The 61,178-nt window shown below is 37.1% G+C and overlaps 4 protein-coding genes across 7 annotated transcripts in view; 2 read left to right on the top strand and 2 right to left on the bottom strand.

Moving 5' to 3' along the window:
• The first annotated feature begins 1,581 nt into the window (after nt 1-1,581).
• LOC310720808 (scavenger receptor cysteine-rich domain-containing group B protein) lies at nt 1,582-17,660 on the top strand. 3 transcript variants are annotated; one of them, XM_083531901.1, is made up of 12 exons: nt 1,582-2,004; nt 6,060-6,208; nt 6,511-6,540; nt 7,710-7,745; nt 8,987-9,289; nt 9,588-9,644; nt 9,906-10,223; nt 10,606-10,683; nt 12,055-12,123; nt 12,374-12,688; nt 15,234-15,311; nt 16,417-17,660. In XM_083531901.1, exons 2-12 carry the CDS (start codon nt 6,091-6,093, stop codon nt 16,731-16,733), a joined length of 1,719 nt encoding a protein of 572 aa, XP_083388027.1. In that variant the 5' UTR covers nt 1,582-2,004; nt 6,060-6,090; the 3' UTR covers nt 16,734-17,660. The 3 variants fall into 3 exon arrangements, with proteins under 3 accessions (XP_083388027.1, XP_083388025.1, XP_083388026.1); XM_083531899.1 differs by having other exon boundaries at nt 9,573-9,644; XM_083531900.1 differs by lacking the exon at nt 1,582-2,004 and adding an exon at nt 2,737-2,827 and having other exon boundaries at nt 9,573-9,644.
• Nucleotides 17,661-19,374: 1,714 nt separating this feature from the next.
• ywhag1 (3-monooxygenase/tryptophan 5-monooxygenase activation protein, gamma polypeptide 1) lies at nt 19,375-31,823 on the top strand. The gene is made up of 2 exons (XM_083532006.1): nt 19,375-19,685; nt 29,312-31,823. Exons 1-2 carry the CDS (start codon nt 19,599-19,601, stop codon nt 29,966-29,968), a joined length of 744 nt encoding a protein of 247 aa, XP_083388132.1. The 5' UTR covers nt 19,375-19,598; the 3' UTR covers nt 29,969-31,823.
• Nucleotides 31,824-43,479: 11,656 nt separating this feature from the next.
• On the bottom strand, nt 43,480-48,261 carry hspb1 (heat shock protein, alpha-crystallin-related, 1). Its single transcript, XM_083530511.1, has 3 exons — nt 47,784-48,261; nt 46,218-46,281; nt 43,480-44,209 (listed from the first exon to the last, which is right to left on the bottom strand). The coding sequence occupies exons 1-3, from the start codon at nt 48,187-48,189 to the stop codon at nt 44,044-44,046; spliced, it is 636 nt and encodes a 211-aa protein (XP_083386637.1). The 5' UTR covers nt 48,190-48,261; the 3' UTR covers nt 43,480-44,043.
• Nucleotides 48,262-55,192: 6,931 nt separating this feature from the next.
• srrm3 (serine/arginine repetitive matrix 3) overlaps nt 55,193-61,178 on the bottom strand; it is a 79,336-nt gene continuing 73,350 nt past the window's right edge. Inside the window, exons 13-15 of one of the 2 annotated variants that reach the window (XR_014531828.1) lie at nt 60,928-61,050; nt 58,571-58,677; nt 55,193-55,748 (exon numbers count right to left, since the gene is read on the bottom strand). Coding sequence is in view for 1 of the 2 variants with exons in the window: in XM_083531881.1 (XP_083388007.1) it covers nt 55,475-55,748; nt 60,928-61,050 (397 nt within the window). In the remaining variant the exon portion in view is untranslated. The remainder of the gene's footprint in view (nt 55,749-58,570; nt 58,678-60,927; nt 61,051-61,178) is intronic. The other variant, XM_083531881.1, reaches the window with a different exon arrangement.

The raw sequence follows: 61,178 nt of genomic DNA, 5'->3' as shown, positions 1-61,178 counted from the left end.
TAGTGTTGCTTTTAATATCATAATTCACAATATTCATGTTTTTTTTTAAGTCTTTTCCCACTTATACAGTAGGTCTTATCTGCCCATTATAAGTTCTAACTTTGAACTTGGTAACTTTTTTTTTTCTCATACTATATGCTCAATGTACAATTAGTACATAAACAAGTGAGAGGTTTTTAATTCATTGGCTGTGAGAGATTTTCCTAAAAAAAGACACTATTCCATCTGATGTAAAAGAGAAAGCTACATGTTTCAGTCAGATAAGCAATAAGAAAAGATCTTGACTTAGGGGATGAATCTCCAGGGATGTGTAACTTATTCTCTCAAATAGCAGCTTCTTACTCCAAGAATTTGAATAGAACAAAGTATTGCTCATCGGCTGACAATTTAGGCTTAGGAGACAATGTATCCTAAAAGGCTATGCAGGCTGTCTCTCATGGGAGTTTACAGACTTCTACCATTGTTGATTGTGGCTGAGCACTTTTTTAATAGTTTTATATATAACAAAAACAAAGAATGCAGTTGCAGTGCTCATTGCAGTGCAGTCTTCATACTTCATCCATCAAAACCCCTTTAACCACTATAGAGAGCACAGATTTATTTTGAAGTTTGGGTAGAGATTCCTCAGGAGTACCTTGATAACAGTGATATGTCTAGTAAAACAAAATAGCAATGAATTCCCACCACACTGTACAACTATTCCTTCAAAATACTGGTGGGGAACACCTACTCTTGCAACGATTTACCCTGTCTCAGCTAAAGAGACCCTGGAGAAATACATTGAGAAATATTGCCCTCAAACAGGATTAATATGGCTCTCCACTTCTTTAGCTTCTTCTTCGTTAATGCTTCAGGCCTCAATTATCGAAAATCTAGAAAATCACAAATCACAAACATTCGAAATGCATACATTCTGGTCTGTATCCGGATGCAAGCCTTCACTAAGTTGAAGAAAGCGTTAATCTTAGCCCCTATTCTAAAGCACTTTCACATCAAAGATCTTTACTGTTGTGATTAAAATGTTAGAAAAGTGTTGGAGTCATGCTCTCAAAAGTGATTTGAAAACCAACCTAAACTCTACTTAGTGGTCTTGTTCTTAAGAAAACTGGGTAAAAATAAAACACTGATCATTTAGATTTTCTTTCTGTCAATCTAGCCATCAAAAATTTGTGAAAATTTGGAGAGGACCCAACATCCTTTCACTAATTATTTACTTGCACAAGCACCTATACCCACTAACCTAACATTTAAGACCATTACTGGACCATATAATAAGCTTTAAATGGTATATTAAGTTTTCCAGATGAAAGCTATATATACTATACAAAACATGTGCTATTTCTGGTGAAATTGAGAACCAGTTTTCTGAGTTCATATGTGGCATAGGATTATATATATGTAACAAACCACATGTATATGTACAGTACACCAACCCCTGCTAGCAATATCATATCAGATAACACAAAGTCCACCACAAAGTGTGTGATTATCACAAATTCACACGTTTGCACACACATTAACTATTATCATCTTACACATAAACAGAACAGCACTTTCTGAGAACCGACCTTGAAACTAGAGATGCTCAGGTACCAGTGAAGGGTTGGCTTTCAGCTCTCCCTCTTTCCCCTTTTTCTCCCTTCTTTGCTCCTCTTCATTCTTTGTGCTGAAAGCGGCAGGGACCAGGTGTCAGGGTGTACATTAATATACAATGGTGATGCTTTTTTTAGCTCTATATGAACTCTCGGAAAAACACGTATAACCTCGGGGATGAAAGAGCCTGTATCCGTGAAGCCGGAAACTGTATATTTTCCACTCCTTTTCTTGTACTGGGTTCTTATGTGTAACTCCAACAGGTGGAAAACTGTCCGATGAGTTATCAGCTATCTAAAGTCACAGAACCGAATTTACTACGAATTTACCTTATTGGTGGTAAAACTCATTTTGTGGGGATTATATCATTTTGTCTTGTGAGGGCAAGAAAAAAGGCAGCAATTATCTAAGGTATGTGTCTCATCTTAATCATCCCGTAATAGATATTGTAATTTTCTCAAAAGTTCTTCTTTTTCTTTTGTGTAGCACTTTAGATTGAAAGCAAACTTCTTTGAGATTTCTTATGTGGAAGCCTGAATTTGGGTAATGATGGAAATTGTTTCTTTCTTTTTTCTTTCTTTCTTTTTTTTTCTTTTTTTTTTTTTTTTTACATCATTTTAATGTATTCATTCAATTTGTTAAATGTATATGACTTCCTATTTGTTGTCTGGGGTAGTTAATAGTAAATTATCTCTTTAAAAAATGGATTGATGCTGGCAGACATGATGAAGAGATAGGTATATATAAAGTCAGGCAAAAAACCACAATGTTGACAGAGAGAAAGACCAAAATTATGAGTGATGGACAGACAAGGAATTGCTCTTTTTCTAGTAGTTTTTTTATGACTTGTTTATTGGGCAATATATGTGGGCACCTGAAATCTTTCAACTCAGAGTTGGGATGAAGAGGAAAGGAAGGGGAGGGGAAGCATGAACAACACAAAAGGCAACATTATTCCCCTGTAAATCCATGAATGGCGTATTGAAAAACAAAACACTGGAGACTAGATTATTTTTCATGCTTCATCATTATAGTGTTCGTCCTCTGGCTTAGAATGCTCTGTGAGAGCAGTGTTTAAAAAAAAATCCAAAATGGAAAAATTATTGCATGGCAGTGTTAAAAATGAGCAGGTCCTAATTACAGAGAAAAGAAGCCATGTGATTGGAATTTACAAGAAGCTTAAACTGTTCAGTGGCAAACAGTAATGCAGAGAGGTGATATGCACTAGAAGGAAGTGAATAGGATTCAATTAAGGTAGAGGGATTTGCTTTTCAATGAGAGATGAAGACACTTTGAAGCTAAAACAACAATATAATTTCCTGTTTTTTTTAACTTGTGGTTATCACGATTGGTTATCACTAGCCTTTCATGTGCTGGTCACTCTGAAGCTAATGACTTGTAAGATGAATGTTTAAATCACAAGTATGTCAGAGAAACAAACTGCTAAGAATAAGCATTGGTGAATTTAAACATCAGCTGTAGGTTAAGTGGAATTAGTTGAATGTTCATTTAAAAAGCTAAATTTTCTGATGCTGGATTTTATGCAATAATATAATTTGAAAATATGTAAGTGAACTATTATTTTTTGTGCTTTGTTGATTTTGGAATTGATTGTCTTTGGCTGTGACACTGTGATACGCCTGATCTGAAATCTGGATCTGGACTTCAACATTGAGAATGAGACAGGAATATACTTGCTAGTACACAAATTAGGACAGTTTTAGGGACATTGATACACCTACACAAAAAGATTTCAGGAGGTTGAAGTAAACCAGAAAACCTACAGTAACCAAAACAGGAACATACAAAACTCCACACAGACACTGCAGCTAATGGAGTGAGTGAGTAGCAGCATTGCAAAAAAAAAAAATTTTCCATTGATGATTTTGGAGTTTGGATATTATGCTACACTATGCCTGTTGCATTACAGAAAACTCCTTGTGTGCTTCAACCATGTCTAATAATAATCATTATTAATATATTATATATTAATATTATGAACTAGAGGTGTAACGGTACACATATTCATACTGAAATTTTCCGGTACAGGGCTTTCAGTTTGGTACATGTACCGAATGCAATACTTTTTACGTGCTGAACATACAGCACAGACCAAAAGTTTGGACACACCTTCTCATTCAAAGAGTTTTCTTTATTTTCATGACTATGAAAATTGTAAATTCACACTGAAGGCATCAAAACTATGAAGTAACACATGTGGAATTATATATGGAATTATATATATAACAAAAAAGTGTGAAACAACTGAAAAATTTAATATTCTAGGTTCTTCAAAGTAGCCACCTTTTGCTTTGATTACTGCTTTGCACACTCTTGGCATTCTCTTGATGAGCTTCAAGAGGTAGTCACCTGAAATGGTCTTCCAACAGTCTTGAAGGAGTTCCCCGAGAGATGCTTGGCACTTGTTGGCCCTTTTGCCTTCACTCTGCGGTCCAGCTCACCCCTAAACCATCTCGATTGGGTTCAGGTCCGGTGACTGTGGAGGCCAGGTCATCTGGCGCAGCACCCCATCACTCTCCTTCTTGGTCAAATAGCCCTTGATGCCTTCAGTGTGACTCTACAATTTTCATAGTCATTAAAATAAAGAAAACTCTTTGAATGAGAAGGTGTGTCCAAACATTTGGTCTGTACTGTAAGTACAATCTGAGTTCCCTCAGGAACGTATTAAGTGACAGACCGGAATTTGTTTTGTCTCCACCTCGCACTTTGAGTGGATTTTTTAAAATTATTATTAAACTTGAAAACATACACAACAATGCTACGGGGGAAAAAAAAATGAACTAGAATTAGTGCAGTGTCACTGTGGGTACACAATCTGTACCGGAAATAGGTTTTGTTTTGCGCAAAAAGGAGGTGGCTAGTCGCTAACACTAGCGCTATTGATTCGCTTGCATTTTATGTCCAGCTTGGAGAAAAAGGAGAAAATCGTAACAATATCGAGGAAGTGAATGAATGAAGAGTGGAATGAATGTAAAGTATGCTAAAATGGGCTTCTACAAATGGAAACTAATTCATTGTATTTTTCCATTTATTTAATCAATTTAATTTGTGCCAAATTAATTGATTACTCAATGTAATCAATATAATAAATTAGTGTATTACATTAATTATATTTGTTTTTTTTTATTTTTCTAAAATTGTATAAAATATTTTGTATTTATGTAATATATGTAAACTGTTGTTCACAAATTTTAATAATAATAAACTGCGTTAATAAAAAACGTCAAGCAGGGGTTTATTGCATTTCTTCCCTCTAACTGTAACAAAATTAACTGTAAATTAATAACCAAGGTACCAATCGAACTTTAATCTTGGTACTAAAAAGAGCAAGATTAACAGCTTTTGAGTACATTAATAAAAATAAAAAAAAACATGTCATTAAAGTATATACGTAAATTAATAAATTCAAAAATAATGTTCAATTAATTACTAAAAACAATATCCTAAGATGTAGTAAGCATGAACTTACAAAGAACAGTATTTGTGTATTTGTCCACACAGATTTTTGTGCTGCTTTTCTGGTTTCTTTGAGCCACCACACCCCCCACCCTCATAATATTCCCCCTTGATTACCTCCATCACTGGACAGAGGGAGACGAGAGGCGCCCAGGTGGTGTCATCGGCTGCCTAAGCATTCTGGAGAGCCCCAGTGAAAGATTCGCAGGAAGTAGCCATTAGGTCACAGAAACAAGCAGCAGAAACAGCTTTTTGTGCCCTCAGCCCCCGGAATGTCCACTATCTGCCTGGGCCCAATATCAAATTCTCTGCTCGTCCTGGGATCCTGTGCCTCAGCTTGCTGCTCCCTCACATTCCACTGGAAGGTCAGGAGGGATTTAGGAACAACAAACACAAAAAATCTAAGTAAAAAAAAAAAGTCACATGGATTCATCTTAGACCTAGACCTAGACATAGACCTAAACAAGTTGTGTAACAGTGGGGTTAGAAGAATTTGCATCCAAAAATGTAAGCCTGAAAGTAAAGTTTCTCTGAAAAGTATGTCTTTTACAAACATGGGTTTTTAGTTTGCTTATACATAAATCTAAACATTGAACTATCACTGCAATTGATTAAATGTACAGTGTATGTACAGCATATAAATCTGAGTTTCTTCAATGCAGCAATTGCATTTGACCTGCTGAGATATGACTATGTTTTTAAAATGTATTTCATTTAAAATACATTTTGAAAATTAATTCACATATTTATTTAGACATTTTTTTTATTCTTTATGTAGTAATTTATGAATTGTGTCATGTTGCACTCAGGGAGTTTGGAGTTTTTTTCATGTTTGTATATTGACGATGTTGGATTGTTTATTTTATTTTACTATAATATATATTTACAAGCCACTAAAGACATTATCTCTGTTCAATCAGAGCAAAGAGAACAGTGTGTCTATACATACATATAAATATATGTTTTTGCATATGTTTGTGTGTTTATAGTATATCCTAGTGGCTTCTTCCTCAGACTGCCATGCGAGGCCAGGGTGTATTCTATAAAGTGTGCAGGCACTGGAAAGCCTCCACATGTGTCCTCATCTCTTTACTGGCCTCACTGCTGCTGCTGGCCTTTAACATGCGCCTACCACTCGGTGAATACACAGCACGTGTGTTTGTGTTTGTGTGTGTGTGTGTGTGTGTGTGTGTGTGTGTGTGTGTGTGTGTGTGTGTGTGTGTGTGTGTGTGTGTGTGTGTGTGTTTTGGGGCAAGGGGGGTGGGGGGTGTTCTCTGTCTGTCTGTCTGTCTGTCTGTCTGTCTGTCTGTCTGTCTGTCTGTCTGTCTGTCTCTCTGTCTGTCTGTCTGTCTGTTTGTCTGAGTGAATTCAAATGTTGATCTTGATATCATGGGCTTATACTAATGGGATTTATTTTGCCTTGCACATTTTCTCTTGCAGATCACAAAGTGATGAGACGATCGGTTCTTAGTAAGTCATTTCCAAAAGCATCTTAGTACAGGTCAAAACACCTTAACAGACTTAACATTTGCAACATAGCATTAACCTTAAAATCGTTTATTTTGCAATTTTGTAATATTGGACATTTAACAAAAAAAAATTATGTTAATTTATAATAACCAACTATTTTTATCCAACTACACATGTACTGCATAGCTCTGTACAGAAACAAACCAGAGTGTCTCTGTTGGTAGATGTGAATGTCTAGTTCTTGCATGGCAGTTTGAAAACAAGGTCATAAATATTTCTAACTAAAATTCGTCATATAGCAAGTGAAGGTTTATATCCTTATGACTGCAGCACATAATACTGTATAATGTAAATAAACCCTTACAGCTTCACAAAAAAAAAACAATTAAATTGAGTTTTTTTCACAGTTAAATGGTGATATGTTTTATCTGTCTCAATATAATGCATAGCTTTAACTGATAATACAATAATAATAACTTCCATTGTTCATGTCCAACACTATAATGCTATTCCCCATCTACTGTGGACTGGTATAACTCATACTGAACAAGGTTATTAGACCAGGGAATAGAGATTTGACATTTATTAAAAAAATCTCTCTCTCTCTCTCTCTCTCTCTCTCTCTCTCTCTCTCTCTCTCTCTCTCTCTCTATATATATATATATATATATATATATATATATATATATATATATATATATATATATATATATGAAAAAAATCAATACTTCTACGTTTTTGTTTTGTAGCCCTTATGTGCACGTCATAGATTGTAATATATTTATAATGTATATTTTAATAAAATCATGCTTGGCTGATGTCATGGTGTACATTGCTATGTATATGTCTGCTCTGTACTGAGTGTAGGTAATACAAGATTAATACAGATTGAGCTAAATTGGCTTCCTGTTTCATTGGGTCTAAAATTACAGGAAAATAGATATAGTAGATAAATAGAACTGTAAGTATGGAGGGCCAAGAACCTCCTTTCAACAAATAATTTGACTAAACTCTCTCTCTCTCTCTCTCTCTCTCTCTCTCTCTCTCTCTCTCTCTCTCTCTCTCTCTCTCTCTCTCTCTCTCTCTCTATAACTCTCTCTCTCTCTCTCTCTCTCTCTCTCTCTCTCTCTCTCTCTCTCTCTCTCTCTCTCTCTTTCTCTTTTTTTCAGGCAATAACAACTGGACAGTCTACACTCAGAGTCTATGTGAGCCTATACTCATGCCTCAATTTCCTCTTCTTAAACACACCTCTAGCACACTTGAGGCAAAGCATATATCTATTAAAATATAAACCACACACACACACACACACACACACACACACATGAAGATGAAAGGGGGGTAAAGCACGATAGAGAGGAAGGATCACATAAAGATCCAAGGCACCAAAAAACAGGTCACTTCCCCTTGTTCTCAATTTACATAATCCCTTCTTCCATCACTACCACCTCTCTGTCTCTGCCCCCCCCCCCCCCCATCCCCATCTTATTCATTTCTGGGAGTCATATTTCATATTTAGCCTTATTTTGGGCCTTAAATCAATGAGGATTAGAATCATTCTTTGATGGGCTATCATTATACCAGTTGCACATAGTTTCCCCTCTCATGTTCACTCTTGTGCAGACACTAAGGAACTGTCATGTCTATAGCATGTGGAGTTCATATAAAGATGGATGAAAGTCAGTCTGAGCAGTTAACCCAAATTCCCCCAGGTTGTCGCTGAGAGGAAAAGCTATGAGTGCACTAGTAATTGGAGAGGAAAAAGACCTATACAGTATAAACTCTGTATCTAGTTATTAGCTATTGATTGACAGATAACAAATATTTTACAGGGGTTCTGCTAAATATCAGTTAAAATGTAGGTTTGACTGAAGATAAATTAATATCACACAAAGTGATTTGATATTTATTGTATTTAGGGTTTGTTAGTGGTGCAACAACAAAGTCCTATCATCTGGAATAACTCAATACTCTGAGTTTAAATACCAATGATGCCACAACAATATATAGCTAGGAGTCCAAAAGAGCAAAACTGACTATACAGTATATGTTCAAAGTTGAACAGCGCCTTCTTCTGATTATGTGATGTTAAACAGATACTGTTGGCTAGCCTCCTGTGTTCTAGAAAAAGAGCATGTTATTTACCCTCCCCATTTGGTAGCTATTGTATGATAGTAGAGAGCTGGCTGGTGGATGGGAATTGGCAAAGACTAAATAAGCACTGAAGCGAAACTACTCCAAACTCAAACATTATGGCATAATGGCAATGGACATTTGTCAGAGGAAAGAAACGGTTAAAGAAAGTTACATGCTTTTTAGGGAGGACCCCCCCCTCCAAATCCTTTTCTCAAATACCTGTTTTAGTTTTAGCCTTTAAGTCTTTAGCACATTTCTTTATTTTACCCGTCTTTAATATTTTATTCTGCCCATCCTCTTTCTCCTGTAGTGCGGCTGGTGAACGGCAGGAGCCGTTGTGAGGGCCGTGTCGAGGTTCAGTACAATGGTACATGGGGCACTGTGTGCGATGATGACTGGGACATGGTGGATGCCAATGTGGTGTGCCGACAGCTGGAGTGTGGTCTGGCTGTGGCAGTGGGCACGAGCTCTCGCTTTGGACAAGGTTCTGGGCCCATCTTTCTCGATAATGTGGACTGCAATGGGGGAGAGATGGAGCTGAGCCAGTGTGGCAATCAAGGCTGGGGTATCCACAACTGCTACCATTATGAAGATGTAGCTGTCATCTGTAAAGGTAAAATCAAAACATTGGATGAGTTTCTTTTTTACTTTTCATGGTGAAGCAAAAAAAAATATGAAAAATACGGCCTATATAGGTAACAAAATATTTACATCCATTTCTTTTTTGGTCACATATTGTGAGTCATGAAAGGTGTCTGTCTGTCTGTCTGTCTGTCTGTCTGTCTGTCTGTCTGTCTGTCTGTCTGTCTGTCTATCTATCTATCTATCTATCTATCTATCTATCTATCTATCTATCTATCTATCTATCTATCTATCTATCTATCTAATCACTATAGATAATACTGTGTTAGGGCCTCAAGGACTGCCTGAAGAACCCAGCACTCCAGCTCGCAGGAACTCTGGTTTATGTAAGTCATTGATAGTCAAAGAATCTTCATGTTGTGATGCTGAAGCTTTAGAAAAGATGAGAATTAACATTTTCTTGTGGTTAATTTAGTCCAGTTTAGTCTCAAAATGCCAATGTTCAAAACCACCTACAGATTCAATGCAATGTATGTAATTAGCCTTTATGCAACTTCAGAATATTTATATGAAAAAAGAAGAAAAAATTGCTTCCATTTTATATGACTAGTTTGCGCCCGCTAGAATTTCTGAATTTCTTCTGACAGCAAAGGATGGTTTAATCCGGTTGGTGGGTGGTTTGGACCGATGCCAGGGCCGGGTGGAAATCTACTACCGGGGCAGCTGGGGAACAGTGTGTGACGATGACTGGGGAAGGCAAGATGCAGCTGTGGTGTGCCAGCAGGTGGGATGTGGCCCTGCTATTACCTACACAACCAACGCCTACTTTGGCTATGGCAAAGGTCTCATCTTGCTGGACAACGTACACTGCAGTGGCACAGAGAGCCAACTGTCTGCATGTTACAGCCTTGGATGGGGGATTCATAACTGCGGCCATCATGAGGATGCTGGAGTCATTTGCACAGGTGGGTTTAAGTATGCAGTCTACAAGAGCTGGGCTTATTAAAATTCCCATACTTTAGATGAAAAAATGTGGCAAACCTGAAGCGAAATCTGTGTAATACTTTAAAGTTTGGGGAAGCTAAATTATCCCCCAAAAGAAGACATGCAGAATCTAAGTCGTCCAGGTGTGGTTATCTGGAAGTTGAGTCATGTCAGCTGGTATCCAATCTGGTTGGATTTAAATGTTCTCTACTCATTTAAGCAGCTTTGTCTGACTCAAGAAGCTGATTGGAAAAACCACAATATTAATATTTATGTATATAGATGTAATATTAAAACACAAAAGACTGTCTGCTGTTGCATCTTTGTGCCTTTTTACTCCAATTACCTTTTTTCTTTATGCAGGACTGACCACTACCACCTCCCCTCCTGTGAACACAGAGACCTTAAACAATGCATTCTTCCATACTAAGATCCCAGCAGGTATAACTAGCATTTATGTGTTATCTTAGCATATGGTGGGGTCCAAAGGTCTGAGATACCTCTGAATGTCTGGGAACGTTTAAGGATATTTGAAAATGGACAACGGTAATGTTATGTGTTATACAACGTTAACAGTTCTGCACTTTAGCTAGGCCACTATTTAAATTTAAGAACGTGTGCAATCTCTTCCATTGAAGAAAAATTTCTGCTGACTGATATATTTTATCATGGATTGCAAAAATTTACACAAATCCATATTTGGCTACTTTTTGATTTCACTGTATTACAGTGTACAGAGTGTCAGGTTATTGTAGCAGCTTGCATTTTTGGTGGATTGAACACCTTTAATTTGTTAGTGGAGAAAACATGCAGGGGCGGTGCTAGCGATCGGCAGAGCAGGCAAATGCCTTGGGCCTCAGGCTTGGAGGCGGGGCTCTGTAATCGTAACAAACCTATACATTAGTTTAATCAAGATGGGCAGCATAAGACTAGGCTCTTTGATGTCCATTGGATATAACTCACCTGAAGTGGAACTAGTTAATATCATCGTCCCCACCCTGTGAATACTGTACAGTGTTGAATAAAATCTACTTTTTACACAATAACCTGATGACACCAAAATGAATGTATGAATGCTAAGCAAGAAGCTAAACAGATATGCAAAGAAAGCGCAGATGGTGATGCAGCTATGTGAGCTGTATTCATGCATTTTTTATTAGAATATATTCTTAATGTAAACCTATGAGCCTTATTCTAATGATTCTCATCAGCGCCATTTGAAGATGAATCATTATTTGCCACCGGTTTATTCAGAGTTTAAAACGGCGCAGGCGCCATGACGTGTTAAGATTTTAAATTAGAATCTGAGCTGATCGACAGTACAGTAAGATTAGGTACAGCAGCTGAATTTCAAAATGCTAAAGAAAAAGTAACAGTTTGTAAATACATACAGCTGTCGCAGCGAGATGGCAATGACCAAAGAAGAAGAAGAAGAAGATCATTTAAGTAAATATATCAAAGTACTGATAACAGGCTTTACATAAATTAAATGGTTAGAAATTATATTTATTTGTTTTTATTTATTCTGAAAGGTGTGGGAAACGAGGTTTAATATAGATTTTGTCTAGGTCCTCCGAATGTCTGAAACCGACCCTCTATGATCATAAAGGCTCTGAGGTTCATACCCTGTGCATGTGCATTCACACTCCAGTAGGAATCAGCAAGAAGAGCACGCCTTTGCAGTACCTCTATTAGCTCACAAGTGGGCGATATTTTGCATAACAAACAACTAATCAATAGACCACTTTGGGCCTTTTTTTTGGCTTTCTATCTTTGGAATATCTTCTTTTTTCTTCGTTTGCTTTTTTTCAGAGACGGGAATGACTATTCCAGTTACAGAGACAACAGCAGCTAATCCAACCACATCCTTTACCACAAAAGGTAACAAACAGCACTGTCAGGATATCCTCTATATTTAATCTTTAGGCCACAGAGTAGCAATGATCCAGCCTGATCTAAATGGCCTTCTTCAGCAATGACACATCATTTCACTTCCATCCTGAGGTTTGGTTTAGATTCATCACCAATACATTACACATTATTCCTCTAACGTTAAAGACTACATACATATTTTCTATAATAAAAAAAACAACAAAAATTTCTCTTAACATCTCTTTGCTCCTGTATACAGAGCAGCCTACCGTCCGTGTAGTGAATGGCAACAGCAGCTGTCAAGGCCGTGTGGAGGTCTTTTATGAAAACATCTGGGGCACTGTGTGTGATGATGAGTGGGATATGGAGAACGCTGAGGTGGTGTGCAGGCAGCTGGGGTGTGGCCCGGCCATGGCAGCCATCCCACTGGCGTACTTTGGCTATGGCTCTGGTCCCATCCTGCTTGACAATGTGAACTGCGATGGCAATGAGAGGCTGCTGACTGACTGCTTCAACTTGGGCTGGGGGCAGCACAATTGTGGACATCATGAAGATGCTGGAGTCATCTGCTCAAGTAAGAGGGAGACAAATTGTTTGGTTCACATAACAAAAATTTTTTTTTTTTTTACATTACATTCAGTTCAATAAATAACATCAGTATTGAGTAACTGAGGCTATACTGGGCACAGGCTCACTAAAACTGCACAGCTGAAGGACAGATGAAAAACATCACCTAGTCTATTTTTTCAGTCTTCACACAGACAGTTTCAGAACAGCCAGTGCCCACCGTAGCCATAGATTCCTGTCCTTGGCTGGCAGTTATAGATGCCAATGTGTATCTCTGTTGTTGTCGCCCATCCACCTCACGGTTTAACGTGTTGGGCATTCTGACATGCTTTTCTGCTCAGGACGGTTGTAAAAAGTAACAGTTACTGAAAAAGGCCTAGCTATTCTTATCTGACCTCTCTCATCAACAAGATGTATCCACCTGCAAAACAGCAGATGTTTTGTTTATTTTTGTCTCACACCATTCTGTGTTAACTCCAGAGGCTTGTATGGGCACACATACTCCAGAAGAGCAGCAGTTTCTTGAATATTTACAAACAACTATGCCACGGTCAAAGTCCCTGAGATCACTGAGATCTTTTTTCCCTCTTCATTCTGTGAACCTTAACTGAAGTTAGGTATCTAGAAGGATACTACTCACTTAGCTATTATTATTATTATTATTCGATTACTATTCATTAACAGACCTACACACAGCTTTCTTTTGCCATTTGGTTTCATTTTCAGTCACCTGCAAAAATAACCACTTCAATCTCTGCTAATTATACGATTTTCCCTTTCCAACTATTCTCCCTTATCCATGCTTATTCATTTACATTCATGACATTTGGCAGACACCCTTATCCAGAGTGACTTAGGCCATGTCCACATGAATAAATGTTTGTTTGAAAATGCCATTTTGGCCTCCGGTCCACTCTGAGAAGGTGTTTTCAGTCAACAAAATATATAACTTTTTGAAAACGCTCTTTAAAGTGGATCAATTTGAAAACACTGTTTTTGCTTCGCAGTGTGGACTGTGATACAGGAGGCTTTCGATATTGATTTTGCCGTTACCGCTACGTTTCAAAGAGCCGGGAAGTAAATAAACTTCATGTAGAAATGATGCAGGTCGAAGCGGTTTTACATTTTGCTCATGCGCAGTACAGGGATAAAGTGAAAGTGTGGATGTGGAGCCTTTTCAGAGGAAAACACTGTTTTTTAAATGTATCTGGATTCATGTAGGTGTAGCCTTACAACTAAGAAATTGAGGTTAAAGAGACTTGCACAAGGGATCATCAGTGGTAGCTTGGTGGTGCTGGGATTTAAATTCATGACTTTCTGTTTCAATGGCCAAAGCCTTAATTACTAAGCTACCATCTCTCATATCTGCTCATACTGTACCTACTCTCTCTTTATGCAAATTTACTCTTTTATACTGTGGGAGAGCGAGTGGGAGGGAGGAAAAAGGACAGCCACAACAGGTCGGTTTAGCGGCGTCACCGCCGTTTTTTATTCAGTGTTATTTTTATTTTATCACACAGGTGTCTGGTCGCTCAGTGCTCGCACGGCACTACTGGCACGCGCGCGCACGCGCACGCACGCACACACCTCCGCTCCCTCGGCTTTTATGCGCCTCCTGATCACTGAAACGAAAGCACAGACATCAGGTTTTATTAGTTGCAGGTGAGGCAAATCCCCGCTTACCTGCGTCCTGGCCCGCCCCCAATTCACTAACCGACGCTCGGCCACGCCCCCGCTGCCACATATACATTTAAACAAAATGCCCTGTACAGACACACAGGCACAAACAGGACAGCTCAGGACAGTGTCAGAAGCATGCATCACTTTTGCAGTACATGACTAATGAAGTAGTGGGCCAAAGCATGCAAAATACAGGGGCTAGTCAGGGAACATCAGCTGAGGCCCACAGCGAAAAGCAGTTCCAGCTACATGCAGCCTAATATATGCACATACAAGTTAACCAAGCCCAGTAAGGATGAGAAGAAAAAAATGCATTGCAGAACAGGGTTTTAGGTTATTGCCACAGCCCATGTGGGGGTATATATATTACAAATTAATCGAACTTGAATGTTATGACGTACTAGAGTTAGTTATATATTAATTTGAGATTATATGTAATGTATATGTTTTAGGTATCCATGAGATTTAAATTTTTTATTCTTTGAGGTATGAGGCTGGTATCTGTTTAGTGCTACCTACACTCAATACATAAGAAATATATATTTAAAAATAAATAAAAATTTTTATAAATATATATATATATATATATATATATATATATATATATATATATATATATATATATATATATATATATATATATAATTTATTTATTTTTAAATATATATTTCTTATGTATTGAGTACATATATATATATAGGATACTGATAGTGCACTTAGGCCATCAACTGCTAAGGTACTCTAGTGTTGTTTTGGTTCTAGTGATGGAAAATCATATTTCATTTAGTGATTGCACTCTAAACATGCACTCAGACCAGACTAAATTCAAAGCACACAAGATGGTGGTATAACCCACATTTTTTTCCTTTCAGCTTCTCCAGCCTGGGCAGGAACATCTAGAAGCCTTGGAGTTACTGATAGGATCATCACCACTCCCCCACCAGTGGAGGGTAAGGAGTGAAACACATTATGAATATTCAGGCAATTGTTTGTCTTTGAGCACATTATACAGTAACTACTATTCATTACATAATATTATGAGGGGGACCTGGACTCTAAGACTAAAGAGTATTTTGCAGCACTCGCTCTAGGTTATAACAGAACTTCCCCATGACTACGCCCTATTTCCACATAACACCTTTGCCTGATTTATGCCAGAGGGACATCCAGCCTGCATCCTAATCCACCCTGACATAAAACTAAATTCACCGCTGCCATCTGTGACCTTGGCCTGTGGACCACCTCCTAGTTGAAGTGATAGCCAGACACTTTATTCTTTATCGTGCAGTACTTGCTCTCTTGCACCAAGAGATTGCAGCTGGCCATCAACTCTCTGTCTTATCCATTTGTCTATGAAATTAAAGGGTACAAGAAATGGGGAATGTGAAAGTTGTCTGCCAAAGAGTTCAGCTTTTACTGTCTTACCTCCTATTGGTTCTGTGTCGACTGGTACACTGTATGTCTCTGCCCGATTAGGGGCAACCTGCAGTACATCAGGGATCTGGGGATCACATCAGGTGTGAGATCCTTAGCACTCACCTACCCCAGCTCCTACCTTCATTCACAAACTTGCACTTGACCATGCCCCCAATTGAACATCCCTAATTGCTTTTGTTATAGTTTTATAACAACAATTTATTTAGCATCCATTTATATTCTAAGTATCGTCCCTTTTTTTCATTTTTTAGCTTTTATTCATGTAAATTAAATGCATTTCTCTTAACCTAATTTATTTGTAGTTTAATTGCCTTTTGATTTTGGCTTATTTTTTTTTCTGTACTCTATAACTCTTACGTAAAGCACTTTCAATCCGCACCTCCCTTTCTCTCTGAAAAATCAGATGTTTTCTTCCTGTTACGTTCAGGGATTGGAATCTCTTCAGTTATTGTTTGAATCTCCTCCTAATTACCTCAGCATTCATATTTCCCCTTTTCTTCAGTAAAAACCTCTCGAGTTTCCTAATGTCATTTATTTTATTCCTATTTTTTTTCTTTATTTTTTGTACATTTTTGCATTATGAAAAATGGATTTAATGTACTTCTTCTTTCTCTGTAGGTGCACTGAGGCTGTCAGGTGGTCACCACCGCTGTGAGGGCAGAGTAGAGCTATATCAGCATGGTGCATGGGGCACTGTGTGTGATGATGCTTGGGATCTTCCTGATGCCCAGGTTGTGTGCAGGCTTTTGGGTTGCGGTGATGCAATGTCTGCAAAGGTGGAGTCCTTTTTTGGACAAGGCGTTGGAATCATCCTCCTGGACAATGTAAAGTGCACAGGCACGGAGCTGTCACTCCAGCAGTGCTCTCACATACCATGGGACGTACACAACTGTGACCACTCAGAGGATGCCGGTGTGACTTGTTCACTCACATGATTCCGCCCATCCACAAAAGCCACGCCCTTTCTGCCTGTGGTCTATAGATTGGATTAATTGGGAAATGTAGACAACAGGACATGTACATTTTTGTAAATATCCACTCACATTGATACACTAAAGGTATAAGAAGCTACTGGATGATCCAAAAACGAAGGAAATAACAAATTATGATTATATACAAAAATCGACCCAAATCGGTTATTTTATTTATGCACTTTATGAATGTATGAATACCGAATACATACATATAAACTGTATGTATAAACATGACACACCTAATTTTTCAATATTCGTTATGTCAAAGTAATGCAAACAAAACAAAATACATTTCTTTTTCTTAAATACAATATAAAGATAACATATGTAGTATGCAAGTATGCTAGGCTAGTCATGCTTTTAATTTGCATTGTGGAGCTGCTGGGACATTTATTATTCACGTCATTATGAAAGTAAATTTTTCATTATCTACAAAATTCCAAAATTTCATAATTAGAACGTTTTTTTTTGGTTTATATTCTGTTAAATAAGAAGCTATAAATATTACACCAAAAAAATCATATTGCTATATTGCTATAGGATCTAGACTATTCAGATTTTGAAGGAAAAAAAAAAAGATTTTCTCAGGTTTTAAGATCTCTAATTACATTTGGTAAGTATGGTTTAAAAATATCGCAAAATTGGGAGCTTCAGTTTGCACATGAACAATCTTTCTGCTTATCTAACATTAATCAAACCAGCCGAAGTAGTTTATATTGACTGATTGGTTTCTGGAAGCATAAATTATTTTGTAAATCATGTGTGGGCTTATTTTTTGTAATTATTGTCTTGTAATAATTGACCTCTGTGACTGAACAGTTTTTAAGCAACATGAGGACATATAATAAATTCAACTGAACATGTTTTGTTGCACAGACATTTACAAAATCGGAGGTAATAAACTATCTTTTATATTCTATCCAATGCTCTTTTTCAATGGAAACCAGTTCTTGAATCTTTAAAAAAAAACATTATTATAAGACTATAGACGTTTATTCTACAATATTGGTGCTTAAAGATATTAAAGGTTTTAACACTTTTTTGGCACTAATTTTGTGTGTGCCTGTGTTTCCTTTACTTCCTATAATTTGGATAATGGCAGTAATGGGGAGGAGTATTGGGAAGTGGTAGCTCAGTGGATAAGATGTTGAACCTGAGTTTGGAAGGTCATGCGTTTAAATCCCAGCCCTACCAACCAGCCACTGATGGGCCCTTAAGCAAGGTCCTTAGCCCTCAATTGCTCAGTTATATAACTGAAATAACTGTAAGTTTCTCTGGATAAAGGGGTCTACCAATTGGCAGTAATGAGAGTGAAATTGAAATTATATTCTGTGTTGGGATTTGATTTGTCAAGTTTCTTGAAAATGATCCTCTTATGTTTGCATTCCGTATACAAAGGTCCAGAGAGCCATCTTAGTTACAACGAGAATATCAGTATTGGATCAATGATGAATCAACATTGAGTATTGGCCTCAATGCTAATATTGTTAGTGTCATATATAAAATGAAATGTGATGGGAATGGGATGAGATAAGTAATTAAAGACAATGTTTGGGTTTGGATAAAGCTTTGAAATTATTAAATTGCGACCATGTGTGTGTGTGTGTGTGTGTGTGTGTGTGTGTGTGTGTGTGTGTGTGTATTAATGACTACTACTCTGGTGGTCTGTTTGATTTATTGCCCATTCCCTTCTCTTGCTAATCATTCAGCTGCTGAGAAGAGATTCTTCTGGATTATTGAAATCCTGCAAGCATTTGGCTCTGTTCTTTAATACAGTGATAAGAAATTAAGCACCTTGTCTTTAAAACAGCTGCTTACTGGTACATCATTGTGTGGCGAGATGGGAAAAGGGATGGTGTGGGAAAGACAGACAGATGGAGTGAGAGGCATGGTGTGTGTGTGTGTGTGTGTGTGTGTGTGTGTGTGTGTGTGTGTGTGTGTGTGTGTGTGTGTGTGTGTGTGAGAGACACAGAGAGAGAGAGAGAGAAAAGGGTGTGGACTAGACAGAAAGTGGCAGAGAATGAGATAGCAGAGAGCTCGGCTCTCCCAGCATTCCCACTGCAATGCAATAAACCAAAATGGACAGCAGGTCTGCTTACGAACTTATCGAACGTCAGCTTTTTTTTAACAAAAATTCCTGACGTTTTCTTTATATACACACGCAGCATCTATATGTCTATAACCACACCGTACGGACTATACAATGCATCATCTAAGGGTTTTCCTAAACCATTGCCGGAACACATGGTCTGGTCTGGTCTGAACAGTAGTCTGTGTTGATTTCTCACAATGCCAGGGGTATGAAACAGCCCAGGAGATAATAACGTAGCTTGCAATCTGTATGAAACAAAGATCTCGGTGCACTATGATCTACAATGCTTTCACGTTGCCTACAAGAACTAAGCAATGTGCAGGGTGGCCATCAAAGGCTCCAAATGTCTTCCAGACTACATTTCCCTGCATCCTCAGCATCCAAATGTCCATTCGTTGAAATGCACTTAGCGCCACGCCCCCTTTGCCCGCATAAGGGTTGTGAAGTCACCGAAACAAAAAAAACCAAAAAAAAAAAACGGGACCACGCCCCCATTCGCTCGGCGATTACGCAATCGGAAGAAAGTGTAAGGAGGGGGAGGGGCGTCCTGTCGGCACGCGCAGAAAGCACGGAGCAGCTGCAGCGGCGAGAAGGAGCGCGGCGCTTTTGCGGAACGCATTGTGTGCGCTCTTTAGAGACCATATATACTTATATATCAATATATAAAAAAAAATAAAAAAAGCAGACCAAGTCAACAACCCGTCTTCTTACCGAGACATTCACTCAAAGCCAAAATGGTGGACCGCGAGCAGCTGGTTCAGAAAGCCAGGTTGGCCGAGCAGGCTGAGAGATACGACGATATGGCAGCTGCCATGAAATCGGTAAGTTGGAGAGCCGACGTGCTCTGATCGCTGACCGTCTGCTACGTGATCGGGAGCAATGCTTGCTTTTTTTCCCCCCCATGCACCGATCATGATCACTGATCAGGATGGACATGCATATGATTTGTTAAAAACATAAAAAAAAATGTATGCATCGTTTCAAAGATGATTTAAAATCGCACTGATTTTTAATTTCTAAACCAAAACCCTTTGGAAATGGAGTCACTGGAAATGAATGACATCTCCAGAATCCATCATGAACCATGTCTTTTTTTTCCATTGACTGTATGCTTTGATTGACATCAAATATATATATATAGATATATTTCATCGATATTGGACAAGGGTGGAGTGTGTGTGTGTGTGTGTGTGTGTGTGTCGTGATCGAGTCGAAGCGAGTGCGGTGTGTTTGATTTTGGGGCGGTGCCTTTCGCCACATCCCTGTGCACAGAGGACCATAGAAGGACCGAGCTTCTAAAAATCATGCAGCACAAATGCAAGACTGATAGAACCCGAGATTGAAGATGCGTTTTATTAGATAGTTACGTAAAATAAATCGTCAAGAAATGACCATCAATAAGACGTGATTTGCTTTTGCTTCTCTTTTATGGTTGGGTTCGCACAAATCGGAATGACGCGCGTGCAAAAAAAATAAATAAATAAATAGAGGGGAAAAAATGAGTGATAGACTGGCTGTCCAGTTTCTTATGTTGCTTTGGGACACCAGAGAGAATCCGTGCATATTCCAAAACCCGATTATAATTCGGATTGATGGTGATGAAGATGATGCGGCTTTGTGTCTGTGTGAACGCGCGTGAATGGGCGCGTGCTCATAAATCACTGTAGTGACTCTGCAGGTGATCGGAATTGTACAATCATGTCATATGAACGCTTATAACGATTATCCCAGAACCCCCCCCCCCCCCTCTCTCTTTCTCTCTCTCTCTCTCTCTCTCTCTCTCTCTCTCTCTCTCTCTCTCTCTCTCTCTCTCTCTCCCTCTCTCTCTCCCCCTCTCCCTCTCCGAAAGGCGTGTGCAGGTTTTCTCCCACTAGGCGTGTCGCAGCGCGTGCCAAGGTGCAGAGTCCGTACTGCACCATTTCGTGTAATCCATCAACCCTCACCCCGGAAACAGCTATGACCATGCCAGATATCTTTTTCAGCGTGCAAACGAAAATGATTAATGCAGTCTTTGTAATACCTCCACCCCACCACATAATACCCCACCCCATACCACCCCACCCTACCCCGAGGCAACACCTTAAGAATCAGGCCTTACAGTGAAACACTGTTTTTAAAGCATGTAATATTAATGCATGTTGGAGGCTACACCCTCATGATATCCCCATCCTAAAAGATTTATAGAGGGCTGGCTGGGTACACAGTTGAAGCTGTCACAAAAAAAAAAAAAAAAAAACGTGGCCACAATTACTCTTATCTCAGATCACGTCTCTTAGAGGTCAGTTACTCCTGTGCAGACGTGGTGATGAGTCATAGTAGCTCATTCCGTCTAAAATAATAGAATTGCACTCTAATCAGGAAACCAGAGAACAGCGCTAATATGTGCTATTATTCTTCAAAGCGGTAATCTGTCACAGGATTAGTTACGATTATGTCGTCATTCGTTTTTGCAGCAAACCAGATATTCTGTACACACATAATTAGGTGGTGGCCTTTATGTAGCTCTTGCGCCTGTTTTTTTTTTGCTGTCTCATGCTTAAAACAGATTGGAATATATGGTAGAAACTGTGAGTCTAATATCTATGAAGAACAAGGTTCAGATTTTATATATACGACTTCAACATCTTTTTTTCTTCAATTAAATTATTGATCTATATCCCGGCGATTGCAGCTATTCTTTATTCTGCTTTATGGGTGATATAAGAGAACAGCGAGATCTTGCCCCCAGGCTGATGAATCTCTCACTGGCGGTGCTCTTGAGTGGAAAGAGCACTGGTCCATTAGGAAGCAAAACAGGATGGGAAGCCATCCACTAATGAAAAATGCTCTGTCATGGTCCGATTGTGTCTTTAGTTCGGGGAGGGTGTGGGGCATTGCCCAGAGTTTCATATCTTTTGGTAGTGACTAAGTGAACATGACAAATCATGCTGCTCTCTGGAGAATCATCTGATATGTCAGGTTGTGTTTAGACGGTTTCAATCCAGATTGATGTCATCCACTTTAACCTTTTTAGATGGTATGATTGCTCACATGAGGATCATAGATATTAATCTGTTGGCCATACAGTCATTCCTCTGAACCAAGACACAAGAATTGAGCATTCGGTAAAAGCGAAATGTCTGTTTAAACAAAAGAGGATGTGAAATGTGAACCTGATATATAATATAGGTTACGGTGGACGATTCACATTTCAGTTTTGGATAAAAAAAAAAAAAAAGAGTGGCAGCAGGACTGGTCTGAAACCACACCCGCTTTCCATCCAGAAGCCCTAATTTCTCCGTGACCTAATAAAGCTTCATAATCTGCTCCCATTGTGACTCAGTAAGATGTCGCAATCCTAATCGCAGCGATGTAATCAATTAATCAGAGTAATGGAACAGGCTTTAAATATGACAAGTAACAACCTGTTACAACTAATGACTACTGTTACAGTTGACCGACTGTTCTGCATCTATTTTTCAGAATGAATATTTTTCCATATAAATGATTTATTTAACACATTGAAATCGGAGTTTAATAAGGCAAGGACTTTGCTTTTCATTAATCAGATGTTTTATTTTTGTATTTGTCTAGGGAGGGCAGCATTTTCATTTTGTGTGTGTGTGCACCTAGTTGTGGTAGCAGACCAATTTATTTTTACGTACCAGAGGTCAATTATATTTATCCAGCAAATGAAACATGCTATCTCTCTCTCTCTCTCTCTCTCTCTCTCTCTCTCTCTCTCTCTCTCTCTCTCTCTCTCTCTCTCTCTCTCTCTCTCTCTCTCTCTCTCTCTCTCTCTCTCTCTCTCTCTCTCTCTCTCTCTCTCAGAAATCGAGGCATTAATGATTACAGGAAATTGCAGTCCCCACCTCGCAGGCATGAATGTAATAGTGCATAATGAATCTTCTGGGGGTTCAAATTGACAGATTTAATTGCCTGTCCCGAGCATTGGGACACACTTCTGAACTGAAATTATGAATGTAATCAAATCTCAAGGCTTATTATATGCACCGTCTTTAGAATATTTGTTTTTTTTAAGACTTTTTTTTATACATCGCTATGTACTAATACAAAATTGTATCGATCCAATCTATCAATCTATCTAGACCGAGTCATGCTAGGTATCGTCCCAAGACTCTCACAGCATTTCATCTCCCATCACCAGGCGACTCATTGTCATGTCATGATGTCATGTTGCCTGTAGCAACTCACCACCATGTGTTCATACTCATTATATCCCAGGAAGAATTAATTCAACATTGCAATTAGTCAATTCGCAATGTACTGCTATGTGGGATTTAAAGAGTCTTTTCATGCCAGCACAACTACTATTGCTTTTTGCTGTAACAGTCGCTTTATGCTAATATAACCATATAAAAATAAAATTTTTCCCTTTAATTTGCTCGTCAATCCATTCTTTTGTCACGTAATATTTAGCGTCCTATTCGCTGCCAAACTATGGCAGCAAATATACCGCTCTAGTACCTCTGTTACCCTGAAGAGAAAAGAAAGCCGAGTCGTTCGAGAACAAAAAGTGAGACCATTACCACAAAGGGAGGACAAAATGTAGATATCGAGGCAGATAAAGCCATGTATAGAGAGATAGTACCTATTTATAACCGTGTACTAGGCGATCAGATCACAATCAGATATAATTTAATAATTCGGGGAAAAGAATATGTGTTCATGCACAGAGCATGCTCCGTGGTCAGAGTATAATTATAAGAAATTAAAAAATTAAACATTAGATATATTTGTTACTGTGTAACTAAGAGCAGCGTAGCAGCTGAAAAATTGCAAAACAACTATAACACAACCATCCTGCACTAAAGTTCTTGTGGAAGACGATCCTTTCCATCTTGCACGTGTCATACTGAATTTCCACTAACTACTAGATATTTTAACAAAGGAAATTCAGCCGCAGTGCATACAAACATACCAAACTGATGGTTATCCAGCCCAGATCCAGAATTCATGTTTAATCTCAGGTATCTTTGATAGCAAAAGAGCGTCACATGTACAAATTCCCACCTATTTCTCTACTGAATAGGGTGAGCTACAACCCAGACAACTACCATTTAGACATCTATTCATTTCCATTCGATGACTATGGTGAAATGATTCGTAAAAATTAAATCAGATTTTATACAAACTAACCCTAACCTTAGAGATAAAGCTTTATAAACAACGCTTTATTGATTCGGTTATCACTAGTGTGAAGCACAGATCAAACAGAGCACCAAACGCTCTTATTGCCTTATTCAGGAGTTGTTGTTATGACACTCATCGATTTACCTTTTAAATTAATAAATATTATAGACAGTGGATGGTAGGTACGTTTTGGTGAAATTTGGTAAGAGATTTGGGTGAAATTTATCCTCTTCCTGTAGCTGATATTAAAATGCTAGTTGAAACTGGTGGGATTTCTATTTTTCTTATAGACTCTTTTCCCTGCTCGGCGAAGACAAAGAGATAGCACCCATAGCAAATATATATATTTTTTTTTAATGTTTCAACTCATCTAGCATGCCATGTTTGCCTGGAGTGTTTAAAATGTCTCTGGATACCCATACCAAGATGACTTAATGTGATTTCTAGCAGCAATCGTTTTTCAAACTCAAAATGCATTAGCTCCTTGTAAAAACCACAACGATCTCCCTTGACAAAATGAAACCATTTTGATCAGTCCATTCTGAAGAGACAAAAGATGGAAATTTTCTCAGGAAAAAAAAAGGTGCACTTAGTACTAAGTACTAAATACTAAGCTGCACTTACCCTGTTTTCTTTTCTAACATAGATCATATTTGTAATTCAATTTCTTTCCTTATCGCCCGCTATTTCCTTCTTTCTCACCTTGCTGCATTTACAACCTCTGTCTGTCAAAACAGGGTCCGAAGTCCAAAGCTTGCTCATTTAACAAGCAAGAGATTAGGCATCTAAGAAAAAAGTCTTTGTTTTAAAAATGACTTTAAATATATACATAGACAGTGCACCGCTTTATCCATGCACTCTGTCGCAATCCTGATTGTGAAACACTGCTGGCAATGTGAGTCTGCAGCTCCAGTTTTTATTCAAATTCACCATTTAAGCCTTTCTACAAAGAAGTGCACTTTCAGCCATTTTATGGCTTTTACTCAATATAGGCCACATGAAATAAGAGATAGTTCAAGTGAACTAGATTATAATTCAGGTATACGTATTCTCTTCTCCTAAAAACACAGTTAAGTTGAAAGCCATGCAATGGCAATGAGTGTATTGGTAATGAACTGGTTAGGAGGGAGAAATCACGTAACATAGATTTCTTGAATCAGGTAACATGCTGTATTCAAGAAAATAAGACCAGTTTGGTGTTTGATGTTGCAAGAGGGATGAGTATCTATCAAATACTGTAGTACCTTCTTAGGTTACACCGTTCATTCTTCAGTTGGCATGCCAACCTGCCAGTTTGCTTAAGGACACAGTAAGACTCATTATAAGCTATGAAAATAAATACTTTTTCCAATGTACAACCTTTTGAGCACACAGGTTGGGATCAAATATTTTCATTTTCAACAGGAATGTAGAAAAAGATAGTTCCATTCCTCGGAAATGATCAGCTATATCATGCTAATAGCTTCAGTGCAAATCCTGCACATCAAACATGTCTTGGATGATGGACTATTTATGAGGACAGCTAAAAAAAAACCCAAATGTACACAATACACCATGACATTTGCTCTTCCTCATCTCTTCCTATATTTTAAAACATTTCATAGCTACAGCTGGTGCAAACTGGTTGGATGAAGTAAAGGATAATCTTTTCCATCATGCACAGCTGCTGCTATAAGCACGCTGGCTAGCTGCAGCCTCTGCTTCATGCCCAACCCCCACATTGCACACCCACACGCTCACTACTGCACTTGTGCCCTGTGCTCTCATACACACACACACAGACACACACAGACACACACACACACACACACACACACACACACACACACACACACACACACACACACACACACACACACACACATCACATATGCAGCACAAGCACTTGGCTTATCTCACTTCAACACATACCCACACACATAATTGCTGCTTTTACTCTTTTTTGCACTGTATGGATACACACATTTCACTACACTTACACACACAATACATATACAGTTTCCATACACACACACACACACACACACACACACACACACACACACACACACACACACACACACACACTGTGCATCGCTGCAAATGCACTGTCAGTGTATCCAGGTCTGCAGCAAAGAGAGAGAGAGAAAGAAAGAGAAGGAGACAGTCCTTTGCAGCCAAACAAAGGCGATCGCCTTGTTTCTATGGAAACTGAAGATTGTGTGTGATATAGTGCACTATGCTTACATTTGCAGCCTGAATAAAAAAGAGGCATATGTGAATCTAAGAAATAGGCAAAGGGTGATGTGGTGTGCATACTGATTTTTTTAATGATCGGTAATTACAATATATTGTATTTAAATCAGAAAATAAAGAACTTCATCACGTCACTGTGGGCTTATGTCCCTTCTGCATCTAAATTGCGAGGAAATTCGTAGTGTGTTGGAGTTTTTATTTCTTCTTTGGTAGGTCACACTAGAGTCAGTCAGAGTCAGGAATTATTGTAAAAACTAATTTGCTAAACTATTGCACAGACACTGTTTTTGAAAAAACATTCCTTTAACTAAAATCATTTTACTTGACAGAATGTTCTCTGTGAAAAATTACATTGTTAACACCCCTATAGTATATTTTAAGTATAGAAAGTCTCTAAGAGTCTTCTGTTGCATTTGATTATGTCCTGTAATGTCCTCGAATTGTAAAATCGAAATTGCAAATGTGTAAAATCCCTTTATTATCCACTAAAGAGCTTAAAATAGTGAATGGTTATGGGTATTAAAAATACAAACCAGTATAGGATCCAGTAAGCCAATAGCACAATAAATAAAAATTTACAAATTCTGAGAGTTTTAAATTTGACAAGAATTAGAAAAATGGATTGGGGGTTTCTCAGCTGGCCTTACCATGTAAGAAAAAAACCCCGTAAAAAAGTTTATATATTATTTGATGATTTTGATAAAGCATGAATAAAAGTACTGACAGTACTTTATCAACTCCAGCAAAAGCAAAGCAGTCTCGTCGGATTGACTTTTTATGATGTCGTTTGTGCAACATAGAATAGATGAAGGTTTCAAGGCCATAAAACGAGGAGAAACCATAGAGAGGTTTTCTCAATATGGTCATGAAAGTTTATCATCTGCCATTATGCTCATTAGTTTGGAGAAAACCAATATATCATGCTGTCAAACTTATACCAAAAGCCACACAGCAGTTTGTTGTAAATTCACAGTGACTGATCCTGAACCTGCATTAAACACACCGCACAGACATGGCAGTTCATCATGACTGACCGATAGTGATGAATTTCTTACATTTTTCTTAATCCGATAGTGATGAATTACTTTAGAGTTTTTCTCATTCCTTTGTCTTATATTAAATGTAGACTTTACATACATAGTACGTTTGATACAGTTGTCATGAAGTGACTAAAAGTCAACAACTTTATTTCAGAATTCAACCAGAACAACCTATAAGACAGACCCAGACAATATATAAACACTGATCTCCTAAACACATCACAATTAAACCAATTATATTAAATCTATAATATTTAGACTAAAATAAATGAACCACATTATATTTGGTCACAAATGGATAAATAATATAACACTTTAGATTTATTTGAATAAAAATGGTGAACTAAGAGCTGCAATCTTTACACCGATTATCTTCTTTATATTGTTATATTGCAAATGTGGCTTTTAAAAAAATATATTTAAGGAAATTGTGGATCAACTGTTTTGAGCTCTAGGCTACTGTTCAGAAAGGGTGGGGTTCAAGATACCTGCATGGGCAACCTGCCACTGTCGGGCCCTTAAGCAAGGCCCTAAACCCTTTCTGCTCCAGGGGCACTGTATCAAGGGTGAACCTGTATTCTGATCTCAGTTTCCTAACAAGCTGGGAAAGAATTTAATTGTGCTGTAGTGTATGTGTTAATTTAAAGTCTGAAATCAAGATGGAAACTTTATCTTTAGTAACTGATTATTCAATCGATTATTAGAGTAATCGGATAAGGAGTGCTTTTTCCTAAAACTAACACTAAATATACAAAAGAGATCAAGTCATTTGTTACCTTTTTTAAAGTAAAAATATATAATATAAAAAATTTAAATAAAAGAATATAAATAAACTTTAAATTACTAAAAATAAAATGGTAAACGCACTGTAAAGTTTTTCTTTTTTGTTTTAGTTTGAAATTATACCAAAATTTCCATTGTGTTCTTTGGCCTGAATCTTTTCGTCCCCCCTTCGCTGATTTCTCCCCGTTCCTCCGTTTTTCATTCTGCAGCATCCTCTGTGTTTACCTGTCCAGAGCGCTACAATGATTAGCAGGTGGTGCGTCAATAATAACGGTCCGTGGAGAAACACGTCTCTCCGTGTGTTGTTAAACGAAGCAAATAATTTGCCTCGATGCATTTTTGTATTTTAAATACAAATGTTGTCCCCTTACCATGAAACAAGTCTCCATCAGAATTTACAACACACAGACAATATATCTAAAAATTCACTTTACAAATCCTTGCAGTAAAAGTTATCAATAACATTTATTTATAAAATCTGCTCAGGCTTTAAACAAAAAACAAAAACAGCAGCTTCATTTACAGCCAGTTTGAGCCCTTCAGCCCCTCTCGCTCCCTTCATGTGATTTAACCTGATCCAGGAACAGTGTGTACTATTTTTAATTCTTAAACATTGCTTTACACAAGTCAGTACAACATTGCTCTCAGGTCATTGTTTAAGGTCAGACTGTTTTCCCATTCAGAGTTTTTCATTAGTTGTCAGAGCGAGGGCAGAGGAGATTACGCAGGAGATGACCTGAATGCTTTAGCATTGCCTACAAAGCTCAGATATGCATCATGGGGTGAGGTGAGGTTAGTGTGCCTCAGGATAAAGATAAGAATTCGCTACACAAAAACGTTTTTCTCTGAGAAAAGTATCAGTTTAAAGACCTACTTATGTTAATCATAGTATTTTAAATAACCTAATGGTTTACAGAAAATAAACTCAAAGAGGGTTCTGTCGTTCTAAAAGCAAATTACTGCATATAATGTATGTATATCAAGCATGCATATATTTGTATATTCACCCCAATAATTATTTACTTTGCCAGTGGTGGTTAAAACTAATTATTATATGAAAATTAAAAACTAGTGATTGTAACTATGTGTTTTGTCCTTCAGTATATTACCATGGGAAAGCTATTAGATATGCAAACTAATTCAAATTCTTAGAGAAAACATGGATGTCATGAATGAAATGTGTGTAATGTATGTTTTAGGGCTGATCTTAAGGCTTAAATCTGAAACATACTGCATCTCGTCCATCTGTTCTACAGGTGACAGAGCTGAATGAGGCACTGTCCAATGAAGAGCGCAACCTGCTTTCGGTGGCCTACAAGAATGTGGTGGGAGCACGCCGCTCATCCTGGCGCGTCGTCTCCAGCATTGAGCAGAAGACATCAGCCGATGGCAACGAGAAAAAGATCGAGATGGTGCGTGCCTATCGTGAGAAGATCGAGAAAGAGCTGGAGGCTGTTTGCCAAGATGTGCTCAACTTGCTCGACAACTTCTTGATCAAGAATTGCAGCGAGGCACAGCATGAGAGCAAGGTGTTTTACCTGAAGATGAAGGGTGACTACTACCGTTACCTGGCTGAAGTAGCTACTGGAGAGAAGCGTGCCGCTGTTGTCGAGTCGTCCGAGAAGGCCTACAGCGAGGCGCATGAGATCAGCAAGGAGCACATGCAGCCAACGCACCCTATTCGCCTAGGCCTGGCGCTCAACTACTCTGTGTTCTACTACGAGATCCAGAACGCGCCCGAGCAGGCATGCCATCTGGCCAAGACGGCTTTTGACGACGCCATCGCCGAGCTGGACACACTCAACGAGGACTCCTACAAAGACTCAACCCTCATCATGCAACTGCTGCGAGACAACCTGACACTCTGGACAAGCGACCAGCAGGATGACGAAGGTGGCGAGGGCAACAATTAAAAAAAAAAATGAGAGAGATGAAGAGGCAGAAGAGGAGAAGACCCTCAAGAATTACCTGTTTCCTAGCCGTAACACACAAGAAAACATGCGTGCTCACAAAATAATTGAAAAATAAAAAGAAAAATTAAATCGTAAGTGAAAACATTTGACGAAAAGGGGGGCCTGGTGGAATGCTGGCAGCCATGTTCACTGATGGTACAACCGCAACTGCAGTTCTCTTTTATTTTTCTTTCTGAAAATTAAACGGATAAAAACAAATATTGACAGAAATCGGAATAGAAATCTTAAGTCTAGCAAGAGGTTAGGTCTTCAATTATAATTACATTTAAAATCATCACAATAAAGGTAAAAACTGCCTCTTCTTCTGTTGCTTCTGCAACATTTGCCAAAACAATTCTTTGAAGCAGAAAAGATTGTCAATAAGTCAGTTAAGTACATGGATGACTAGGGTTGAAATACACCCCAAACACTGGCGTAGGGACTGTTCTTGTAGTGAAACATGACATCAAGCTGCTTATTTGTAAGTGTCGAGGAAGGGTTAAGGAGCTGTCAGGGGAAGTGATGAAGCTTGAGCAAAAAAAAAAAAAAAGACAAAAAAAAAAAAAACGAAGTAAAAAAAAATACAAAATTGAATGTCATAGCCTCGCAAAAAGTAAGTTTGCAAGCAGGCTCGAGTGTGAAAGGATGTTTTTGTTTTTGTCTCTGTTAAACATACTTGTGGATTCTGATGTGCGCTCAACAGTCAGTCAGCCATTTCTTTAAAGTCGACACGCTCCAAAACATCACTGTGGTTACAGGATCAAGAAACAGTAGTTTAGGTATACGGTAACTTAGTCCAGGTTTCCACCCATTAAATAATGCTATTTCCATAGCTAAGAAATTGTTGTCCTTTCGGTGAAAACAGTTTTTATTATCATTATTATTATTATTGATATAGTTTGGACGTTTAGGGTGTCAAGAGTGACCCGCACTACCAAAACATAGGTTTTATTCAAAATCATTACAATATAGTACCATAAACCACAACAAACACTATATATAAAAGAAAAATGTGTGTGTATGTGTATATATATATATATATATATATATATATATATATATATATATATATATATATATATATATAATATATATATATATATATATATATATATATATATATATATATATATATATATATATATATATATATGAAACTTGCAATGATATTACCTTAAAATGCAATCTGTCCTTGCAAAGTGAAAAAAATGTAAAATAAAAAATCCCTACGCTTTAATCCTGAAAAATTTAATTCTTCAAAGCCAACCTTAATCACTTGGATCCCTGTCGCGATACACTGAATGGAATCAACTGGAACCATTGGCTGTTTTTCCTTTGTTCATGAACTGAAAGTACAATTAGAGACAGAGCACTGGTACTGCCAGTGATGATCTTAAAGCAGCTTTGAGGTTTGTGGTATTCTTTTTCTTCTTTCTTTTCTTTTTTGTTTACTTTTTTAATTTTTGAAAAAAAATGCACTTGCCTATTATACTGTTTCTCAGTGTAAAATGATTACTGCTCCAATATTCTCGATAATACAATATTGTGCATGCTGGTGATGTATTTATATACTGTAGCTTGACTTTATTAACTTAAAAAAAAACTGTAGATGTTATGTATTCATAGGAACAAGAAATGCCTAGAATTCAATCTGATTATTATTTTCTATTTATTACTTTATATTGGATTGTTTAAATTGATTATGATTAATTTTTTTCATCTTTATTTGTTTTTTCTTAGCTGAAGTATGCGATGCCAAAATGGTGAATCATAAACTGATGCTATAGTGACATGCAATTCTTGTCTTTGGGTTTTATGAAACAATGAAAAAAAAAAAAAAGACAGAAAACACCACTGTTAGCTTAACACTCTCTGTCCGGTGTTTTGGCGAAAAAAAAAAAAAAAAAATCAAAGATCACACTGTAAATCTATTCGTTGTTCTTACAATGGCCTTTCCTTTTCTGCTTTATCTGTCACATTATACAGTAAAGCAAAGTGTTTAATTTTTTTGAAAAACTGCATTTCTGTAAGGAATTCAATCATGGACCATAATTTACTCTTTCTGTCCTTTTTTTTTTTTTTTTTTTTTACTTTTAGCTGTCTCTCCTGATATCGTAAATGTGAGTCATGTAGCAGATGCACACGAGAAAAATAACAATAATAATAATGATGATAATAAAAATGAATAAAAAAATCACAACATCCTTCTAACCACATTTCAGTGCCGCTGCCGTTGTTGTATTGTAGATGAATTGCATCCATATGATCCGCAATGGAAACGTATCTTTGAATGTGTTGGTGCAGTGTGAAAATTCTGTTTCAGGTTGACGTTTAAAAATAAATCAACTAAACGCTGGCAGAATGTTAAAAAGATTTTATGATCTGATTAAAAATAATACAATTAAAATGCACTAATGCTATGAATGTATAGAATAGTATGAAATAGTATAGTATAGTATCGATGAGATGGAGTGGTAGCCACTAACAAACACAAAACATGATGTGTACACGCTGGCCAGCTGTAATTAATGACTTGGATAGAGGCACACTGTTCGAATCCCAGTGTCTCATTCTGTGCCATCCTGTGCCATCTTCCAGGCTGCTAAGAACCTCGTTTGCTGAAGCTGAATGCAATGCAACCATCTGGCTATTAGTTTCTGCCAAAAGTTTTGGTGTTTGGTTTGCTTTAGAGAGCATTCGATGCTATGGCACAAAATAATATACTAGATAAATATATTGAGAATCTTTAAACAGAAAGGGCAGATAGAAAGAAAGTCATGGGCCATAGTTAAAGGCCGTCCTGATCAAGCATCAAATATTTTCTTACATACAGCCCTACAACAATTTCCAATTTTATCTCCTCACTGCATGCTTTATAATTGATTCCACATCTTCATGGGTTCTCTACAATATATTGTATGGCTAAAGTTTTTTGTTTGGACACCTGACTATCATGAACATTATTTTCTAGATTTAATTCCTCTTTTCTTGCACTAACAGCTTTGTGTAGGACACTTGAGTTCATGTATTCCAAAACAAGTTCAATGGAGCTTCAGTTGTGCACAGGGATATTGTCATGTTAGAGCCAGTTTAGTTTCAATAACAGGAAATAGCCATTCCATACAACTCTGTGCTTCCAACATTGTGGCAACAGTTTGAGGAATAACCACATATGAGTATGATGGACAGGTGTCCACAAATATTTGACCATTTAGTATATTATTGATCATTTAGTATATTATCTGTTATCATTAAATTATTAAAATAAACTCTTGGGATGCGGCCAAACCGTAACCCAGATTTCAATTACAGATGATCCAAGAGTTCCGATGGTTCGACCTTATGATGAAGATAGTGATACAATAAATTGTAAAAAAAATGTATATATATTTTAAATTTCAGCAGGCAGACATAGCAGCATATGTTCCACCCTCCACATACATATACATACTGTATTGTTTATAGAGTACAGTACTGTAAATTGTTGTTATGCTAAATTATGTACTGTAATTTGTTGTAAGGCCATGTTTTAACTATGTTTTAATATTTTTAAGTTGGAGATTCTACCACAGGAAATCTTTACAACCAGAGACTTAGAATTTCTCAGGTTCTTGGCAATGGCAAGCAGACTTTTGTCTAATTAATTTTAAAATGTTTTTCAGCATTAAAATGTCACCTAGAACATGGTTCTCTTCTATCCAAAGATTTTCCTATGTCGAAAAACTCACTGAGTGTTACAAAGCACGGACAGTGACGATTCTATACTATATAGAAATGCTAAATTATAACTTTATCATCTATAAGTTTAATATTTATCATTATATTCACTAAACTGTCATGTAGTGTTCTTGAAAAGAGTGCAAATAACTGAATGAATACGCTTCAGGCGTGTAAATCCTAATTGTTCAATTCAAGGAGCTTCAGTGAAATGTATTTCATTGTTATATTCATTTTTGCTTCGCTGATATGAGATCACTTTGCTGACTTATGGCAAATATTTAGCAGTTCATGATTTCTGATAGCAGCACTCATTGTTTAATCAAGTAGGTGTGACAAAGGAAAGTATCAGTCAGACCGAAAACTGGTATTATTTCTTAGTATCAGAATGCTATTGTGCTGATTCAGAGGCTGAAGTGCTCTCTCAGGACTTGCAAAAGGGTGGAAACCTCCAGTACACAGCCATCTGAACTCAAGTATGCAATTTCCCTGAGTGGAAGAAAGTCAGTAGGGCAGAGTTATGCTCTCCCTGCATCGTCATTGGCTTCTTCTGGGTTCTCTACTTTCCTCCCACCACCCAAAAACATGCTATTAAGTAAACTGGCTAAAATGAATCACAAGGTGTATTGTACTCTGCGTTGAACAGGGCTCATTTCCATTCACGCAACCAGTGTACCTAGGATAGTGTAGGGATCCAATACAACCTTGACCCAGGATAAAGCACTACTACTGAAGAGGAATGAATTAATGGATTTTTGAGAAAAGATTTAATATTGCTGATACATTTACAATTCTTTTTTTTTGCAAATCATTAAATTCAATAAACGTATTTATTCAGTACAAATGATCCATGGCCAAGTGCTGGTCCTGGTGGTTGGGAACCCCTGATTTACGACTTTTGAAAGTGCTATTTTTACCTCTCGTATCTCTTTGCCAGATTAGATGAAAGTCTACAAGCATGTCTTCTCTTTACCACCCCAGTCCCAAAAACACAGCTGGGGTGCTGTGTAAAATGTAAATACAACAGAATGCAATGATTTGCGAATCTTATAAACCCATTTTATTTTTTTTTACAATAAAACACATCAAATGGATAAGCTGAGGAAACGTGCCATTTTAATGAACTTAATGAACTAATTTTGAATTTGAGACAGGGGCAACAAGAGGTGAAATCAAATCAAATCAAATTTTGTCACATATATACAGAGTATAACATGCAGTAAAATGTTTTTTTACGATGGTCTGGCATGAGGGAATAGAATGAGAAAAATAAAAATAAGGTAGATAAAGAAAAAGAAAAAGGTATAAACTATATAAAATATATAAAGATATATGTGAAAAAAAGTGTATATACAAGGATGCGTATGAACAGTAAACAGTAAAATTTAAGGTGTAAGTGTTACTTGGAAAAAATTGCTGGGGAAAAATTCACCTATTTCAACTAATTAAGTTAATTCGCAACAGGTCAGTAACATGATTTGGTATAAAAACATTTTTTAGAGAGATGCAGAGGTTCACCAATCTGCAAAACACTGTGTCTACAATTTTGGAATAATGTACCTCAACATAAATTGCAAAGACTTTGAATATCTCATCATCTACAGGCATAATATCATCAAAAAATTCTGAGAATTCTCCGTACGAAAATCAATATTGGTTGCTGCTGATCTTTGGGCCCTCGGGTGGCAATGCATAACTTAAAAAACAGCCACGATTCTGTAATAAAACTCACGCATGGGCTCAGAAACACCTCCAAAAATCAGTGTCTGTAAGCACAGTTGGTGATTTCATCCACAAATGCAGGTTAAAGCTCTATCATGCAAAGAAGAAGCCATATGAGTACATGATCCAGGAATGCTGCCATCTTCTCTGGGCCAAAGCTTAACAATGGGCATTGTAACAAAACAGTTTCAGAGAAATGATTCAGTGGCGACAGAGGCAAGGAAAATTCCTGTGATGGTATGAGGAGGAAACCTCGAGAGGAACCAGACTCAGAAGGGAACCCATCCTCATTTGGGTGGCATCGTTTGGGTAGCAAGCACGCTCTCTCTCTCTCTCTCTCTCTCTCTCTCTCTCTCTCTCTTTCTCTCTCTCTCTCTTTCTCTTTCTCTTTCTCTCTCTGTGTGTTTGTGTGTGAGAGAGTGAGAGTGTGTGTATGCGCGTGTCCTTCAACGTGAACATCTGTTTTCAGGCCGCATGCCACATCAATCTGTAAATAAGTCCATCCGGTTCGCTTCTGTCTGATTGCAGTCACCAATAAGAACAGCGCACGTGCGGCAGCGCCATCCAATACAATCTCTGTATCTAGGGCTGTGGGGAAGATTTAATATGCTCAATAGCTTATCATCACTCAGTGGGCTTGTGCTCAGGTAGATGAAGGAAACCTGTACATGTGAACCATTACCAAGAAAGCCAGACGAAACGTTATGTAACACATCTGCAGGTGTAAGAGTGCTGCTTCACACAAAAAAGAACTGTTAAATGAAATACTTATATAACATGTAATGTGAAGTATGTGAGTGCCTGGTGCCCTGCAATGGACTGGCAATCCAGGAACTCCTGTGACCCTGGCCATGAACAGCAATTTAATGATAAATTGATTTATCAATTAGCTGTACTATTATTATTCTTATTATTCATGCTAGAGTAAAAATGTTTCTTTGTAAAGAAGCAGTATTAAAGCAGTGATGCTGCTTTGCTGGTCCATAATCCAAATAAAATCTGATTAATGGTAGCTCTTGTTCGTCGTATTTCACTGATGTTTGAGAAGCTGGACTGTGCAAAGCAGCACATAAATCCATACATGAATACTAACAACTCTGCTCTCGTACCTGATAAAACTATCAGTGAGGTAGATGCCTAATAAACTGACAGCTGAGTGTATGAACAGTGTGTCTTGCTTTGTGTACACACGTGCATCTGTAATTGCATGAATCGAAAATCTTCAATGAGAAATGCAGAAGCTGTTCAATGGGCCAGACTGAGTGTGTGATTGTGCATACACACAGACACACACACACCCAAACACACACACACACACACACACACACACACACACACACACACACACACACACACACACACACACACATACAAAAGACTGCCAGCACCAGTGACCAGATGCTCTACATATGCCACAACTCAAGCTCAAAGGGAGACTGGTTGGATTTTCTCACTACTCACAGCTTAATTCATGCACAAGTACCCACTTTAGTCTTATATACACTAATATAAAAACACGCTTTTTTTATTTTTGCAAAATTCAATAAGAAAATATTTATTCAATTTGTTTATTTCTTTGCTTTAAAAAAATCAAAATGAAGTACGATATGTCCTCTAGTGCTTCAACATTTAAATCCACATTTTTTATTGTCTTATTAACTGGAGAATATGGAGGATGACTAATGTAAGTGAAACTAGCAATGCAATTAATGGCAGCTTCTCATATCAAGAATGTTCTAACTGTAATAACAGTAAAATGCTAAATATGACTTGGCATGCTTTAACAAACTAGAACATATAATAATTGAGAAGAAATTCTGTGGTATAAGAGAAATAGACTTTAGGGTTTTCATTACATTTTGCAGTTTGAGCAGCATTACACCATGTTATTTTCATTTTTATTACTGTAATAGCATGTCCTGTCCTGGTATATTCCTTACTGATATTTAAACAATAAGCAAAAGTAACTGGAATATACCCACACTGTTCCTGAGTTTTAGAATGATGTTCATTACCTGAGCCATATGACATCTTTCGACTTCATGGCTGTAAATTTTCACCATCAATCAGCTGTTAGAGACTGAAGGTATAATGCTTGTTGAATGGATCTCATGAAGCATAATGTCAGAACCAGTGGTGGACAGTAACAAAAGTAAATGTGATTGTAATTAGTTTGTTTGCATATCCGTCAAATAGTGAAGTATTTCTATTCGGGCAGACTTTTACTTCACTACAGTTCAAAGTCAAATATGTTTACTTAACAAAATTTTGCTATCTACTTAGCATTGACATACATTTCAGTGTCAGTTTAACAGAAAGCAGAACATTTTTAAAGTAATACATGATGGAAGAAAATCCTGATCCTGAATCATGAAACGAAAGGTTTTGGGCTCATGATAATTTGAACAGATATCCATCAGTGTTTGACTCATTAATATCATTCTATTAATAGATTGGTGTGCTAAGAGTAACATTGGTGTCTTTTAATATAAAATGCGTTGATTAAGCAGAAGTAAAAATGATAATAGGACATTATAGCCATAATAATTCGTAGTACTTTGGATTTTTAAGTATATTTGATGACAAATACTTTAATACTTTTTCTCAAGTAAAATTTTGAAGGGAGCACTTTTACATTTACTGGAGTAATATTTTAACTAGTGTAACTCTATTTTAACTCAAGGACATTGTTTATGTACTTCTTCCACCACTGGTCATGGCCAAAATCACTAATCGTTGCTATATAGCACTATAACTATAGAACATAACATAAATATAGTCACATAGTAAAGTCAATATCTAGAATCCTCATGAAAGCTCCAAATTGGGACTGTACAGCAAAATAATCAAATAAACAGACTCATTAAAATTGTGATAAATATATAGACTGTTGAAGACTGAATATATATTGATAATAAAGTCAATAAACAGCCAAATAAATAATTAAATCAAATAGGAAAACTGTGTCAGATTTAAGATTATTGCATGCTATAACATTATCTAAAGTGCTGTTTAATTCCATTACAGCAGCAGGTTCTCAACGTGTCTAGTTGGCTTCTCATTTAAAAGCATAATAACCTACAAATCTTTTGCAAGATTCAAGGAAAATAATTGATATTAAATAGAGTATATGTGTACTGGAATCACCTTTTGTTGTATGTCTGGTGACCTGTATATCGCTGAGAGAATGTCGACTTCCTCATATGAACACATCCTAATATGTATTTTCCCAAGCCTCTATGCTGAATACTGGAGATGAAGAAAGAAATAAAGAAATAAAGAAAGACAGCTGGCTAAGTATCTTCAAGGATCTTCACATGGAGAAAAAGGGAAAGATTCAGTAGATGGATGGGTGAAAGAGGGCTTGAGTAGATGAATCATTTAAATAAGCATTAAAAGAGGGGAAATGTAAAGGGTGATTCATGGATTTTTTGGCCCTGGAGTACTTGGAGTACTTAGACTCCACTGGCTCTATCTTGCATATAACCAGACTGGACAGAACATTATGTGACAAAAATAATAATGTTAAGCTAACATGGCTCTGGTGTTAAATAACATTTCTTTCCTGGAATATCGCTGGAATATTCTACTTACCCAACTATTGACGTTCAGACTGATCTGATTATATTCTGTAAAAAAAAAAAACAGCATTCTAGTTTTCTCAGCTCAGGTTACTGTCTGAGTGGACCTTAGCATGTTATCCTGCATGGGTTTCTTCCCACCTCTGAAAAACATAGGTATGTGTTGCCGTGTGATGGTCTCCCATCTAGCATGTATTCCCACATTGCACCTAGTGCTCCCAGTTTAGGTTGTACCCTCCATGACCCTAAACAGTTTGAAACAGCTATTGAGAATAAGTGAATGGTTGGTTTAACTTGATTTAAAAATCGGTGCTGTGATTATATATATATATATATATATATATATATATATATATATATATATATATATATATATATATATACACACACACACACACACACACACACACACACACACACACACACACACACACACACACACACAAAGTAAAGGGTCCAAAGGCCATACGAAATGAAAGCCTATAGAAATGATATGTGCATGCTATCCACATTGTTTTGTGTAGGACAGAAAATGTTCTGAAATTTCTTCGATCTTCATCTGCTCAATACTGCCTAAAAAAAAGTAAAAATAGAAAACACATTTCCGCTATTACACACAACACATTTGCGATTCTGAAAGATTTCTGGGGAATATTACTTCATCCTGAGGTAACATACACACACAGAGAGCGCTCATCAGATTTCCACTACTGCCATGGAACATGCAGGAAATGCAGGACATCGTATACCTTTCTAAAAATAGCATGCCTGTGCAGCCAGAGAGAGACAGAGAATGAGTGTACATTAGTGCTGGGGTTGGAGCAACATGAACACACATATGCACAGAGATTATGCAGCTGTCTTCAGCATGCCCTTAGGCATAAAACATGGCTAATGGATAGAGCCTATAAAAAGGAGCATACAGTATCCACCATATCATGTTCTAACATAATCCTCATTTTTCTAAACATACATTTTGTACATCTCTGAATCTGATTATAAGATTAAAGATGACATGACAGAGCTGCTTTATCCAGGATTGCAAATGAACAAGTGTTTGACCTTGTTCTTTACTTAAATAGTCATTGACCAAAAATAAAAAAAATGTGCTACTGTATGACACATTTTGGGAATGCTGTGGGTAAATCCTGACTGTTCATTTTTCACATGCTAATCCCTCCTTTAGTCTCTTCATTTAGTTCCGGAGGTCAAAATCAGTTCCCAGAAGGAGTCTCTAATTGTCCATAAAAATTTTATGAAGTAAGGGTGTTAGGTTAAGCCTGGTCCTGGAGAATTCCTGTCAGGCATATTTTAGAATTCACTTGTGTTGTAATACAGTCTTGTCAATTGTGAAAGGGGTTGTAAGAAAAACCATGAGTTAGATCAGGTCGGTTAGAGGAGGGATGATGTGGAAATATGCAGTGTCTAATGCCACAAGGCTCAAGATTGTGACCAACTATGGCAAATAAATAGAGATATGATCTGACATATTAATCTTTAGTAACCAATTTATCTTGGTTTAAGTAGCTCTGGTGTCTCTCTCAAGAACTCAGAGTGTGGGATTGGAATACAGTAATCCCCCGTTTATCAAATATATAAACGAAAAACCGCGATGAATGGACGCCAACCCAAAAAAGCTATTTTATGTATACAGTACTGTACAGTAGTAACATTTTACTTCATTTTATCGTTAATAATTATATTTGTATTAATACAGTTCATAATTTCCACATAAAACTCTATAAAAACAATTCCCTATAAGGAATTCCCTATTTTTTGGTCGTGCTATCCGCGAGAGACCGGGAAAATCAGCTAAATAAATGTTATGTGGCAAATGCAATTTAATAAATGCAATAAACTGGGGGCGTGCGAGATTCCAACCACGGTAAAGCAGGGGATTACTGTATACCCTGAATATTACCATTCACTTTTACACCATAGAGTATCTGTTCCACACATTGGTGTTTTTTGCAGGTTTGAGTGATCCCAGGAAACCCACTTGGACATGAAAAGAACCTGTAAAATTGGTCAGGAAACAGAGCAAGTACCACACCACAGTCCCTGTAATGCAGAATTAGTGCCTTATTTTTAAAGCAGATTGGAGCAAAGGTTGCAGTCTCCTTAGTAGTTTTCCAGCTCTTTCAGATATGTCTGTTTTACAGTATTTCCTGGTTCATGTGTATTTAAACAACATGCTTTCTACTCAGCTGTTGTGAACTCTTGCCAATCTTGATGTATTGTTTTACGTATTTTCTGTGCATTATTATTTCTCTCTTTCTTGTTTTTTATTTTTATTGACTTAAAATTACCCTTTTACATGTGTTGGTTGTCCATGTATGTCCATTGATGTCAGACAATATTTTTACAATAATATACCTGCACATATATATTTATACATATTCTGACAGAATTCACTTATTAAACTTATACTTACTTTATAAATGAAAATCAAATGAACATTTCCTGTTCTTTTCTCAGTATAGGAACATCAGGATCCTATCCAGGGAACACTGGGTGTGAGCAGGAATTCAAGCTGAATGGGACAAAATAAATTCTTGTTTGTGGTAATTCTCTTATGAACACAATGTGGTAGATCGGGTAGAAAAAAAAAATAATAATCATTTATTTAAACAGAGCCTGGAATCTGTCTGTGATTATATTTACAAGTGAGTCACTGAGAACCATTTAAAAGGAGAAATTTTAGTCAGAATACAATGGCTTCTTTGCTTATAAATCCTGTGGTGGCCTGTCAAGGCCGGCCAGGCCTTCTCTACTGGCCTAAATTTGATCAGTAACACTGTCCATGAATATGTATTAATTCACGAATATACATTATTCCCAGTATAGCATCATAGCATAACTTTTGGGTGAGCTCCATCTGGGAGAAGTGCTTGAAAGTGTACGTTTCGGTTTGAGTTTCTATCCAATCCAAGTTATGTTTTCTGTTAGGCCAGCCTGTTGAGCACGGCAGACTTTTTTTTTTTTTACATAAACTCTATGCTGCTTGAAGCTGTTTCTTTTTTGGGTGGGTTGGTGGGTTGGTAGGTAGGTAGGTAGGTAGGTAGGTAGGTAGGTAGGTAGGTAGATAGAATGGTCAGAGGGCACACTAGTCAAAACTATTAAACTGTATTTCCTGCAAACTACACAAGATCAAATATATTTGATTTTATATATATATATATATATATATATATATATATATATATATATATATATATATATATATATATATATATATATATATATATATATATATATATATATATACAGTACAGACCAAAAGTTTGGACACACCTTCTCATTCAAATAGTTTTCTTTATTTTCATGACTATGAAAGTGGTAGAGTCACACTGAAGGCATCAAGGGCTATTTGACCAAGAAGGAGAGTGATGGGGTGCTGCGCCAGATGACCTGGCCTCCACAGTCACCGGACCTGAACTCAATCGAGATGGTTTAGGGGTGAGCTGGACCGCAGAGTGAAGGCAAAAGGGCCAACAAGTGCCAAGCATCTCTCGGGGAACTCCTTCAAGACTGTTGGAAGACCATTTCAGGTGACTATCTCTTGAAGCTCATCAAGAGAATGCCAAGAGTGTGCAAAGCAGTAATCAAAGCAAAAGGTGGCTACTTTGAAGAACCTAGAATATTAAATTTTTCAGTTGTTTCACACTTTTTTGTTATGTATATAATTCCATATATAATTCCACATGTGTTCATTCATAGTTTTGATGCCTTCAGTGTGAATCTACAATTTTCATAGTCATGAAAATAAAGAAAACTCTTTGAATGAGAAGGTGTGTCCAAACTTTTGGTCTGTACTGTATATATATATATATATATATATATATATATATATATATATATATATATATATATATATATATATATATATATATATATATATATATATATATATAGAGAGAGAGAGAGAGAGAGAGAGAGAGAGAGAGAGAGAGACAGAGAGAGAGAGAGAGAGAGAGAGAGAGAGAGAGAGAGAGAGAGAGAGAGAATTTATGTGGGTGGAATAGCTGTGGTTACAGTGAAAGGAGAATTGTTAAATTATGTTGACTGAGTTTCTTACTTGGGTAATGCCATTCATTCTTGCTGAATGATGTTCTATACAAAAGCTGTGATGTGGTACTAAGAAGTGGATTGATTCAGGTAGGGCACCAGTGGACGGTCCGCCACTGCATAAATGGTGATAAATACGTTTTGTTTTGCCACTGGCCGAGCTATTAGCAGATAAATAGTTTTAAGATAATGTTTTACTTACAGTATGTTTAAATTTCTTTTATGTTTTCAATGAAAGTGTCATACAACCAAATATTTGATCAGCTTTACCAAGTTAAAAGTTTGCTGTTACATATTGTAGATGGTTTTGATGCAGCTTTAAATTCAACATGCAGCAATATAAGCTATTATGTGAACCATTACAATGACATATTGAAAAATATGTTGTAGGTTTGCTGTTAAAAGTTTATTCAAAGGTCCATAGCATAAGGTTCTGCTCAATTACCTTCCAAATGTTTCCCTTTAAATCATTACAAGAACATTACGCAAACTTTACACCCCTGGAGCCTTTTCATGCTGATTGTACACTTGTGTCGGTGGGAGGGAAATAAACAGCTCTGTTGGGGATTAGAGGTGTGTGAATAAAGTCAAGACTGTCCCTCTGTGTGGACTGCTACTTGTGTGTTTGTGTGTCAAAGAAACCAACACCCTTCTATTAGCAAGTGTGCAAACTGCTTTCAGTTCCCATCAGCAAATGCTATGTGTGTGTTTTTGTGTGAGTGTCCAATATTTAAAGGAAGTGTGTGATTAAAGTGGAACTAACAAATGGTTGCAGTGCACATGCCAATGTTGACATACACACACAGAAAACAAAAAAAACCTCACAAAGTGCAAAACAAGAAATCAATCCCTTTTCATATACTAAAGCATGCACGGAGAAAGCCGAGACTAAAGCATGCAGTTTGTTGTCTCAAATGCAATGCTTGAACAGATTCCTTCTTCTCTTCATCACTTTGAAGCACCCTGCGTTGGCACGACAGTGTTGACCTTGTTCACGGGGATGTTGATCTCAGAGGACTGAATGGCAGGTTTGGGGAGTGGTGCCTCCACAGTCAGGACGCCCTCAGGGGAGAGTGAGGAAGTGATCTTCTCTGCATCTGCGCCAGGGGGCAGCCTGGAGAAAACAAGACAACAAAAATGGGGCAAGAAGTCAGTGTAAAGGAATGGGGATGCATTGTGTACTGTGAGTACCCCTGTGAACAACAAATACAGAAATGTTTGTATATATGTGTGATAACATAGCAAACCTAATCAGCAAAGTCAACTAAGGCCCTGACTTATTACAGGTTAGGTGTAGAAAAGTATTTGAAATAAGTATAATGGCCACAAAATGCTAGAAACCGATGCTGACAGGTTGGCCAGTGGGACCACTGTCCACTAGACTAAACAAATATAAAGAGATTTTCTTGGTCATGGCCAAATTTCTAATCTGATTGCATTTTAAGAGAATTAAAAGCACTAAATGGTCCCCAGGGTAAAGACACAAGGATGCTGAATGTGGTAATAATGTGCTCGAGCAGATAAGATCGATCTTCTTTGTGTAATGCTGATTTGTAATGCTATTCCAATAAAACTGCAAGAGTTCCCTTTAGTAGTAAAAATGTCTGGCTGTATTTTAGCACATTGTTCAAAAATAACCTCTAACTGGAGTTATAAAGTTGATGCGTTTGAATAACTCACTGTAAATGCACCAAGCTGCCTATATATGATAAGAGCTGATGTACTAAGTGTGCTCATATATGATTTTAGACATATTTTCACACCTTTCTAATGAGTTGGCAAACATAACACTTACTGAAAACAATAAGTAAAAAGAACCTAGAGACAATTTATGCTGAGGTGATTGCCCGAAAGGCAACTTTTTGATATTACGGACAATCAAGAAATAAAAGACAACAGGGAGTGAAGCTGTGAAGCAGAGAAATGGCTCTGTGCTGTCACTGGAGATGACTTATAATAATAATAATACTAACTACTGTGTCTTTATCTACTGCCACTGATGTCTTTTGTTGCACCCATTTAAATCAATGCAGTGAAAAATCTTTAAAAAAAGGCAGGCAGAGGCGTCCTCTAGGTGGCGACAAAGCTTCATACAATTTAGGTGTGTGCGAGAGAGCGAGAGAGGTGGAAAAGAGACAAGAGGGTAGCTTTGGCACACAATGGTTATAATCAGGAAGCAGGAGACGCTACTATATATGTTTTAGACTGCATTTGCATTGATGTGAGCTGTTTTTTTTTTACCCGTTTCAAAGATTTACTTGACTGAGACTGAAACAAGGAAGAACTGAGTTGTGGTATGCAGTGGAGAAGCTTCTGGAATGTTCTATAGTGGAATAAAGGCTTAGTGGCCAGATTTAGTCCCAAAACAAGGAAACACCACATCACATAAAAGAATGAACATAATACAGAGTAAAAATGTTAAAATCCTTTACAGTATCTTATGTGGTCTGTCATAACTCTGCCCTGAATTTGCAATAAGACCCAATCATCTGGTGTGATTCCCCCTAATCCTATTTGTACTTCATGTTTAGTTCAGCTCTATTAATAAAACTAACTATATTATATAGATCACTGTGAATGGCACAAACTTTTCATTTTCATTTCCATGTTCCCTGTATTTCACTATACGTTATCAGAGCCAATGTACTAAGTGTGCTATAAAGCAAAGCAAAACACAAACACATTTTTAGTAAAAAAAAGATAAAACCTGTGAAAATGTTTAGTTCATGCCATACTGGGTACGAATAAAACAAAACTGCGGATGCTATTAAAGGAAAATAATCACTGTGTCATCCAATGCAGTCTGGTTTAAAGCAGATATACTGTTAATACACTGAAGCTGATTTTTTTAGATAACGGCCTGTCACAAAGTGTTTCATTACTCTTGTTTGCCTCAAGAGAAATGCCTCTGCAGTCTCAGAAAACTTGACAGTTGAAAACTTTTGCCACAATCAGAAGTGAATACTTTACCTCATTTATTCTTTATACGCTGCATCATGTCACAGTTTATTTTTAAAATATAAGAGGGCTTATATAAAGGTTGTCAAAGCATGTACTAGTCTATTTTTATTAAGATTAAGCACTTCTTGTTCTCAAGGACAATAACAAGTTCTCATACTTACGTGTACTTCCTAGTGAAAGATCTAGATATGAAGCCATGCTCATCCTTCCTTTCCTCGTGTTTTCCTTTAAAAACAAAGCACACATTTGATTTTTACCGAGCAGTATGTGCTTCCTGGACCATACTATTTTAGGTTTCACCTAGCAGGTAGCATGTTGCTGTTCTTAATTTATGTTCTTTGTGAAGCAGGACATACATTAACGGTTTTCTCTTTTTTATGTGTCTATCGGTCTTCTAGGACTTTCTTCATAAAAAACAGCTGGTGTTCCTATGCTGTGGTAACGTGTATGCCTGTTGTGACAACGGCTCCAATAATAGAAATAAGACACAAGCCTTTTAAATCCTGATAGTCCTGCAGGCTACTACAGCCTTAGTATAAAACCCTGCATTAATAACTATTTGCCTGAATACAGTATAACTACTCATTATATACAATACAGGCTATTAATTAATCAACATTTATATCTCAATATTTCCTTAATTTTGCATCTAAGGGAATAGGGCAGCATCACTGCAACTAATAAGCAACTAATATATATATATTATTATTATTATTAATGCGTATAAGCTTCTTAACAAGTTTTTTTTTTAAAGCATTAAACAGCTTTATTTATGAACATGTGCTTTACCAGAAATTCATGTTGTAAACAATGAGCAAAGAGAGGAAAATCTAAGCACTTGTAAGCAAACTGCTTTCCCAAAGGCCTGATTTCTGCGTGGTTCACTTCCTGAATCCCCTTTGTTAAATCTAACTGTTGACTGCTCTCTAGATCATTCTATAATGTAAGAAACAGACAATTGTCTGCATTCCAACCTATTTTATTCACAAACAGTATACTATCTTTATCGTATATCTTTAGTTGCAGTAAATCTAGGTAATGCACAAGAGGAACAAATTAACAATTACATTTTTATAAAAAATTTAATTAACAATTATATCTTTCCCTGACTGATCTATACCAAATCTAGTTTATGTCCCAAAGGCTGCAAACTATATTTTGTATGATTTCTGGGTTATTTCAGATATAACAACACCTAAGCTATATAAATGCAAATTAGCAAAATTAAAAAGCAGTTCACATCTAACTGACGTGATTTTCTCTATGTCTCTAAAGATTTTCCAGTCTGTTAGTTGTTTATAGATTGTACAACACAATCACAGATTGTTGTTGTAGATAGATATCATCTCTTGTCTTTTTAATTTAGTCAGGATGCAAATCACCATCTGGCCTGCACTGAAATATCAACAATGTCTTCTTTAATTCTTCTTGAAGTCAAGAAAATGCATTTTGTACCATTTCTGTACTTACACTTTGTGTTTTTAAACTTTATTCTCTAGAATGCATCTATAAGCATCCTTCCTTTGGTGGGGGACAAGCCAGCTGGGAAGCAACTCATCATTCAAAAGCTATTAGTATGTTTGTACAACAGCTTAAGAAAGAGTTAAATGATCCAGCAGAAATGCTGAACTGCAGTCAACAGTTAAAACTTGATTATGCTAACATTAGGAAATGGAATTTTACTCCTCATCAGACATCTCTACGTTTAGAATGGCACTCAAACTTACCAATGATCTCCACCACACCATCCTTGGTCTTCACTGAGAGCTCCTCAGGAGAAAAATGGTTGACGTCCAAGCTCACCTTCCAGCCTTCCTGTGTCTGCTTGATTTCAGACATCCCAGAGCTGAGCTGGCGTGACAAGGCACGGGCATAGGTTGCTGGATGAGGCATTATGGGTGTGTGCATTATTGGTGTGGGCACCTGAGAGCCATGCATCAGGGAGGCCATCTCAGCAGAAATGGGAGGGCGCAGATAGCCAGGCCAGTGGCTGCTGGGAAAGACATGCATCTCCTCAGGAAGTGCTGGCATCCCAAATGCCTGGTCGAAGATCCTGTTGCCCTGGTACCAGTCACGGAACGGGTCCCAGGACTGACTGCGAAGAAAAGAGAAAGGGATGTGCCTCTCTGTCATGGCTGTAGAATTAGCACTTCAGTCGTTGGATACCTGAAGAAACTTTTTCCTGAAGGTACTGTCTCTTTGGAGGCAGCAGGCTTTTATAACAAGCTGGTTACTGCCCACTCTTCTCACCACACCCCCATTTCTTACTCACACTCGCTCAAACTTTCTCGCACCATCCAAGTCCCCCAACCCCTTGACTAAAAAATATTTATAGAAGTGACTAGAAGGTCTATTCACAGCAGACTCAGCAGAAGAATGGAATCTGAAGCAAAGCCTGTCCGCAGTACAGCTGACCAGTGGTCTGTTTAAACTCAGTATTGTAATGACATACACTCACACTCACACTCGCTTAAATCCCTCCTCCCCTGCATTACAGAATTACACAGGAATCTATGAAATGAACAGAGGAATCCTTGAGGCTTTTGCCTAAAAAAGAGTTGTACTCAACAATGCCCGAGAGGTTGACAAGTGGATGGACAGTCAGCTGAAGAAAACACACACAGCAAAGACTAAAAACAACAATGACCACACAAGAAGACCTTGTTGTAAGCTCCTAGTTTTAAAAACAAAAAAAGTGTGTAGACTCCATGTATAACTTAAAGGAAGGCTTTGAAGGATGACAGTAAACCCTTTAACCCATAAACTAATAAACTAATAAAATAACCCAAGATATTTACTGTGACATTTACTCATGAAAATCAAAACCAAACTTTTAGCAGTGACACCGAGTATAAATCACCAAATAATTGTTTAATGAATAAAAAAATGTTTGCATAGAAATAAATAAAAGAAGTTAGGCTTTAACCATCTCAGTATTTGCTATATTCTTTATTTTATTTTCACTTTATAATTTTATCACATTAAAAAAACCCTCAACTACATTTAAGTGGATGTTGTTATCATTTGTGCATAACAATGTTGTTTTATTGGCTTTAGTAAACACAATCTAGAACAAAGGGAAAAAAATTGGGGAAAAAAAAAAGATCTTTCATTTATATACGTATTTATTATTATATATATTTTTGAAAGTTGTAAATTTGTAGAGACAGCACAATGTATGAATGTGTCATAATTATGAGTTTGAATTATACTGTATGAATGTATAGCATGTGTAGTGTTACAGAAGTTCTGAAGCCTTTGTAACTGTGCATTTTTTATTCTGTGTGTGTGTGTGTGTGTGTGTGTGTGTGTGTGTGTGTGTGTGTGTGTGTGTGTGTGTGTGTGTGTGTGTGTGTGTGATTAGCAATTTTATTTACTGCCCCTTCCATTTGCATAGGGGCATTGTACAGATGTGGGAGCTAAATTAACTTTAATCCAGAGAGCCCTGGCTACACCTGACAAATAAGCCAATAAACAAACAAAAATGTAGCACAGTAGCGTTTAAAAACCTAAGTAATATTATTTCTTAATTTAGGAAACAAATTAAACATAACTTGCAATAAATATATTGTCAAGTTAAAACTAGAAATCGGACTTGACTACTCTAATGATCATGTGTGTCACTGAGCCTAAGAGCAGCATTCTGGAAACTTCTGAAATGTCATACCCTTGAAAGAGACTAAAATAGCACTCATGACGTACACTGGCGCCCCCTGGGGTTTGTTGTGAAAAATGCACTCTGATGTTTTCATTTCGACCCACTTGTTTAAAATAGTTACTATTTTGTGTTACTAGATGCTTTATACAAATTTGTTTTTCTACTCACATTTTAATTACTGCAAAGCAAATAGAGGTGAACAACGTCCACTTTGGGAACTCTTTTCATTTATTTATATAAGACCATTGACAATCGACATCATCGCAAAGAACTGTTAAAGAAATACTTAAAGACATTTCTACAATCACATATACAGTGTATATATTTAAAAAAAGACTGAACACCCTTAAGATATCGCAGGGTATTTTTTAAAAATGTATTGGACATTTCGACAGGACAATGACCCAAAGCACACATCTAAATCTACAAAGATAAATAAACCTACAAAAGGATAATCAAAGTTCTGAAAAGGCAAAAGGTACTTTCATGGAGTATTAGTTGAGGGGGTGTGCAGACTTATGCAATCAGAGTTTATTTCTCACTTTTAGGCAGATCAGGCTTGAAATGGAGGGTCCCACTGGCAGTTTCATCCTCAATTCTCCACAGACCTCCACAGAAGTGGTGAAGTGAAGTCCATAAGCAAAATCACAAAAAAAGATTTTAATTCTATTCCTTTTATTGCTGCTTGGTGAGCAATTACCTGCAAACTCCACATACAGCATAATCTGCCACAAATCTGCCATAGTCAAAGTCAATCAGTTGGAATTCAAGTGTATCAGTGTTGAAAAAGATGATTTCTGCCTTGATGTCTCTATGGAACACTTTGCAATTGTGGATACCTGCAGCATGAAGTCAAAGAATACCATTAATTTTACTCATTGAATACAAATATATTTGACCGGATCAAATACGAACACGCTGAATTAAATTCTATTTAAGCAGAACTATGTAATTTAGTCGTACCCTAACTACTGTATGTAAAACAGTACAAGAACAACCATTCACAGCAAGACTGGACTTTTATAGTCACATCACATCCATTATCACAACCGACCCATAAATCAGTACAGCGTTAATAAAACAATTCACCCTCACACATCTAAATTATTATTATTATTTAATTTTTTTTATGTTACTTTCACTTTGCCATTATAATCTGCATTTTGTGTCAGTTTGTATAATCAATTTTTATGGGACCTTGTTACTTTTTGAAGCATTCAATAGCACTAGAAACCTCTCTATACCAAATGCCCTGGTTAGGATGGTGTGCTAAAAAGATGAATTACTTGCAGCATGATCTTTTTCTTCAGCAGTATATCTTTTGTCATCTTCACTCAAACACTGTCTGTCCGGGTGATAAATCTTTCCAGGATCCACAGGAGGCAGTTGGTTGTCAGGATCAGAGCTCATTGGAGTCTACTGCATGAGACGCAGGTGTGCTACCAGTCTGCCACAAGGTGTGTGAACTCAAATGCAGAGACACACTAATGTAGGAAGAGCCATACTTTATTGTGAAAGTCCATAAATCACAAAAAGGGAATAAAGGAATAATAATAATAATAATTAATAAAAAAACAACAACATAGGTCTCACACACAATCCAACACAAGAGTAAAAATTAAAATTAAAAAGGGAAAAGACAAAACTCAGGACTCAATAAAAGCTCAGGAAAATATCTTAAACAAAGACTGTGACACAGAGGACTGAAGAATTTAAGTCAACGCAGGTGACTCAAGAAAAAAAACAAACTCGTGAAACAGACCACACAACATAACAACAAACAAGCAGGAAACAGGCAAAAAATGGGAACTTATATACACTCAGACAAATAGGGTACAGGTGGAAGCACTGGAAGTACAGGTGAGGGGCTTGGGAACACTGGCGACATCTGCTGGGGCAAAAACAAGAATTACTTTACAAAACAAAAACCTTGATGAAGCCCCCAAGATCCTAACATTTGGGCAAATCAATCATTCTGTGAGCTGCAGGATGTACTTGCAGTGAGGTGGTTTTGACCCACTTTGCATTAAAGCCACCTCTAGAGGGAGCTTGCATGGATTGTCCAAGCTAACATTAGAATAAACATAGTTAGCATGGGTTTGGTGGTAGTTCATAAATAAATATTCTGGCAAAAGAAAATAATAAACATGCATCTTTAATAGTATGATTGCGTTTACATAGTTTAATTAAATTTTTCTAGCATTATTATGCTAAAACTTGGCTACAATAGTTTTGTGTACAGTAGCATGCTGTAAAACATAGTTTTGGTCTATAATGTAATTATAAACTGGACTGTTTGTCTACTTTCACAAAAGTAAAGTAAATATACACACAATGATGATGATGAAGTATTTTAAGCCGTCCTTAGGAATGAATTTAATTTTTAAAAAAATGTTTTTTTAAAAGGACATTAATTTACAACAGTCCCAGCAGTTGAAGAATAGCATTGAAGAACGTTCACTGTACACCTGCTTGAACAGGTCAATTCACATAATAAACAAATAAACAAATTTGAATGAATAAATAAATAGGCATGTATTTAGATGACAGCTTTCCTGTGTACAGTGGTGGAATTACAGAGAATGAAGCTTTGATTATAAAAATGTGTTATATAAAAAAAGTTGGATAATGAGAATAACTTAGAACAGTTGTTATTGTTCTATAGTACTGATTTATGCCGTCACTGAATAATTCCAGTAAACTTTTCCAGTAAACTTTGTGAAGTGATGCAATTGCATTTACAAAGATGTAATCTGTTCCAGCATTTTCTTATTTTTAAAATCCTTATTCAAACTGAAGCACAAGCTACTGACGCTTGATCATATCTTACACATCTCAGTTATTCAAATACAATTTTAGTAACTGTACAGGCTTTGACAACATATTTGTTGTCCATGTTTCTCGCAGACTTCATAATCCAAAGCTTTTACTAAATGCATGATAATCTTGAAGAATTATTCATCTTTTGAAACCTCTTGATAAACCCAGAGTCTGTTTTTAAAGCTTTTTACTCACTCTTAACATATTGGGCATCTTTATCTCTTTAAATAAATAGTACCATCTAGGGGGCATTAACCCTGATTAACACTCAGTCACTCTGTCTTTTTGATACTTATCACAGTATCTCTCCTACAGCATTATCTAAAACCTTTATCATTTTTCTGTCACAAATAAAAAGACACATTTTTCCTAAACTTAACATATTGTATAAAATATTGTAAAATTATTATTTTTGTGGCTTATTATATAAAAATAAATTATTTTGGAGCAGGGCAAGGATGAGCCACATTGTTGTTCTTCTAACATCCTAAAACCTGTACACAGCAATAGCACAAGTCCATTAATATAGACCTGTGATCTGACTTGTAGCCAGGACTTCCTCAGGAGCTGCTGAGTGAACAATTTCACAAAGGAGTGAAAGGTAGCCAGGCTGCACATGAGCTCACAGTCAATAGTCTCTGGTGCATTCAGCAACACTGTGGTATAACGAAAGATATTAGCTTGCATTCATCTAGGCATATCTGACTTCTAACCGTGATTCCAACTAATAGGCCATTAGCTAATCCATAACACAAACCCTTTACAAGTTTTATTGCCACTAATGGCACCAATATTATAAAGCTTTACTAACTCTATTTAACAATCTGATGCTTGTTGTAACAGTTTAAACAGGAAGTAAATAATCATGATTTTTTTTTTTTTTGCTATTAAACACAGCAACTCATTTCGAATTTGAGAAACGTACAAGAAGTGGTTTCATTTATAAGAGACAAAAAAATACATGATCACATTTCAGGTTTTGACTGGAATATACTTTATTTTCTGTAGAATAATAACTAGTACACTACATCTATTGACTTCTATACAGTCCCATGTTAAGCGCTGTATAGTTTTGTTACTGAAGAGGGTATTGATTCACATGAATGAAAGATGACTCCAAGAACACTGACAAAAGGTGAGAGCAAGAAAGGAGAGGAAGACTGTGAGCATGTTTCCCTGATTGCATCATCAACTCATTTGTCAATTTCTAGTAAAAAGTCATACAGGGATAGAAACATGAGCTAATTGGATTTCTGGGGAATCTTAAGACTCAAGACTTAAAATCGAGTGAAAGAGAGGCAGGAACTGTTATTTTAAATGTCTGATAAAAGAGTGCAGGGTTAAAGTCGGTGCAAAACAGTAGTGTTATCATTAGTCGAGAAATAGAGTGAGTTCGCTTACAACTAATGCTTAGGATTGAAAACAGGAAACTCAGATTTCAATTCAATCCATTCTAAGATACTAAAAAAAATATTAGAAAGTTCTTGCTGGAATGTACACATCTATAGTCCAGTCCAGTCATTTCTTTTCTTTTCTTATTTCATTTTTGGATGCAGGAAGCAAGAGACATTCTTCATGAATGTTTATCAGAACACATAAATAAGCACAGAATAAATACATAATAAACATCAAATAAATAATGAATAAATAAGAAACAATTAGGCAAATAAATAATACAGAGTTCAACACGTAGTGTATGAGCAAAACGTTTTGTGTGTGTGTGTGTGTGTGTGTGTGTGTGTGTGTGTGTGTGTGTGTGTGTGTGTGTGCATGACAGTTTTTGCAGTCTGGTTTTAAGGACAGAAACTGACAACACCAATGATTATTATAAGAATAACTGTACAGAACTAATGCACTAAATTATTCAAAGCTCTAAATAGCTGATACAACTATGTATGCAATACCCTCAGCTAAACGAAGTGGGGTAGTGACCGAAATTATACACTTCTAAAAGGTCTTTGCATACAGTTGTATCCGATATGAAACGGTCAGGGAGACCCAAGAAAAAGGACATTTACAGCTGTGTGTGTGTGTGTGTGTGTGTGTGTGTGTGTGTGTGTGTGTGTGTGTGTGTGTGTGTGTGTGTGTGTGTGTGTGTGTGTGTGTGCGTGTGTATAGGTGTAGGTGTGTGTGGGGTGTTGTTGTCAGGCGCTCGTACTCGAACGTCTCCTCTGCTGCATCATGCTAACATTTTCACACACAAAGCCTTATGTCGTATAGGTTTGGATATACAGTGCATAGTTTACAGCCAGAGCTTGCAGCTTTTTTACACCTTCAAACGTCAACATCCCCGGAGCATGTACTGTATAATAAACTTTGTTGGAAAAGCACACGGTTCTGTTTTCCACTAGCAAAACATGAGATAAATATCATTAATATCATGAATATCATTAATACAGTCTGTGTTTGTTCTCACATTTGTTTGTTCGCGTGTTTGTGTGTCGGTCTTTGGAAGTGGGGCGGCCAAAAATGTTACCGAATGTGTTCACTGTTCGCTGTGGCGTCTCCTTCAATCCCTGTTGGGTTACATTCCTCCCAGCTGGGTGCTTCTTCTTCATCGTCCTTTGCTACACATCTCCTAATTTCTATAGACTGTTTAATTTAACTTTTTTCGTTCTTTGTAACTTAGAAAAATCTCAGGCCATAAAAGTGCTTCGCTTTATTTTTGTTCTCCCGGCTTTAGTTCTCTTGGTTTGTTTTGGATTTTGTGTATTACTTGTAGCTGTATGATCGAATCGTCATGAGCTGGAACAATTATTCTGGGGTTTAATAATGGGGTTTTTTTGTCACCTTTTCTTATAGAAGAAATCTTCCATAACATCCTCACAGCCAGTAATACCTTTATAGTTACTATAATTACTTATTTACCACGGATATGAGGAAAGGTAGTCTGAAATGTTTGGATTGTTCATTTCTTTGATTTTTCCATCCATTAGCTTGTCAGAAGCCAGGGCTCTCATAGCTGCTGTGACTGTAGTAGCTGTGTGCCTGACTGGGGCTTCGTGACTGACTGCTGCTCCTGCTCCTGCCCCTGTTCCTGCTCCGACATTTACTCCTGCTTTTGCTCCGATTTCTGCTTCTGCTCCGGCTGTCGCTGCTGTAGCTGTCATAACTCCTACTCCGACTTCGGCTTCGGCCGGAGCTACTGTAGCTGCTCAAAGAGCTGGAGGAAGACGGACTAGGTCTGTAGTATGGTATCGGCCTCTTGCGTGCACTACAGGGAGAGAGAACAACATTGGGTGTTAGATAATTCACATATGTTTATACAGTATTTAATGTATGAATTGAAGTCCTACACTGTAGTGTTTCTACTACCAAAGGCATGAACTACAGTGGGTACGAGAAGTATTCAGACCCCCTTAAATTTTTCACTTTTTGTTATATTGCAGCCATTTTCTAAAATCATTAAAGTTTATTGTTCTTCCTCATGAATGTACACACAGCACCCCATACTGACAGAAAAACACAGAGTTGTTTACCTTTTTGCAGATTTATAAGAAAAACTGAAATATCACATGGTCCTAAGTATTCAGACCCTTTGCTGTGACACTCAAATATTTAACTCAGGTGCTTTCCATTTCTTCTGATCATCCTTGAGATGGTTCTACACCTTCATTTGAGTCCAGAAATTTTTGATTATACTGATTGGACTTGATTAGGAAAGCCACACACCTGTTTATATAAGACCTTCCAGATCACAATGCATGTCAGAGCAAATGAGAATCATTAAGGTCAAAGGAACTGCCTGAAGAGCTCAGAGACAGAATTGTAGCAAGGCACAGATCTGGCCAAGGTTCCAAAAATTTTTTTGCTGCACTTAAGGTTCCTAAGAGCACAGTGGCCTCCATAATCCTCAAATAGAAGATGTTTGGGACGACCAGAACCCTTCCTAGAGCTGGCCGACCGGCCAAACTGAGCTATCGGGGGAGAAGAGCCTTGGTGAGAGAGGTAAAGAAGAACCCAAAGATCACTGTGGCTGAGCTCCAGAGATGCAGTCGGGAGATGGGAGAAAGTTGTAGAAAGTCAACCATCACTGCAGCCCTTCACCAGTGGGGCTTTATAGCAGAGTGGCCCGACGGAAGCCTCTCCTCAGTGCAGGACACATGAAAACCCGCATGGAGTTCTCCAAGATGGTGAGAAATAAGATTCTCTGGTCTGATGAGACCAAGATAGAACTTTTTGGCCTTAATTCTAAGCGGTATGTGTGGAGAAAACCAGGCACTGCTCATCACCTGTCCAGTATAGTCTCAACAATGAAGCATGGTGGTGGCAGCATCATGCTGTGGGGGTGTTTTTCAGCTGCAGGGACAGGACGACTGGTTGCAATCAAGGGAAAGATGAATGCGGCCAAGCACAGGGATATCCTGGACGAAAATCTTCTCCAGAGTGCTCTGGACCTCAGACTGGGCTGAAGGTTTACCTTCCAACAAGACAATGACCCTAAGCACACAGCTAAAATAACGATGGAGTGGCTTCACAACAACTCCGTGACTGTTCTTGAATGGCCCAGCCAGAGCCCTGACTTAAACCCAATTGAGCATCTCTGGAGAGACCTTAAAATAGCTGTCCACCAATGTTTACCGTCCAACTTGACAGAACTGGAGAGGATCTGCAAGGAGGAATGGCAGAGGATCCCTGAATCCAGGTGTGAAAGACTTGTTGCATCTTTCCCAAAAAGACTCCTGGCTGTATTAGATCAAAAGGGGGCTTCTACTAAATACTGAGCAAAGGGTCTGAATACTTAGGACCATGTGATATTTCAGTTTTTCTTTTTTAATAAATCTGCAACAGTGTCAACAATTATGTGTTTTTCTGTCAGTATGGGGAGCTATGTGTACATTCATGAGGAAGAAGAATGAACTTAAATGATTTTAGCAAATGGCTGCAAAATAAAAAAGAGTGAAAAATTTAAGGGGGTCTGAATACTTTCCATACCCACTGTATATATACAACTATGATGCAACTACTGCAGATATTGACTTTAGTGCACTATAGAATTAAATGTAAATGTAGGTGTTACACAGGTTAATGAAAGGAAAGAAAATGAACTTTTCCATTACCATGGTTTCAAATAAACATACTTCCAGAAAGTGTAACTGGTTAGAAAATATAAAAAAAAAAGTTTGCATCCAGTGCTAAAGACAAAGCATGGGTAGTTTAATTTGCTATTAATATTGAAATGTATTATATTTGCCCATTTGTGTTAGTCGTGCATGTTAAAGCCATATCTGTGAGACCTAATACTTAAAATATTTTTTTGCTATGGAATACATTGTCATTTTGTTTCTACTGATATTATTGGGTTTGCGTATTACAGAAATATGATTCTGTTATAATAAGCCACAGAAATAATCGTATACAATATTTTATACAATATGTTACGTTTAGAAATGATACATTTAGGGACAAGTAATCTACTTCATTTGTGACAGAAAAAGTGATAAAGGTTTTAAATAATGCTGTAGGAAAGAGTCGTAATGCTGTGATAAGAATAAAAAAGACAAAGTGTTAATCAGGGTTAATGCTTTCGTCCCCTAGATGGTACTATTTATTAAAGAGATAAAGTTGCCCAATATGTTAATACTGTACAATTAACACACATAACCATATGCACATACACACTGTAGGTCACCTCGAAGCACCCACACCGCTTGTGTTGCTGCCAAGCAAAGAGCTGTTAAATGGTATGGACGGATATATATTAAACACGTAATAGAAGTGAGTAAAAAACAGAGTTTATCAAGAGGTTTCTAAAGATTAATAATTCTTCAAAATTATTATGCATGTGCCAATTCATGGTTAAAAATCTTTGTACATGTTTCTTCATGTTTTGATGAATGCATTTAAAAATGTATATTGAAATTTCAAAACTCAAAACCTCTTGACTTCACCATCATCAGTGAATCATGTGACGTTAGTATTGGTATTAATCAGATGCCAGAAACCACTGTAGCAGCTTTGATTCGAGAGAGAAAGGCAGGGTTAGGATGCTGATTTCGGTACTGTAATGACATTGTTTGTGTGCCACTGCTTCACCAAACAGGTTCACAAGGATGCGAAGGCCAGGGAGAGTCCTGCTGCTCGGCAACGGTTACCATGGTAACCCTGTCTCCACGTACGGATACCCGAGGTCTTCTGAACACCTTAGTACAGGAGTGAAAGTGTGAGCTTGACTGATTCAGTGGTGCTGATTCAGGAACACAGGGAACAAACGTCAGCATGAACATATTGCAGATGTGCAGGTTGCTCGTTTACCTTGATGAAAGACCAAGCAAAAAGCATTTGATTTATATATAATAGTGTCAATTAATTTCTACACACCATGGACAGCACATTAAAACAATAATTAGCTTTGTTGTTTTGCATATGTTATTCTGGTGTTTGATTTTTCTATATAAGTCAGACATTTATATTTACGGCCTTAATCACTGAGCTACCACCTACCATGCAGCCACTTTTGGCTCCTTTATATTCAGCCTATGAGGTAAAATCTTTCTATTGTAACTAGCAGAGTTTGACTCTGTATGCACTGCACATTTTTAATGCTTTATGCCTGAACTATCCCCCTGTATGAAGGGCTGCTTATAGGCTGCTGGAACACATGTTTGGAAGTACAGAGTTATGAAGATAAACAAAAACACATACATAAATGTTACTGATGCACTCTTTCCTGAGAGTTGCCACAGCACAAGACAGAATCCTAAACATTAATGATCTGACAGCCAGGAAACGATGCCAAGCATCTCGCTTGGGCAAGTGTGCATAAGAGCAGAATATATCGCTTATACTTTCACACTTTATTTATTTGTCTTGTTGTTCATTAAATCTCAACACTGTCTGGCCTTATACCTTGACCCAGTATTTAATTTTGGGCCCCTCTATGATACAACTTATATATGATATACAAGGTGGTGTCAAAAAAGGTTCGAGATTAATTGTGCTAACTTGTGCTATTCTGAACGCGTGTTAACTCGTTTGGCATTTTATCAGGGACCGCAAGGTAAAACAGAGAGCAAACGTAAAATGCTCTTTCTAAAGCTAGAGATTCAGCTCAAGAATACTTCTAATATATATTCCAGAAGTTGCAGGAATGCGTTGGGAGCGCTATATTGGTGTGCACAGGGACTATTTTAAAGGTGGTAGTGTGTTCACGTAGATAAATAAAGTACTTTCTTGTAAACAGAGCTAGTCTCTAAACCTTTTGATACCACCTTGTTTATGAGTTTGATACCAATGATATAAGCGGAAAACTGCAGTAAACATAGCGGCCACGAGATGTCACTGTATGCGTACATGATAATACAACGACCAGGTTTTTATTAGGAAACTCATGACAGGGGAATTTTAGGGAATAGAATATAATTTTACCATATTTTTTTTCTGTCTTAGTCCAGTGAAATTACTTAACAGAAAATTACAATCACTTTTTTCCCCCAAATGCTTAATATGCTGCTATCCAACAATCCTAGGCTGAAGAGAACAAAACTGTTTAGGCTAAATAATAATTTGTTCAATATGATTTTATGTTAAAGAAAGTAAAATGATCTAATAACATCTACACTCATTTCATAAAGGATTGCAATTCATAGATATGCTTTTAGGCTCCTACATACTGCAGTCATCTCTAGCAACGACTAGTAAACTGGCTTATATTGTCAAAGGTTGTCAACTTAGGATTTCAGTATTAGAGTCCTTACATGTATTGTATTGTCCTGTTTATCGCAATGCATATTGAACATACAATCTAATAATTTTTTTAAATCATCAACATTAGCTTAATCGCCTACCTAGCTAGGTTAGTATGTTAGCTAGAAATCTGTCAATAATATAAAAGTAAAAAAAAAACCCTGAGGAATAGTTTTCAGTTCAAGAGGACTATGTTTTGACAAAACATCAGTGAATTGTATACAACACTTATGAAGCAGTGTAACTCTATTACAGCATTCTAGATAGCAACTTACAAGCACTAGTCAATGACAAAGCTCAGTTCAATATATTGTTCCGATAAATTGAGTCATTTTAATCCCTTAAATGTAATACATCCCTCGCAATCACACTTAGAGCGATTTTTTTTTTTTATTTAATCGTTGAGCGATGCCAGGTTTCATTTGCAGCTAAATTCATTTGTAAATACCTGAGAGAACCAAAGAAAAGAGACTTCATTATATTAAAAGAATTTTACCCAGAAATTCAGTCTCTTTCATTCCATCACTTTAATAAAGGTAATAAAGGTTTTATTATGATAGATAATACGTTTTCAGTTAGGGTTAAAATTAGCAAACAGAATAGAAATGACATTCCAGAAATGATCTCAGTAATAGAAAGTCTTTGTGCATTTTCTAGTAGTTTGCTAAAATAGAATTGTTAGAAATCGAGCAGAAACCTGCACGTACCTGGTGATTCTGCGAGCTTCCATAAAGCTGGGTGAGTCTCTTCTCCTTTTACGAATAGGAGAATAACTGCGAGAGCGTCGGCGAGTTCTCTCGCCATCGGAGTAGTGAGGACTGTCCCTCTCCCTATAACACACAAGAGGTTATGATTTGTCCACATTTTGAAAAAATACAGAAAGTAAATAAAAGCCAAACTCATGCACAGTACAGGGACGTAAGATTTTAAGACGTTTCATTGTGAATAAGCAAATTTG

Source organism: Silurus aristotelis (genome assembly GCF_946808225.1).
Source record: "Silurus aristotelis genome assembly, chromosome: 26".
Lineage (NCBI taxonomy): Eukaryota > Metazoa > Chordata > Actinopteri > Siluriformes > Siluridae > Silurus > Silurus aristotelis.
Note: the sequence above shows the minus strand (reverse complement) of the source record. Positions and strands in the feature narration are given on the sequence as shown.

Excerpts from the sequence above, each read along its gene's own strand:
- ywhag1 (XM_083532006.1), top strand. The coding sequence starts at position 19,599 with ATGGTGGACCGCGAGCAGCTGGTTCAGAAAGCCAGGTTGGCCGAGCAG. Across the intron at positions 19,686-29,311 it reads TGGCAGCTGCCATGAAATCG|GTGACAGAGCTGAATGAGGC; the intron begins GTAAGTTGGAGA and ends TCTGTTCTACAG.
- hspb1 (XM_083530511.1), bottom strand. The coding sequence starts at position 48,189 with ATGACAGAGAGGCACATCCCTTTCTCTTTTCTTCGCAGTCAGTCCTGG. Across the intron at positions 46,282-47,783 it reads TGGTGTGGTGGAGATCATTG|GAAAACACGAGGAAAGGAAG; the intron begins GTAAGTTTGAGT and ends TTGTTTTTAAAG. Across the intron at positions 44,210-46,217 it reads TCTTTCACTAGGAAGTACAC|GCTGCCCCCTGGCGCAGATG; the intron begins GTAAGTATGAGA and ends TGTTTTCTCCAG.
- LOC310720808 (XM_083531899.1), top strand. The coding sequence starts at position 6,091 with ATGCGAGGCCAGGGTGTATTCTATAAAGTGTGCAGGCACTGGAAAGCC. Across the intron at positions 6,541-7,709 it reads GATGAGACGATCGGTTCTTA|GCAATAACAACTGGACAGTC; the intron begins GTAAGTCATTTC and ends TCTTTTTTTCAG. Across the intron at positions 10,684-12,054 it reads CCATACTAAGATCCCAGCAG|AGACGGGAATGACTATTCCA; the intron begins GTATAACTAGCA and ends GCTTTTTTTCAG.